Consider the following 72,089-nt stretch of genomic DNA (forward strand, 5'->3'; position numbering starts at 1 on the left):
GACCATCCGGGCTGTCCTGGGCTGGAGCCCTGCTTCCCTGTGCTGTTCTGTGGGTTCTGCCGTTCTAGAATTGGTTCAGAGCCATTTTTATAGGTTTTTGGAGGGACTTGGGTACGGAGCTCACTCTAGTCCGTGCTTACCAGCCGCCATCTTGGCTCCGCCCCCGGAGCCATATTCCTGAACCAGCTGGATGTGTTGTTTATGCTGGTGACAATCAAGATCTGACTATGCAGGGAAACCAAAGCATTGAAAAGCTATGTGTCCTATTATTCCAGGGAATATAGAGAAATGACATGGTTTAGTGAATATAGGCCTGGCCTCAGAATCCTAGAAGACTTGGGTTCAAGTGCTGTCTCTAATAATACTAGCTAGCCATGTTACCACAAATAACTTAGTTAATATTTTGGTTATATACTCTCCAGGTAATCCTGAGGATTCATATGATTTATTTATATAACTATTCACATAGACAGTTATATAACTATATATAATTTATTTATATAACTATATGTGGTTATACAACTCTATTTATATTATGTATTTATATAAACATTTATATTTGCATAAGTGTATATGTATATATTAATATTAACACAAATATATTTATAGAAATGTTGAATTTAAACAAACATATCACATAAATATTTATATTATACATGTATATTTATATAAATATTCATATTCAAACATATTTATACAAATGTCCATATTTATATAAATATTCATATTTGTATAAACAGATGTTTATATAAGCATTCATATTTGTATAAATGTATATATAAATATTTTTATTTATTTAATTTACTTATACTATATATTTACAAATATATTAATGTGTTTAAATATGTTTATATTAAATATTTATATTATATAAGCAATATTTGGAGTCTGAATTATACTTATATGCCACTACCAACCTACTCTGATACTTCAAGATGACTCTGGGTTCTCAGGGGCTAATCCAACTGAGTGTAAGCTTGGTCCTGGAAAGACTCGGAGTATAGGTTGGCAGAGAATTCTATGTCTTTTTTTTTTCTAAGTAAACATCTAGCTAAGTTTGAAAAGATTCAATACCAGGTTGCCTGAAGTAGGGTTGTCTTTTTCAATCACAGAAACTCTTAAAGAATGGTCCCAAACTCCAATGGAAATGGGGCCACTGAACTGTCCACGAAACCCTTGATTGATTGGCCTTGATCTTAGGTTAATCATGACAAAGAAACCTCTTTGATTATTTCAATTAATGGAAGTGTCTCTGGAGTTCACCTTTGACCAGCTAAAAAGAATTCTTAAATATATCTATGGATATATTGATATAGATATAGCTACATCTATACATACATACATATACACACATGCATAGATAACACATAGACAGATGAGATATAGGTACCAGTATTCATACAGGTTCATGTTCTCATTTGGGTGTTTATATTCAAGGTAGGACTAGAAAACCTTTGACAACCTTTGACATTTGAGATTCTGACATTTACAGCCCTCCATAGTCTGGCTCTTTCCTCCTTTACTAGTCTTATTTCTTATCACTTCCCTTCTCGTTCTTTTTTTATTATCTAAACTGACCTCTTAACTATTCCCTGAAGTGATATTTCATCCCCCACCTTTGTGCATCAGTGATGGCTCAGGCCATGTGGGCAAAGACTCTTCCTCCTTACCTCTGCCTCGTTGAATTCTTCCTTTAAAGCACAGTTTAGTTACTCCCTTCTACATGAGGCCTCTCCTGATACCCCTAATTATTAATGCTCTCTCTTGAAATGATTTTGAATTTACTTTTTTTCTGTGCCTCCCTCCTGCCCCAGGCGAATGTAAAATCCTTCTTGGTAAAAACAATTTTGTTTTTCTCTTTGAATCTTTAGAACTTAGCACAGTGCCTTGCCCATAGTAGGAACTTTAGGCAGTTAGGTGGTGCATTGGATAGAGCAGGGCCTGGATTCCAGATCTGAGTTCAAATCTGGCCTCAGATATTCCTTAGGTGTGTGACTGTGGGCAAGTCACTTAACCTCCACCTGTGTCAGTTTCCTCGACTGTTAAATGGGGATCACCTCCCCTCCCAGAGTTGTTGTGAGGTTCAGATGAGGGCTTGTAAAGCACTTAGCATGGTGCCTGGCACGTCATAGCACTTTATAAATGTTGTTGTTATTATTATCAATGAATATTTCAACTCAGGAATACCTAGATTCAAGTGCTGCCTTTGACACATACCAGGTTTGTGACCCTTGACGAGTATTTTAACCTGTGAGAGCTCCATAGTAACTATAGTTAGCGTTTATAAAGTGTTTTAAGGTTTGCAAAGCACTTCACAAACATTATTTCAGTTTTATCTTCACAATAACCCTGGGGGGTAGGTACTGCTATTATGACCTCCATTTTATAGATGAGAAAATTGAGGCAGATAGGGGTCATGTGGCTTGTCCAGGGTTACACCACTAGTAAATATCTGAGGCTGAATTTGAACTCAGTTCTTCCTGATTCCAGATCCTGCTTTCTATCCATTGTGCCCTGAATACTCCACCCACGTGCCTCTCTAAGACTGAGATGCAGAGAAGGTACCAAGCTTTATTGCTGTAAAGGGAGTTTCCTTACTTGGGAGTTCCATGTACCATTGAAAACACAGGTCTGACACCTCTCCCTATCCACATCTGTAACAAGAAGTCCTCCTTTACTGAATTATCTCATTTCTAACATGAAAAGTTACTAGTTACTACGTGTGATTTTAGGCATGAGCAACCTTACTGTATATATGTCAGATGTAATAATACCAAAGGCTTATTTCAAGTTTCTTTATTCTGTTTAAGGTGACATACACTAACCTATAGGTTGGTGAGTTGTCTCTATAGGTTATGAGACATTTTTGAAATGCCACTGCTATAACCCCAGCTGAAAGCATCTTAAGTAATAGCCAATACCTCTCTTTTGAGCTTTAAAACACAACCTACCCACATAACCAATAGCTCTCCCTAAAAATCCAATGCTGTAGAAATGTAAATGTACTGACCTTTCTTGTCTATTGTTGAAACGCATGAGGTTAGCCTGCATCTGCTTCCCATTAGACCAAAGTCAATGGCCTCCATCTGATATCCATTAAGTATAAATCCATTAGTCATTCTACTGCAAAATCAAAAGAGGGTAGTGGTCAGGGGACCTGAGCAGAAAATGTCCATACTAAAGAAAAATAAGCTGGAGATTGCTTTGGTGTGTCATGCTCATCTAACTCAATTTAATTCGAGCAACATTTAGTCCCTTTGTTAACATTTGAAAGAACTTTCTGAGTCCCTCTGTTGTCTTCTGAAACTTTAACGCCTTCTAAAGAAATAAGTAAAGAGTATCAGTTCAGGAATCAGGAGACTTAGCCTTAGCCTGACCACTAACTAACTGAGCTTGGGCCTCAGTTTCACTATTTGTAAAATGAAGATGCTTAACTGTAGATGATCCCCCAGTCTCCTTCCAGTTGTTTTTTTTTCCCTTCAATCTAGGTTTTTATGAATTGGATTTTTGATCCAATGACATTAGATGTTGGATTTTATAATTAGAACATAAAATTCTTGGGGATAGAAAACATGTCTTGGGCAATTATGAATCTTTCATGGTACCCAGCACAATACTTTGCACATAAAATCTTGTTGATGGATTGTCTAAAAATTTAACAGTGATCTGTTTTATAGCTCATTGGTACATGGTAACTGACCGTACTTAAGGTTGGATATCTCAAAAAATGGGCCCTAGGTAAGCATTGCCTAGGATTATGAATTTAAATGTGCCCACTAGTCTAAATGTCCTTGAAGAAAATCTTTACATCTACTTGCTTTTAATTTGTATCATTTATATAGTACTTTGCATTCTTATGTAAAAGTTTTTATGTTTTATTTTTTCAAATTACATGTATAAACAATTTTAGCTTTATTTTTAAATTTTGAGTTCCAAATTCTTCCCCTCCTTCCTTCCCCTCAACCTTCCTGAGACAGCAAGCAATTATGTATAGATTACACATGTGCAGTCATACAAAGCATGTTTCCATATTAGCCATGTTGCAAAGAAAAACACAGACCAAAAAAAAAACAAAAAAAGAAAGTAAAAAAAGCCTATGCTTTCATCTGCATTCAGACACCATTAGTTCTTTCTCCGGAGGTGGATAGCATTTTTCATCATAAGTCCTTTGGAACTGGTTTGGATTATTGTATTGCTGAGAGTAGCTAAGTCATTCGTAGCTGATCATTGTATAAAGTTGCTATTACTATGTACAATGTTCTCCTTCTGCTCACTGCACTTTGCCTCAATTCATGTAAGTCTTTTCAGGTTTTTCTGAAAGCATCCTGCTCATCATTTCTTATAATACAATAGTATTCCTCACAATCACGTACACAACTTGTTCAGCCATTCGCCAACTGATGGGTATCCCCTCAATTTCCAGTTCTTTGCTACCATAAAAAAAGCTGCTATAAATATTTTTGTACATATTGGTTTTTTTCCCCTTTCTTTGATCTCCTTGACATGCAGACCTAGTAGTGGTATTGCTAGGTCAAAAGGCATGCACAGTTTTGTAGCCCTTTGGGCACAGTTCCAAATTGCTCTCCAGAATGATTGGATCAGTTCACAACTCCACCAACAGTACATTAGTGTCAGGTTCTTTTTTTATTGTTTGCTGTTTTTCCAGCCCATTTTTTTGACTTCAAGCTTTATGTTAAAGTTGGACTCTGCTCTGGGGGTGAAGAGAATATTGTCCCAAGCTTCAGGTTTTCCTGCTGCTGTTTTCAAAGCTAGTTCTGGGAGTCTATAAGTTTTCAGTTCTTCCACAGTGGTATGATCTAAGAGAGGTGTGGCCACTGCCCTCCTGCCCTGTGCTATGGTCTATGAGCAACTACAAGCACTGTTTTCTGTCCTAGACCTATGACCAGAGACCCTGGCTTTTGCTAATGCTCTTCCTTGCCCTGGGACTTCAACCTTGAACCTGTATGGTCAGTGCAACAGAGTCCTGCACCCAAAGCCAGCAAAGGGTCCCTTGTAATCTCCTTCTGACTGGTTGTCCAACCCCCTGTCTGTGGACTGAGAGCTCTGGAAGATGCCCCTCTCCCTATGCAGAGGCCCTCAAGGCCTGCTACTGGTACATATTCTGAACGATTCTGTTCTCTTCTGAGTCACCCCAGCGATTCAGACCTTTCTTGCTGACCCTCTAAATTGTTTTGATCTGGAAAATTGTTTTACCGTGACCTTTTTGATGGTTCTACCACTCTAGAACTCATTTTGAGGCAATATTTTATAGTTGTTTAGAGGGGAATTTGGGAGAGCTCAGGTGAATCCCTGACTTTATGCTGCATATTGGCTTTGGCTCCCTTTTGTGTGAGTACTTTTTATTTTTTTTTTGGAGGGGAGAAGGCAGGGCAATTGGGGTTAAGTGACTTGTCCAAGGTCACACAGCTAGTGTGTCAAGTGTCTGATGCTGGATTTGAACTCAGGTCCTCCTGACTCAAGGACTGGTGCCCTACTCACTGTGCCACCTAGCTGCCCCAATACTTTTTATTTTTAAGAGGCTTCTGCAGTCTTTACTCCATCTAGGCAGCATGAAATGTAAGATTAAGTCCTATCAGCCAAAGGCTGAAACAGAATCCTGGGAAAGGTCTGAGACTTGTCAATGGTAGCCATTAAACTAGAGTTAGAGCTACAATGAAGGGTTTGGACAAGATCCACATCTGTTTAGTTGAAGCAATTAGCTTGGAAGTTGGTTGCCCTCTGTTCTAATCCTGGCTCTGCTCCTTTGCTTTTTGATGCTGAATGAGCCTTATTACTTCTCAGAATTTCAGATTTTTCATCTCTAAAATATAAGGGAGGTTGGGCCACGTTGTCTTTAAGGTCCTTCCAGGTCTGCCTCTAGGATCCTAGAAATAACTAATATAGTTATTTTGATTATCTCTTTAATGGTCATCTGGATGGTAGTAATTGGCAATCCATCCCAAAGATAGCCCAAAGGAACAGAATTAGCAGTACCACCACTGATCCCCTTTCCTACTCAGATCATGCTGTCTAGAACTTTTACTGTACAGGGCAAATGGGACATTTTTCCAGGGTTCTGACATAATGGAGTATATGTGTGTATATGTGTCTGAGGGTACCTTCCCAGGAAAACACTTCCACCTACTTCAGCTGGTAGCTACCAGTATGCCTGCACCTAAGGGGCTTCTCTTCATCTCTGTTGGCTTCATCTATTTTTGCTCTAGGTAAACATATTCCCAGTTACAGCTCTGATGCCATCCAATGATTAAGTCAGGAAAAGTATTCCTTTTTTAATCACATTCTTCATACATCCTGACTTACCTGGAGCAGTATTTTAAGTAGCTCTTTCTTTACTGCCAGTTACTCATTGTGTTATGGTTGGTCCCAACATGACCCTTGGTGTTTATGATTTAATATATTTATAGCAAATCTACCAATGGGAAATTAAAGCACATCTCACTTTAATCAGGGCTATCAATTTATACCGCAGAGGATAAATTAGGTAGATGATTCAATACCATGAAATGACTTGCTGAACTTGGTCACAATGAACAATAAATGAAACTATGATGAAGAATGCTACCCATCTCCTTACAGAGAGGTAATGGATACCAGAATCAGAACGAAACATACATTTTAGGATATGCCCAATGTGGGAATTTGTTTTACTTGACTTTGCATATTTATCACAAAGGTTGTTTTTTCCCCAATTGGGAAATGGAGAGAAAATAAATGAATGTTAATTGAAAAGTAAATAAATGGAGAGATGTTTATAAAAAGAAACAAAAAAAATCCACAATAAAGCAAGCTTATGTTGTTTCACAATTATTTGCAGTTAAACTCAAGCTTGGGCTGTTGATTTATGGTTTATTCAGAATGACATTAATGATAAACTAAGGTGTAGTCTTTATTTGCTAGCCCACTATTGAGTGGAGAGATATTTTGAGTGCCTAGTAAGGTAATGCTTGAAACTTTCCTCTTTCCTCATGGAGGATATTAGCTATTTCTACTTGTGCAAATCATTACTGAAAGCAAGATCCAAGCCTGACACTAAGACTGATTATTTTGACAAACTGTTTTCCAAGGGAATTGGACACAGAGTCCTTCCCAGACAAATTTAAAATGGGTCTAAATGAATGCCATTCCAAACAATGAAACCATTCAGCAGATCTATACAATAGGATAACCCATATTAAGAAACCCGAGGAATGAAGTCCCCTTTATGATCAGAGTTTTAAAAGAAAAGACATTTACTCATTCAGAATGTGGCTGGTTTGGATATGAGACAGAACCAAAAGCAAGTGAACAAAGTGGGAGACACTTGGGACGGTCCAATTTCTGCAAAAATAGAAGCAAAATAGAAGATGCCCTTGAGGGAAAAAATCATCCCTGGCGATGATCTTTCTTTAGTATACTATGGTCCAGCTTCCTTAAATTTGTGGCAGAGACCACAATCAACCAGGTATTGGGAAATGGAGAGAGAAATATATACACATACATATACACATATATACGTGTGTGTGTGTATATGTGTGTGTGTATATATATATATATACACATGTGAAAAGGGTGCCTCAGCAACCTATTATGAAAAAAGACCAATTGCTCACAATTTGGGGTACTTCCCAGCAAAAAGCTTTGCTTTATAGATGCAAATGTAATGGGGACAATTGGGAATTCCCACCCAATTTTGTAGGGGCTATGCCCATGGAGTACTTCTAATCACACGTATCCTGGACTCTTACAGAAGGATATCCATGACAAGAGAGAGGCTCCTGATTGGTCTCTTGAGAAAAACCGGGGGGGGTGGGGGTAGGCTCAAGAGAGGACTGTGCCAAAAGGACTGGTCACTGATCAGGAAGAGCTGCCCACTTAGTAGACTTTAAAAGGAAAGACAACTTCCACCATGACTCTCTCTTCCTCTGGAGTGTTTCCCTCATGTCCCCATACAGACATTCCATTTCCTCTTTGCTTTTGAATATGCTGTGCCTTGTCCCATGCCTGGAAAGTTCTTTTTCCTCACCTCTGCTTCCCAGAATCTCTAGTTGTCTTCAAGGCTCAGCTCAAGTGATACTTCCTATTGGACAGCTTTCCTTATTCCTTCAGTTATCAATGCTCCCCAGTAAAATTTCTTGGTATGGGACTCTATCCTTATTAGTGGAGATGAAGGCTTCACCAAATGTGAGGGACTGGGTGGAGTTAGTAAGAGATAAGAAAGCCCCAGACTTCACTAATTCCTTTTTGGGACTCTCCAAGTGAGAATTCCCTTTGAGTCCCCCTTGGGACTTTTCAGGGCCAGTTCCTTTGGGACTGGTAAAGTTCCAAGTTTTCTTTGAGCATCAATTTGGCTTTCAGCTTTGAAAGAGAAGATGGAAGAAGCCAACCCCACTTCAGGTTGCTGAAGGAAAAGACTTTGGGAAGATATGAGAGGAGGAGGCAGTCTCCACCATGTCCCTGTTCCCAGCTTGCTACACTAAGAGACATTGGGCAGTTCCTTCTTGGGTGAGACCTAAGACCCTCTCTCTTGGTTGAATTGAATCACCTTGCTCCTGATGGGAAAAATCCTTCACTCTGTATGGCCTAATATATTCCCCTATGTATATCTTCTCTGGTTTCTGTTTTGCTATGACTTGGATAAATGGATTTCTTTGCCATTTGCCATGTACATTCATTGTAGAACTGGCATTAGGTGGGAAAGCCTTTGATATTTGAGCTTGGGGTCTCCCTTCTCCACAGAAAAGACAAAGTGATCAGAAGTTAGATGGAATTCAGTCATATCCCCTAGATGAACAATATTTAAGGGAGCAGATAGGTATACTTCTAGTCTGGTAGCCACTCTCTCTGAGGAGGGCAGAAATGATGGCCTCAGGCCCTAACCTCCTGCTTTCTCTCCTGACAGATAGGAAAGTCTCTCTTGGGGAGGGGAGAGGAGGAAAGGGGGAGGAGAAGAAGCTAGAGATGTCTATTATGCCTCCTTTCAAGCCATACAGTGATAAATTCCTTGATACCTGTTGGTCTTCCTACACATGTAGGACACCCTCTATCACTACATATGCGCATGGATCCTTCCAGTAGAATATACTAATCTTTGAAGCCAGATACTGTTTAATTTTTGTCTTTATATGTCTAGCACTTACCTGGAGGACTAAATAAATGCTAGCTGAATTGAACTGAATTGTGTGACCATGATCAGGTCATTTAAACTTGCTTGGGGCCTCAGTTTCTTTATCCAAAAAAAAAAAAATAAAGTCTTGGACTAGATAACAGCTGGTCAGATCCCTCCCCTTCCCCCTCCTCCTTTCTCTTCTCCTCCCCCTCCCCCTTCCTCTTTCCCCCATTCCCTTCCCTCTTCCTTCCCTTCCTTTCCCTTGTATTTTGTATTGTCCTTCTTCTATTTTGCCATCTGTATCTGTATCTTTATTGTTTTGGTTGTTCATTGACTCCTATTTATTAACACATATCCAGAATCCAAGTAAATCAGGTTAACGTAGTAGTGTCAACCTCACTGTTTGGTCATATGTTTTGTGATCCAAATGGATATTGGCCATTATTCATTCCAGATTATACATTCCTTTTACTTGATATTTATCAAATGTGTCATAGTAAGAACAAAAGGTCCTAGGTCCTCCAGCTACTTCACAAATGTTTATTTCCCAATTTTTTCCTTCTAAACACATGAAAATGATTCCATTTCATATTCCATGAAGTGATTTCCAAGACAAAAATACCTGATGCTCTTAACAACTCTTCCAAACTCTTGGTATAATCATGCAAAACACATTCTACATTTGTCACTGATTATTCTTGTAAAATATTTTCACAGTCAGTGCGATTATTACCAGGATGTCATTCACTCAATTGATAAGTACTTATTAAGCATTTACTAAGCATCAGGTATGGTGCTAAGTACTGAGGATACAAAGAAAGGCAAAAACATGGTCCCTGCTCTCAAGAAGCTTATATTCTAATGGGGGAGACAATATATGAATAACTATGTACATATTTTATAGGTAGATAGATAAATAGTAGATGGGTGATAGATGTAGAAAAACAGACAAGCAGTAGGACAGATAGATAGACAGACATATACATATACACATATATGTGTGTGTATATATATATATATATATATATATATATATATATACAGAGAGAGAGAGAGAGAGGTAGTAGATAATAGATAACAGATAGACAGATAGATTCATAGATAAACTAAAGAGCAATCTTACATGGAAAGCACTAATAGTGCAAGGATGTGGAGGGACAGGGAAATGTGTCATTACATTCAAATCCCATCATTCTAGGAACTTACAATCTAAATCACAGAATCTCAAAGCTGAAAGGACCCTGGAGGCCATCTAGTCTAGCCTGTACCTAAAGCTTAACCCTTTCTGTGATATCACTGACAAACATTTGTCTGCTTGAAGACTTCCAATGGGAATGAACCCTTATATGTGGAGGCAGACCATTACACTTTGGGGTTAGCTCTAATTGTTCAGAACCTTTCCCTTACATTTCACTTTTGGATAACTTTAATGATTAGGAAGTTATTCATTCTATAAAGCCTAAACTGCCTCACTGCAGTTTCCATCCACTTCTAGTCCTGCCCTCTAAGCCACAAAGAATAAGTCTAAGTCCTTTCTCACAGTGTAGCCCTTCAAATACTTAATAACTCCTTCGATATCCCCTCTGAGTCTTGAGTTCTCCTACAAAAACATTCCCTTAAATCAATTCTTATCTAGTCCTTTTACTTTCTTGCTCTCCTTCTGGGTATGCTATCGGTTATTCATATTTTGCTGAAATGGGAAATATAGAATTGAAGATTCTATATTGAAGTTTTTTTTCACTTGGTTCCCTTGGTCACTCGGTTCTCTATAGCAGTAGGGTATAGCCATAGAAGCATCATGGAGGCATTAAAGGTGCAAGTCTGAACAAGTACATGAATGTAAAAAGTACATGAAGGGCCTCTTGATCAATGCTTGGTCTTCTCCTCTGCTGAGGTTCTTACAACTATTCATTTTCAGAATCCCAGGGCAATCACCCTCTTAAAACAATTGTTTGCAGTTGATTTTTTGAACCCCTATGCAGAACTTAACATTTATCCCACTTAAATGAAATTTTATTTGATTTGCTTCATTGTCTAAACTGGAGAATTCTTTCTGGATTCTGACCTTGTCATCTGATATTATCCATACAGTGTAAAATCTGCAGATTTGATAAGCATGACATCTATGCCTTCATAAAAGTGAAGGATGGAAATCTTGAATATCTCAGGGGGACAAATTCCTGAGGCACTCCACTAGAAACATCTCTACAAGTTGACATTATTAATCTATTAATGTCTATCTGGGTCTGATCATTCATACTGGTCCATAGTCACTTAGTATCACTTAACCTATATCTCTTCATCATAACTATAAGCCTTGAGTGAGAGACTATGGCAAATGCTTTGTTGAAATGTAAATATATTGTACCTACAGCATTCCTCAGATCCACCAGTCTAGTTACTTTATCAGAAAAGGAAATGAGTTACGAATTTAGCATATCTGGACCTAAAGACCTAAAATTTACTCAAGGCAGATAAATTCAGTTTGATCAACTTCACTTTTGTCTTGGATTTCCATTCCCTGTTAATCATTTGCATTCTATCCTTTCTGCTAAAAAAAAATCCTCTTGTGGAAGAAAAAACAGAAACAAAATAAAAGTTGAGTAGTTTGGCTCTCTAACAATCATTTATTATCTCTATCACATCTACCCTGAGCGGTGGTCCTATTCTTTTTTTTTAATTTGTCCCATTAATTATACTAACTTACTGCAGTTCTTCAGAATCTTTCCTCCATCTCCCTGGATGCTAGGTTTTCTGGTGGTCTTTGGAGGGTCAGGCTTAATTTGTTAACAGAAAAAAGGCAAGACACAAGCACAGAAGACAAAAGAACATACAAGTACACAGGATGAAATCCAATTGTTTAATGAGATCTATACACCTTATAAGTTTCACCTAGCCAGTAGTGTCCAGAACCCAGGTTTAGAGCTAGACCTTAGAAGCTATCTAATCTAACCCTCTTGTTTGGCAGGTGAAAAAAAAATGAGGCACAGAAATAAATCTTTTTAAAGGTCACATAAGTAGTAAGTATCTAAGGTAGGATTTGAACCTGGGTTTTCCTTGCTCCAAATGTATAGCCTTATTCACTATGTTATGTTGCCTCTCACATGACATGATCAACAATAGTAAATAAATGTACAGCAAACAAATGTACAGGAGTATTATATATCAGGGAGCAGAGAAGTATCACAGAAAGAGTGTTGGACTTGGTTCAAGCAATTCGGGCGATGTCTTGCCTCCCGTACTGAATAGATGTGTGATCACTTACCTCTCTGAACACATTCATTTATAAATGGACAATGATATTTACATTACTTGCTTCATAAGATTCTTGTGAGTCAAGTGCTTTGTGAATATTAAAGTGCTGTATAAAGGTGAATTAGTATAAATATTCTGGAGTCTTGGCAACTACCTAAAGTGTGAAAGTTAGTTATTTGAAACATACAGCAATCTATAACCCATGAAGTACAAAGGGAAAAGTTTAAGTGCATGGGATGGATGTTCACAATCCCTGCCTCCATTTCCCCCTCATGGCTTTGCCCCTTTCCAGTTGGAATCTGCAGAAAAGATGGATTTTTAAGCATCTTCCCTTCTCTGACCCCCAACACCTAGCTTAGATAGCACAGGATGTGTGGAAGAAGCTGGCTCAGAAAACAAGGGAGAGGTAGGGAAAAGTAAAATGAGCACCCATCATTCTTTTTCTTTTGTTGTTGCACAACCCATCTGTAGACTTTCCATGGGGTCCTGGATCCTGCCTAACTTGCTGGAAGACATATGATGAAGGAAAAAACCTAAGTTCAAATTTTAGCTCTGCTTCTTCCTATCTGAAGATGGTCAAAGGATTTGAAAAAGGAACCTCTCAGAAGAAGAAATACAATCAACAATCGTATAAAAATACTCCAAATCACCAATAATAAGAGAAATACAAATTAAAACATTTGTCAAGTTCTATTTTATACCTGTAAGATGAGTAAAGGTGACAAAAAAGGAAAATTGCAATTTTTGAAGGTACCATTGGAAGACTAATGTGATGATTCACTCTTGGTAGAGCTGTGAAGTGGCTAACCATTTTGGAAGCCAATTTGAAGTATACCTATAAAGTCACTAAATTGTGCATACTCTTTGACCCAGTCTATACCCCAAACGATCTAATAAAGAGGAAAAGGACCTTTATGCACAAAGATATTTATAGAAGCCCTTCTGGATATAGCAAAGAAATCCACCAACAAACATTTATTAACCCCTCAAAGACAAGCTCTGTGTAGGGGGATAGGGATACAAAGACAATGGAACATGCTAGACATACTTTTAAATTTAATCTGCATTGTTAAAATTTTCTCTATCACTCTCTTAAGTCTAGATAATCAACAAAACAATAAATTTTTAGAGTTTGCTGATTTCTAAGGTTTAAATGCTCACACCTGGAATTTAATAATTGGTTCTTGAAAGCTGGTATGAGCTGGTTCCAGCAGACCCCCATGTGTGACCCTCATTTTCGTTCCTGAACGTCCTGTGTAAAATTAAGGTGTTGGGTTAAATGATTGCTAAGCTCTATTCTACTTCTGAAGCCTATTTCTATGGGCAGCAATTACAGAATTATATTTGCTCTTGAAGAAGGTTCCCAAGAAAGAAAAACAAGTAATTTCTCTAAAAGAAGTTTTTTCAGTATTAAAAAGACTTTGCTGTTCTACTGCATATCCTGAATTTATAGACTAGCAAATTTTAAATTTATAGTCTAGCCACCAGGAAAAATTTGTAAGCAAGGCCAAGGGCCCTTTATCCCTGAGAGCTTGACAGTTTAGATAAAAGCTGGCATCTGTACAATCCAAACCCTCTGACTCATTACAGTACATGCACAGTGCTCTCCTTTCCATTTTGGCTTGGACTTTACAGTGGGCCCAGGAACTAGCTGGTCAAAGTCTCCCAGGGTTAAAGGAGCTGATTTTTCCCTTCTGTCACAGCATGTCCATAGACTGGGTTTGCAGCTTGGGGATGTCACTACTGGTCTTGGGTACTTCTGGATTCAAGCTGCTTTTCCAAGTAGCAGATAGCAATGAAGGCTCTGAGGCCTTGCTGAGGTTCAGTCCTAAGGTTGCTTCTTAGTCTCAGTTCTAAGGACTATTCTCAAATCCACTTGGAGGTCTGGTCTTGACCAACCTTACTGCTCTAAAGCAGAGTCTTATTTATGAAACAACTCATTTCTATCTTATGGTAAGAAACAAAAAGCAACATTACTATCAGTCAAACCACAACTAGGGAATTTAAAGTTGTCTGATAATCCTAAAACAGTTCTGTTTCCAAGTTATAAACCTCAAAGTATTCTTATCAATAGTAGGCAAAGTACGAAAATGGTTGAATGAACAACATGCAAATCAGTTGCTGGGAAACTGGTTATTTTGGTCACCTATCCTCTGAAGGGCTTTACTGTCTCACAGCTATCCTTGATTTTGCCCCTTTCCATTAATCATATTGTCCAAATTTTGGGGGGAAAAGTCACCACTATACAGCTATATTATTTGCTTCCTGACTATATTCCCTCTTCATTTTAATGTATTTCTATATGTTTAATGCAAGATCTGGCAGCCACTTTTATTTTAGTTTGTATAATTAACATTGGCTCAGACAGAGATTTGGGAAGAGGTTTTAGAATTTTTAAAGAGATGGGATACATTATCCACTTTCAGTATGAGTTGGGAATTGGGGAAGAATGGACATGGATCTTATTTGGATTTACAGTAAATGAGAGATGAAATGTAATCATATTCCTTTGACCAATGTATACTGTCCCATAGAAAAGAAAGCACAAATAAACAAACCATATTTTATAATCCTGAGACCTAATCTACATAACCTTTTGAGGCAACCCAGAGCCTAGATAGGATAAATTTCACATGTGGTGATTTGGGGATTCTTGGGAATACCTGCTTATTTGGGGAGTTCAGGATAATCTCAGGGGCCTCAAAATGGAAATCTGTCTGTTTGCACCTTCTACTCATTGTTTCTACTTTTATCCACTTTGATGCAAACAGAGCAAGTCTATTTCTTGTCTACATGGCAGACCATAAAATTACTAAAAACTGATATCACTTTATTATCTATAATTCACTGTAAATCCATATATTCTGTATGATAACCAGACTAGATTATGAGCTATTCCCCAGTCTCACCTTGTCGTCTGAGTAGGTTTACACAGACTGTCCCCATAGCTGGAAGACATTCCCAAAAAGTCTGTCTTGCTCTCCCCAGCTGAATGTGATCTGGTCTCACTATCTTCAAATTTCTTGTAGCATTCAGATGTCTTTTTTGCCTGTTACATTATATAACTTTTACTTATTTGTATATTGTCCTATGTTCCCTATTAGACTGTAGGCTCCTTGAAATCAAGGACTTTAGTTTGTTGCTAGAAGGAAGAAAAGAAACAAGCATTTATTAAGTGCCTACTATATGCCAGGCATTGTGCTAAACACTTAGGAAATATCATCTCATTTGATTATCATAAAAACCCTATGAGGTAGGCATCAGAGGTTAAGTGACTTACCCAGGGTCACTCAGCTGGATTTGAACTCAGATCTTTCTGACTCCAAGCCCAGCCCTCTACTGTACCACCTAGCTGGCTCCATAGTAGAACATGATATATATGAGGATGACCACTGAACTCTGTGCTTCCATTAATGCGACCTAATAAAGATAGCAGCTCCCTAACATGACATCATTAGCAGTCTAGTCCAAAAAAGTCTAACAAATCCCCAAGTGAACCAGATAAAGTTAACATTTTTGACTACTATTTTTAACCAATATTATCTGATAGCCCACTAAAAATACCCTATCTTATTCCATGGACTACTGCTTAGCCATACCTCCCCTTTCCCATCCATGTGCAGCCGATGTCATGTTATGTTGACTGGTGCTGGCATTTTGTAGAGCAATATGGCAGTATGCAATAAAAGTCACAAAATGGGCCAGACCTTTTGACCCAATGTTCAAACTATTCATTGCTAGAACTTTATTCTAAAAATAACACATCAAGTCTAAAAAGATCCGAACTAAAAATATCCATCCCTGCTCTATTTGTAATAGGCAAAAAAAACCCAAAAAACAAAAAAAAAATGGAGCAATTTACATATATAACAGAGAATGCCTGGATAAATTATTCTATATTACTACAATAGAATATTATGGCACTATAAAAAGAAAGAAATTTGGAGAAACCTACATGAATTGTCTCAAAGTAAGGCCAACAGAATCAGAATTGTACCCACATTGGCTACGATTCTGTTTGTGTATTAAAAAAAGAAAATAAATTCAGACCTGTGATTTCATCTCTGGGAAACTTCCAGGTGCAGAAACTCCAAATTCCTTCCACAGACACAGTTCAGCAACTTGTGTAACTGTCCATTTTGTAAATTTGCCTAGAGGGTTAAGTGACTTTCCCAAGGTCACACAACTAGATATGTCAAAAATAGAACTTGAACCCAGGTTTTCAAAACTCCACAGTCTATTTTCTATTATGCCATGATGCCTCTGTCTGTCTCTCTCCTCTCAGTTTCTCTGTCTCCTTTTCTTTCTCCTCCTCCCTCTCTCCCTCTCTTCCTTTCCCTAAGCTTTCCAATGCCTCTGTAGTCACAAGGCTTCCCTGTCCACTCAGGGGCAGAGCAGAGACATTGGATCCTCTCCTTGGTGGGGCTGATGTGTTTATGTCTGTGATAAAGAATGCTACTTCCTACCTTGCTCTTTTTAGAACTGATACTCCCCCTCTTCCCCCTCCTCCTCATGAGTCTTGTCCTTCCACAATAAAGCTTTTGCCTGAGGGAAAAAGCAAGCAAATAAAAATGATTGTTATATTATTTCCTTGTTCCCTCTCTCTTTCTCTAGATTTGGACAGGAGGGAGAGGGGGAGGGAGAGGCAGAGGCAGAGAGTGGGGAGGAGACAGAGAGACACAGAGAGACAGAGAGGAGAAAGAGAAAAGGAGGAGAAGCAGAAGGAGAAGGAGGGGGAGGAGGAGGAAGAGGAGGAGGAAGGGAAAGCAGAAAGGCAGCAAAATCAAAGGTAATTAAGTTTCAGATAGACCTAAGAGGAGAAAGAATGAAAATAAGTCTTTCTTATTTGTTGTTTTATGGTGACCATGATTTTGCTTCTGGTGGCATGACCATAAGAACCTGAGATATCAGGAGGTGACTCCTGGTAACTGAACAGACATGTGTTACCCAGAGCTCCCTAGTATCCGTGATATTTAAGCAGATTTCCACAAAAGAGAATCTACAAGAGTTGGTGAGACAAGGGGGAGATGCGACACCATGCCAAGCTCATATAATGGTAGGGGCTGTAATATGTTAGGCTCCTGGTCTGATAGGCAGGTTGAAAGGGTCCAAGTTTTTAGTCATTCTGCACTTGGAAGTGTAGTTATGAAACAGGAATAGATCATGGTTATGCTCCCTGTTATTGGGTGATTTCTCTCTTTTCTGTGTGGCTCCCAGTGCTGTCTCAGACCCTCATGCTTCAAACACAAGGAAATGCACAGGACAGGGTCAAACACCGATGTTTACAAGAAACAAGATGGTATCAGTCCAATGCTGTTTGTAACAGAGTAAAAGAGCATGGCTAGATGTGGATACCAGTCACATCCAGCTGAAGTAAAGCAGAGGACAGGGGTGAGGACCGCCATCTCCTTCGCATTCCAACCACGTGATTAAGCACCTGTGATAAAATAAGTCATATACCTTGCTGCTTTTCCCCTTCCCCTTTACCACTCTACTCTCCTGAGAGGGGCTCAAAGAAGGAGAGCTGCCAATGTCTCCTCTTCATGTTTTCCTTCTCCTTTTATTCCTGCTCTAGGCCCAAAATATATGCTATTTCCTTGCCTCAAGAGATGAGCAAAACCTTCTAAGTTCCAGTAAGCTATGCAGGTCTAGGCCATTATCTTCTCTCTAGAGGAGGCATTGCATTAGACAAGTGTCCAAGTAGGGCATTAAGTACGTGGCTGTGTGTCATGTTCATCACCCTTGCTGATGAGAGGGAAGCCATGATCTTCATCGACCAGATGAAACCAGGTATGACAGAAACAGCAGATTGGGGAGTGGGCTAATGAGCTAGCCATACTGGGTGTCTAAAAACTTTCCTTTCCCCTCCTTCATCTCAGGTAGGCAAGTAACCCTCTTTTCATTATTGGTCAGTTGTTTTTCAGTCATGTCCAACTCTTGGTGACCCTATCTGGGGTTTTGTTGGCAAAGATACTGGAGCGGTTTGCCATTTTCTTCTCCAGCTCATTTTACAGATGAGGAAACTGAGGCAAACAGGGCGAAGTGACTTGCCCGGGGTCACACCCCTGGTAAATGTCTGAAACTAGACTTGAATCTTCTTGACCCCAGGCCTGCCACTTGATCAACTGCACCACCTTGCTGCCCTTGATACTGCTGGGGCTGGCCAACGAGCCTTGATACTCTGGTTACTGAGAATGCCACAGCTGTCAGGGCAGATAAAGCCACCCAGACTTTCTTCCTCTTTAGTCTGAGACATGGGGCTATGACTGGCCTTGCAAGGTATTGGAGAGAATTCCCAGCACTGAATACAGACTCCACCCAATCCCACAAGTGAGGCTATTATATACTTGGATCCCATGTTACATATGGATTGTATTGTATGGGAGTCTTGTTATATGTGAGAACTCTATTATAAATGAATAACAGTTACCATAGGCCAAGTGCTTACCATGTGCCATGTACTTTGCTGAAGACTAGCAGACACAAATAAAAAAAGGTACTACAATTTCTGCCCTCTAGGGGCTTATATTCTAGTAAAAGGAGACAATATATATAAAATAACCGAGCTGTAGCCAGGGAAGGGTGTTTGGGCTTGAACTGGTGAGTGAAAACCAGTTGTTAATTTATTTGGTTCTACTTTGATAATTGCTAAGGGTTTTATGTCCAAGGGAGAGGAAAGAATGTGGTTTTCCCTTCCAAACACACACTTCATCTGATATAATCACAGAATGTGGTCACACATGATGAGGTTTTAATGTGTAAACAAGAAGTGTCTAGGCCCTGTGATCGCTTTATGAGGCAAGGACCTCAAAACAGAGAACAGCATGATTGGGTAAGCAAGCAAGCTAGCCTGCCTCTGGGGACTGTAAAATCAAAATGAGGAGGAGACTCCACCCCCACTCAGGGTTCTTCTCACCAAATAGTAGAGTAAAACGGCCTATGGTGTTCTTACACTTAGTCTGGAAGGGGCCAGGTTTTGAAGAGGTTTAAATTCCAAATAGAGGTAAGAGGAAGCCCCTGGAGCTGAGTTGGGTTGGTGACACAGCTGACGTGCACTTCGGGAAAATCACACTGGCTGTTGACCATGGCCACAATGCAACTCTTTAAGTAACAAAACATGAAAACAAAACAAAAGATGATAATTTATATGCATAAATTTTTAAAGTACTAAAATAAATCAGGCAGACTATTTTCTCTTACCATGTTTACCCATTTGACTCTGTTCCCATCTCTGTTGGAGGACATTTTAAAAGAGGTTATTTTGACTAGGATTTTCTTTAATAAATTTTCTGCTCCGAGTTATACTTGAGGGTAATTTTTCAACTATGAGAAAAATTAATAATTTAACTGTGTGGGACCCTTACTGATCACATATCTTTCTCAACCTTTTTTTTTAAATACAACTATAACCATGATGCCTATGGAACTTTCTGCTTGCTGTATAGACATCTACTAGTTATGTGACTCTGGGCAAGTCATTTAACCTCTGTCAATCTGTTTCCTCATCTCTAAAATGGGGATAATAATAGCACCCACCTCCTGGGGTTGTTGTGTGGGTCAAATGAAATAATATTTGTCAAGTGCTTTGCAAACCTCAATGTGCTATATAAATGCTAACTATTATTATTGCTGTAAATAAAATATTTTCCATATGTAAGGTTAGGATATGTATATATGTGAAGGTGTTTTAAGGAATCCAGGAGTGATACATTTATAAAGAGAAAGCTTACCTCTTTAGAGCAATAAGGGATTACAGAGATCATCTTGTTCAAACCCCTCAGTTCACACATGAGGAAACTGAGGAAGAGAAATAAATGACCTCTTCAAAGTTACACAGATAGTAAATGGCAGATCTGGGAATCAAGCCCAGGTCTTCCAATTTCAAATCCAGTTTTCTTTCCACTTCATCTGTGTTATAAGAGTTTCCTTGTGCTGATGCCAATGACGGCCAGTCCTCGATGCTTTTGCTTTTTTTCTTGAAACTAGGCAGAAAGGATGCTGAACCTATGGGAAGCACTTAATTTGTGGATGGTGACAAATGAGGGGTGGGCCAAATAGTTGCTAATTATTGAATTTTACTGTGCAATTGATTTTTAGGCCCCTGAACTGGAAATTAAACTCTAATCTTCAGTGGCTACCCTCACTTCATCTTCATTAATCGACTTCCTAGCTAGAGATTTGTCAAACAAACTGTAGTAGAGATGACGTGTTACCATTAAATAGTAACAGATTTATCTGATTTGATGTGTGAGCGTGTGTATGTGTGGAAAGCTTTGGATGACTTCAAGTTCATAGTTTGTGGGTAGTTACTTGGTTATTATCAAATTGGGGGGGGAGAAAAAAAGAAATTTACAAGATAACTTTATTATATACGAGTGGAATGAGTGAAGAGCTCTCATAAAAAGGACAAATTGAATAAATAGGAATAAGTAAGATAGTAAGGCCTCTCGTGAAATCTAAACTTCAGCTTTCTACTTAAGTTTTTCTGTAAGACAAGTTAGTGACCATGGGAAGGCAAGTTAGTAACCATAGAATCCCCCAGAATAAAAATAGGACACTGGATGCTCACATCCTGTGTATTTACCTAAGGGCAAGAGGCCCGAAAGAAAGAAGAGTAGAGGTGAATAAGTCAGCAACCATAAAATCCTCTGAGAATAAGGATAGGACACAGGATGCTCACCTCCTGTGTATTGACCCCAGGGTAAGGGACCCTCGGCTCAGAAGAAGAATGGATGAAAAGCCGGAAAGCCAGGTGCAATGTGGATGTGCAGGACCAGTTAGGTGTAAGAATGATAGGAGACAAAATGTAAGGGTGCTGGGGGATATCTGTTACAGATGTAAGGGTGATGGGAAGCATCCGTTGCAGAAGCAAGGGTGGTGGGAAAGACTAGTTTACCACAGATGTGAAGATGAGGTAACCAACAACTGGCTTCTGCTTGTCACAGATAACCAAACCATTTGTTCGTTATCATAGTCACTGAGGTAGATTTATCACTTAAAATGTAAGAATGGTGTGTCACCTCCTTGTCAAAAATAACCATACCATTTGTTCTTTGCCATTGTCACCGGTGTCCAGATTGTACCCTCGAGGCTTGCATCTTCAAGCTGAGAGGAAGGAGGTTTGGAGGGGGAATTGCGGTTAGGGATCTATATAAATACCCAAATTTTCTGTGTCCAGTGCGCTCTGACACTGAGAGGACCCTTGGGGTACTTTTGATGCCTGAGTTGCCCTTTCCTGTGGGATCGTAATAAAATTTCCTTTCTACTTTCACCTTGAGATGCCTCTGCTTTAATTCTTTAATTTGTAAATTTGTGCCACACATATATTTAAAAGGAATAGCAAGTTGTACATAATAGATTTGCAGTTTCATGTGTAATCATCTTTTTATTATACTCTGTTACGGAAATCCTTGTTTTATTCCATAAATTAAAAATAAAATAGAATTTTAAATGAGATAACATTTGTAAAGCACTTAACACAGTGCCTGGCACATAGTAGATGCTTAACAAATACTTGTTCCAGGGAGATGATTCTGGGAAGATGGTAAAGTAGGTCAGAAAACTTTCAGCTCTCCAAATTTCCTCTACAAAAAGAGACAGAACATCACCTCTGAGCAACAGAAATAAACACAGTGTAAAGCAGTTGTCCTCTTAAGACAATCTGAGAAGACCCCGGGAAAGACCTGACCTCCAAGGGTGGAGGTTTGGCCTGAGTGAAGTGCAAACACCTCCAGGCCAGCTCAGCAGAATCAACAAACAAGTCCTGGGAGCAGCTGGGTTGAGCAGCAGCCTCAGCCTTAGAAAGTTTCATCTCCCAGACAGTGAGGGGGTCTGGCAGCTTGGTTGGTTGCCTTCGTTCTTGAAGAGGACCAAACTGACATTGCTGTGCTACAGTCAAGTTACAGTGTGTCTGACTGTGACTGAACAGACCAATATGAGCTCGGAATGTTCTACCACGGGTTGGGCACAAATAGTCCATGTGAACGTTTGGGGTAGATTTTCTAAATCTGCACATCTCACATTTCTTTTGAACTACTTCAACTCTGCTTTGCTCATAGGGCAGAGCACCTTCTATGATGTGGGCATGTCATGTTGAGTGGTCCTGTGCCAGTGTCTCCCATGTCACACAATCAATTCCAAAGTTCTTAAGAGAGACCTTGAGTAGGAGAAGACTGAAGGACCTTCCACTGTCTAGGGATGCCAAGCACAGCTGTGCTGACCAGACAAGTCCCAGACTGTGGCTATGAGGAGAAGGAGCTAGCACATACTTGGTGAGTGCAGTAGCAAGGGGCAGGGAACTTGTTGGCTGTGGGCACTTGCAGGAGAGCAGAGTCCCTGGTTTCAGTTCCAGGGCAGAGAGGACAGTTGTAATTTGCAGCCACCTGAGGGACTACGGGGAGCAAGATCATTTGTGGAACAGTGTGGCTGGGGGCCCTAGCTGTGGCTTAGGAGTAGAGAGGAGAGCCCAAGATTGGGCCCTGAGGCAGATCTCAGAAAATAACAGTAAGAAGAACCTGAGGCTTGGGGCATCATTCCTCATACCTCAGACTACAACTTGATTACACTAATAGCTGCTAAAAACAAAACAGAAAGTAAATACATAAAAATGAGTAAGCAAAGGATAAAGAACCCAACTGTAGATAGTTACTATGGGGATAGAGAGGAGCTGGATTCATATTCAGAGGAAGATAATAGAGCTAAAAAACCCACTCCTTTTTCAATGAGAAATATCAAATCATCCCAAGCACAAAAGGAGTTTTTAGAAGAAATAAAAAAGGGATTTAAAAATCAAATAATAGAGATAGAGAAAAAATTAGAAAAAAAAGAAAATTATGAGAAGTCAACCAACTGGAAAAAGAGAATCAAAACATTAAGGAAGAAAATAATTCCTCAAAAACTATAATTGGGCAAAGGAAAGCTAATGATGTTCTAAGACACCAAGAAATCATAAAGCAAAATCAAAAGAATGAAAAAAATAGAAAAGAAAGTAAAATATTTCATCAGAAAAGCAACTGATCTGGAGAACAGATCAAGGAGAAATAATATAAGAATAGTTGAACTACCTGAAAATTATGATTAAAAAAAGAATCTTGATACAATATTGCAAAATATTATCAAAGAAAATTGCCCGGAAGTTCTAGAAAAAGAAGCCAAAGTAGAAATAGAAAAAAATCCACTGATCACCACCTAAAAGAGATCCCAGGTGGAAAACTTACAGGAATATCAGCAAGTTTTAAAGCTCCCAGGTTAAGGAGAAAATACTAGAAGCAACATGAAAAAGAAGTGTAATATCACAGAGCTACGACAAGGATTCCACAAGACCCAGCAGCTACTATGTTGAAGGACCATAGGTCTTAGAACATTATATTTGGTAGAGCAAAAGAGTGGGGTTATCACCAAGGGTAACTTACCCAGTAAAGTTAAGTATAATCCTGAATGGAAAAAAAGGACATTTAATGAAATATAAGACTTTCCGGTTTTAATAACAAAAAGCCCAGAATTTAAGGGAAAATTTGACACATAACATCCAGGAGAAATGTAAGGTAAACATTAAAGACCAGTTATAAGGGACTTAATAAGGTCAAATTGTTTACTTCATACATATGAAAATATTAGCAGTACTCTTATAATTGTCATCATTATTTGGGTAGGTTGAAAAAGCATGGGCTCAGCTGAATATGATGGGATGATTTTTAAAAAACTGGGTAGGGAGAGATACAAATGAAGCATAAAAGGAAAAATTGATATAGAAGAAGTTAGTGGGGGGAGGGTCAGTAGTGCTGGAACTTTACTCTCATTGGGAATGGGTTAAAGAGGAAACAATATAATTATATGTGTGTGTATATATATATATATATATATATATATATATATTTAGAAGAATATAAAAGTCTCCCTAATTAAGAAAGAAATAAGAGGGCAAGGGAATAAGGAGAGAGGGACTTTGAGAGGGTTGGGTATGTTAAAGAATAGGAGGGCAAGATAGAAGGGAGAATTAAAGCAGAGGAATGAAGAGGGATAGGGTAAATAGGGTGAGAAGGATAGTGAGGAAAAATAGGAAGGAGGAAAAGACACAACAAGTAATTGTAGCTTAGAATTTGAATGGGATGAATTTACCCATAAAATGGAAACAGGTAGCAGATTAAAAATTTGAATTCAACAATGTGTTGCTTTCAAGAAACATAAAAATGAGAGAAAATACAAAGATAAAATAAAGGGCAACAGTAGAATTTAGTATATTTAAAAAGCACGGATAGTAATCATGATCTCAAAGTTAAAATAGATTAATCAAAAATGAAAAACAGAGAAACTATATTATGTTAGCAATATTATTTAAAATTATTTAGACCATTTAAAATACCTAGAGAGTATAAAATGCTTGAGTGTATACCTGCCAAAACACACACAGAAACTATATGAACATAAACATAAAAGACTTTTTATACAAATAAACTCAGATTTAAATAACTGAAGTAATATTTATTGCTCATGGGTAGGTAAAGGTAATATAATTTTTAAATGACAGTTATACTCAACTAATCCATTTATTCAATGTCATCCCAATTAAATTATTAAAAATTATTTTAATGAGTTAGAAAAAATAGTAACACAGGTCATTTGGAAGGACAAAGGGTCAGGAACTTCAAAGAAACCAGGGGGAAAAATATGTAAAGGAAGCAGATTCAGCAGTATCAGACCTTAAACTATATTATAAGATAATAGCATTATTGAAGTGTAGAAGTGATAATTCTGATTATTTTAAACTAAAATTTTCTTGTATAAATAAAACCTCTGTAGCCAAGAATAGAAGGAATGAGGAAAATTAGAGGAATAAACTTTCATAGACAATCTCTCAGATAGGATGTGATTGGGATGGAATATTGCTGTGGTGTAGGAAGTAATGAGCTGACTGATTTAGAAAAACATGCAAAGACTTGAACATATGAAGGAAGATGCTATCCACCTTCAGAGATGACAGGGGGAAATAAACATTGTATGGCCATAAATATGTGTATGAGTGTATATGTGTGGATATGTGTATGTTTGTAGATATCTATGTGTGTGTGTATATATATATATATATATATATATATATATATATATGTGCGTGTGTGTATATGTGTGTGTACAGATAGATAGGTAGATAGATAGATAGATAGCCACACTCAATTGTAGCCTTCTTTAAGGTGGTGGGGAGAGGGAGGGGAAAAATAAAGTAAAATTGCACAGTAGAGAACAAAGGAAAACCAACAAAGAAGCAAAGAAAAGCTGGGCAGCTTTGAAAACAATGCACAGTATTTATTATATAAGTTTTCTTGAAATGGAAATTTATTGTTTTGTATTGAATCCTCTCTTTTGATCTGCTGGGTACATGACAATTTTTTTTCTCATTTTTTAATTTAAGTTTAAAATTTTAAAAATTTACCAAAAAAATTAAAAAATAAAATTAAGTGCTTGTTCCTTTCTCCTTCCCTTCTATATCAGTTACATGCTAAAATAGTTATCAAATTTCCAGGATGTTCACTATCTACCGGTTCCCCATAATCTATACATAGTCCAGAAAGTTGTTGAGGGAGTAGAGTTGAGTGACTGGGCAACTGCTGGGCTTGGGGGGGGGAGTTTCCTGCAGCCCCTTCCTTATTTATCCCACCCCTGAAGAGATTCTGCAGATTTGAAAGGATGGAAGAAAGGGGGGGGAAAGCATTTATTAAATATGTATCGTGTGCCAGGCACTGTCCTAAGCACTTTATAAATGTTATCTCATTTGATCCTCATAACAACCCTTTAAGGTAGGTGGTATTATGATTCCCATTTAACTGTTGAGGAAACAGGTTAAGTCAGGGATTGGGAGCCCATGGCCTCGAGGCCACATGTGGCCTTCTAGGTCCTCAAGTGCAGCTCTTTAACTGAATCCAAATTTCACAGAATGATTAAAGTTTGGATTCAGTCAAAGGGGAGCACTTGAGGACCTAGAGGGCTACATGTGGCCTCGAGGCCACCAGTTCTCCCAAAGTCACACAGCTAATAAGGGTCTGAGGTCAGATATAAATTCAGGTCTTCCTGACTCCAGGACCAGCCAGATCTTTTGTGCCACCTGGCTCCCTCTAGGTGACAGGGAAGATGCCGTAGAACTAAGAGAAATAAGACCTAGATTGAAATCCTGGCTCTTAGGCTTAATATCTATGTGACTCTGACCAAGCAATTTTTAATATCCTAGGGCTCGGTTTCCATGTCTTTTTTTCTCTAAATTGGTTCACCTCCCTAGGACATAGTGGAGATGTGCTTCACTTGATAAAGTAGCTATATAGAGAAAAGTTCTGTGTAAAATTAATTTTTGCAGATTCAAGCACAGCACCTACCACACAGTAACTACTTAATAAGCGCTTGCTGAATTGGACTGCCAAATATGTGGTAGATTAAAAAGAGTACTAGCTCTGGAGTGAAGCTACCTCTAATGCTTACTACCTGCATTACCTTGGACAAGTCACTTCACCTTCCTGGGTCTCAGTTTCCTCATCTGTAAAATGAGCAGGTTGAACTCAGTGGCTTCTGAGATCCCTTCCTGCTCTAGCTCTATGACCCTATGACCTCTCATTTTATTTACTCATTTAACAAATTCTCATAAAGTCCCTACTATGTACAGGGCACTGTGCATTGAATACTCCATCCAGTCAGGAAGCCTTCAAGTAGGGACCTGGTTGTCTCTCTATGATATGAAGACCAACCTAGCTCAGCTCAGGCTTTACTTTATACATAAGGCCTTTTCTGATCCCCTTTCTTCACTCCAGTTGTTGATACCATCTCTCTTTTTAAATTAATTTCCCATATACTTCATATTCATTAACTTGTATAACAATCACCCACCCCATTGGATTATAAACTCCTTTAAGGCAAGAGCAACAGTTCTGGCTCCTCAGTGCCTAGCATCTGCTTTAACCATCTTAGGAGGTTAATAAATATTTGAATGAATGAATGAAGATTGGAGATGTTCATCACCACATGACTGACTACAACTTGATTTTTTTTGTGTCTAAATAATGAATTAAACCATCTATCTACTCAAGCAGGGTTGGAAGGCCTACGTGCATTCATGGAATCACAAATCCTTCCATCCTCTTATGTGATAATTTCAGAAATATTTCACCTTCAAATCTAATAATCATGAACCCCATAAAACACCTATTAAATGACTTCTAAACTAGGAGCTCTGTTCTAGGTACTAATTTTACAAAGGTTAAAATAATAATGGAATCAAAATTTGGCATTTGTTTTTGATACCTTTAGTTTCTCAGCTATGCTCCTTTCTGCCACCGTAAGTTAATGATCTATAAGCAATGTTTATGTGCACTCAGGGAACTCCTTTGTAAATATGAGATTCTGTGGTGAGCCCTTAAGCTGAAGAATTCTCTTGGGAAGTAAACAGATCTTAATTAAATGTTCATATTTCAGATTCTTTTATAAATCAAAGCATACCTTTGTCTGCTTTTTAAGAGAAATAAATTTTGGTTCTCAATAGAGGAAATATCATAGATTTTGATCTTTTTAGGTCTTTTAGCCCATGGAAAAAGTCAGGGCAGATAGCTAGTCCTTTGTCCAGAAGGGTATCGAGTACATTCCCCTGACTCTAGACACAACTATACCAACATCATCCCAATTTAAAACATTTAATAAATATTTACTGAGCAATTTCCAAGCATAGAGCTAGGCCCTGGGGAATACGAGGAAGTAAGGTCCTGCTTTTAAGGATTGTGCCATCTCATTGGAGAGAAATGATAAATTCCTGAGAAGTTAAATAAGAATGAATTAAATAGTAATCTGAGGAAATATTTCACAGGTGAGAAGTACTTTTATGGCTCCAGAGTCATGATTATGTAGGATTGGTGATTTAGAGGCAGAATGGAACTCAGAGGTCATTTAATCCAAACTTCTTATTTTACAGATGAGGAAATGAAGGTCCAGTGAGCCAAAATGATTTGCCCAGGGTTACACAAGTCTGAAACTGACTCAAACCAGCTGGTTCTTAGGGATTCCATAGGCCTTAGATGGGCCTAAAAGAACCTAGGAGGGCATTCTAGGTGGGTGGAATCCTGTGGATGAGAGTGTGGTGGGAGGGAGGCTGATCTGTGCTTATTCCTTGGGCAGCTGGTCAACTTCATAGAAGAAAATGAAGATTTTAAAAATTTTTAAGAGTTTTTTAAAATAAAAATATCACGTGACAGGTACATATACAGTACAACAACAATAATTAAACGCTTATTTTGCAGAGCACCTTGTTAGGTTCTGGAGAAGGTAGAAAGTTTGGATGAGACACAATATCTGTACTCAAGTCCAGTAAATCAACAGACAGGCATTTATTATTAATCACATACTATGTGCCAGGCAGTTTGCAAGTAAGGGGATAAGACACAATACAAACAACTATAACTGTAAGGAATAATACTACAAGTTGGGTGCGTTAGAATGTGACAACACAAAGCAATATGTGAGGTCTGAGAAAACTGAATTTGGGTCACCAAGGAACAAACGGATGGTAATTTGGCAAGTGAAGAAGGAGAGGAGAAGGCGGCATTCCAGGTGTAGGAAGCTGCCTGAGCAAAGGTAGAGTTGGAAAAGTAGGATAGGGTCAGGTTGAGGAAGTCCTTCAATGCCAGGCAGAAAATATTTGAACTTGATAGGAAAGAGGTGAGGCCCTGGTGATGTTTGAGCAGAATAGTGGCATGTTCAGATCTATGCATCGGAAAGATTGTATTTGGTAATGGTATGGAGCAGAAGTGGGGAACCTATGACCTCGAGGCCACATGCGGCCCTCTAGGTCCTCAAATGTGGCCCTTTGAATCCAAGCTTCACAGAAAAAAATCCCCCTAATAAAAGGATATATACTGTGGAGGATGGGGTCAATAAAAAGAGGGTAGAGTGGAATTGGAAGACACTGAAAGACAAAGCTATTTTAATAGTCCTAACAGGTGGCAACACATACCCGTAATAGGGCAGGAAGAGTGGGAATAGGGAGGAAGGAAAAGATCTTTGAGATTTTAAGGAATTGGAATTGATAGGACCTAGTGACTGATTAGATGGAAGAGATCTGGGAGGGAGAAGAGTCATATATAACCCAATGCTTATGAACATGGCAAATCAGATGAATAGTGATGTGACGGTAGAAATAGTGAAGCCTGGAGGAGGAGGAAGAGGAAGTTTAAGGGGAAAGATAATAAACTCAGATTTTAGGTATGTTGATCTTGAGGTGCCAGTGAATGATACTGGCAATTGTCATACATGAAGGTAGTTAGAGATGTAGGTGTGGGGCTTAAAAAGAGAGGTCAGGAATGTAGACAGACTTGGATAGAGGCAGTAGCTAAAACCATAAGAATTAGATTGTAAAGGGAAAGAGCACAGGAGGAAAAGAGAAGAGAGAGGAGGGGAGAGGAACGGAGGGAAGGAGCAGAAAAAGGAGGGGAGGGGAGGGGAGGGGAGGGGAAGGGAGAGGGCTAAGGACAGGCCTGCACCTTAAGCAATGGGAAAATAATGAGAAGCAAGGGAAGGACCCAGAGAATGATTATCTCAAAAGGTAAGAGGCCTAGAAGAGGAGAACTATCCAGTAGGTGAGATGATAACCAGAGCTGAAAGATGTTAAGATGTCACTGAATGAAAAATAAACAACCCATTCAGTTTAGTGATTATGAAATCATGGCCTTGAAGAACCCAATGTCAGTAGTATGGTTGGGCTGGGAATCTGATTACAAAAGGTAGGTAGTGGAGGTACTGTTTTAAAAAATTTAGTAGTGAAGAGGAGATGGGATAATATCTAGACAGGAAGAAAGGTCAAGAGGAGAATTTTACTTTTTTCAGGATTTGGAAGACCTGAACTTGGTTTTAGGCAAGCTAAACGAGAGTCAGGAAAACTTGGCTTTAAATTCTGCCTCTGACACTATTTGTGTGCCCATAGGCAAATCAATTCACCCTTCTTAGCCTCATTTGCCTCATTGTTAAAATGGATATAATAATACCTACAGAATCTGCCTCACAGGTGCAGATGAAAACACATACACACACACACACACACACACACACATACAGAACTTTGCAAGTTTAAAGTGCTATATAAATGTCGGTTGAAAAATTGGCTCTGATAATCCTAATTTCTTAGAGAAATTTAACCAATTGAAAAGCAATCAGTACGATGTGTCAGGCAAAAGCCCAGAAACTGCGTCAGCTGGCAAACAGCTGATCTCCTTGGCAAACACAAAGCAACTAAAGGTGATACAAATTTAAGGTACGAGTTCATTTGCAAACTATTACAAGGGAGGATGATAGAAGGTAACAAATCTTACAGCACAGTGAAAAACAGTAGAGGGAAAACAAATCTTAAAAGCTTGGCATGAAATTAAAAATGCTAGATCATGCTGATAACTCATCGAAGAAACTAGAAGGCTAACAAATAGACATGAAGTTGTACAGAACTACTGGCATTTCTGTGGTGCTCTGTTTTCATCAGTGACAATAGTGCATCCACAATATTTGGACTTTACTATTCAACAAGAAGCATTTATTAAGTGCCTACTATGTGCTAGACACTGTGCTGAACTCTGGTTACTACCTCAGTATCCAGTTCACTATGTGAACAAATTGCAATAGCAGTCCAGAAAATAAAGTTGAGAAGACTGGCTGGACCTGATTAAATATTTTCATAGGAAGGTTATGCTAGAGGCAACATTATTTTAAGGATATTCATCAATCAAAGATATTTCAAAGAGGGAAAGCTTAAAAAGGAATGGAAAAGGTCAGGCAGAGCACTATTACATGCAAAAAAAAAAAGCAGTTAGGAAGATATTGGTACCTAATTATCTGTCAGCTTTCTCATCTGTATAAAATCTTTATGAGAATTATCTATGCATGCAAGTGAATCTTTGATGAAAAGATAAGAAGAAAAGACAATCAGCAGGCTTTTATAAATGGTTTCTGGCCTCAGACCACATTTTCATGGTCATGCTATTGACTGAGAAATGTAGAGAAGGTAAGATCCCAATGTTTCTATTGTTTATTATTAAAAACAAAAAAAATTGACTTTGCACAGAAAAATACAACTTTGAAGAGTCTTCCTCAAGTAAAATATTTCCCATACATATTAGGATGTTACAGGAGTCCGTGAGAGAGACAACTGAAGTAACAACTTGATTCAGCAATTCATTGAGATTCATTCTCAAAGCAATTCATTCAAATGAGACACTGAGTAAGAACACATATGCTTGCCAAAGGTTTTCAGCAGGATCATCAAGGGTGTACTGTGAAGAACTGCTATGGAAGAGGAATCAATCCCCTGATAAATGGATGTTCTGAATGAGTATGGCATGAAACGAATTGTATCAAGCTCTGAAACACTACAGGGCTTCTTCAGTGAAATCCATGGCCACACAAAGGAGATTGGTCTTACCATCCACAGTGGGGGAAAATGAACAAAGAGCATATATTGCTCATGTTATATCATACAGATAAATGGAAAGCCCCTTGAGTTAGTTGATCAGTCCACATATCTTGGACAAGCCATGCATGCAAGTATATATCAAGCTGGGACTAGCTGTTTCCTATTTAGGTAATTGTGCAGTGCTGTCAATGCAAAAAACATTCTGGTACCTAGTGTGGTATCTTGCAAATAGTAGGTGCTTGAATGCTCATTGAATTGAGTGATTTTATGGTGTCGACTGTCCCCAAAAACCATCTTTTAAGTATTCTCCTGGTGATACAATGTAGCTACAAATCATAGGATAATATAATCTCAGAAAAATCAAAATCACAGATAACCCAAAGGGAATGGAACAAATGACTGATGGGCTATATTAGATAACCAATGATGACAAGTCAGGTCAGCAAGCATTTATTTAGCACCTAGTATATGCCAGGTACTATCTTAAGCACTAAGGGCTCCAAAAAAAAAGTCCCCAACCTCAAAGGGTTAACAATGTAATTAGGGAGATAACATACCAACAGCTATATCTAAACAAGATATAATACAAACATGTATATATACATATATTTGCATATATAATATATATCTAGATATGTATCTAAGTATATTACATATGTGCATGTATGTCTATATGTGTATATTATATATACAGAGAGAAAGAGGGGAAGGGATGGAGATGGAGAGAGTAAAGACAGAAAGAGAGGAGATGGAAAGAAAGGAGAGAGAGACAGAGTGACAGAGAGACAGACAGATAGCGAGACAGAGAGAAAGAGAGCTACCTAAAGGAAGGTATTCATTAAGGTGGACCAGGAAAGGCTTCTGGTAGATATGACTTTACCTGAGACCTGAAGGAAGCCAGACAGGAAGAGGAGATGAGGAGGAAGGAGAACATTCTAGGCATGGGAGACACCCAATGAAAATGCATACAGTCTGGAGATGGTATGTCTTATGTTAGGAACAGCAAGGAGACCACTGGATCCTAGAGTATGTGGAAGGAGTAAGGTATAAGATTTGAAATGTTGTAAGGAACTAGGTTATGAAGGGTTATGACATTTAAAAGTCAAACAGAGGATTTTACATTTTATCCTGAAGGTAATAGGGAGCTACTGAAGTTTATTGAGTTGACATAGTACTAAACTAGTACTTTAGGAAAATCACTTTGACAGCTGAGTGAAGGATGGATTGGAGTGCAGGAGACTTGTGGTAGAGAGACCAGTTAGGAGACTATTACAATGGTCCCAATGTGAGGTGATGAGAACCTGAATAACATATATCATCAGGGTCCAGTAACACCAGGAAAAGAGTGGGGCTTAGTAAAGTATCAAGAATTAGGGACAACCCATAGACACATTAAGTGCTATATTTATGAAATATTAAAAGAATAAAAGGGGAGCATTTAGCAAGTTAGGGAGATCTCCAAGTTAGAAGCAACTGTGTGGTACACTTGATGGAGCCCTGGCACTGAAGTCATGAAGGTCTGGATTCAGATCCAGACTCAGACACTTACCAGCTGTACTATGGACAGGTCACTTAACCTTTGTCTGCCTTGGTTTCTTCACCTGTAAAATATAGTTCCCACTATTGTTGTGTGGATCAAATAGGACAAAATTTGTAAATACTTTGCAAACATTAAAGTTGGGGTAGCTAGGTGGTACGGTGGATAGAGCACCAGGCCTGGAGTCAGAAGACCTGAGTTCAAATGTGACCTCAGACACTTACTAGATGTGTCACCCTTGGTAAGTCACTTAACCCTGTTTGCCTCAGTTTCTCATCTGTAAAATGAGAAGGAAATGGCAAACCGCTCCAATATCTCTGCTAATAAAACCCCAAATAAGGCCATAGGCAGTTGGACATGACACAACAAGAAAACATTAAAGTACTGTGTAAATGCTAGTGTGGAGGGAAAGCAAACTATATACAGGTGTGGAGGAAATTCTGATTTGTATATTAATCAATAAATGTGTAATGAATATACTAATAGATTCAATTTTGCAGAATTGCCTTTTCCAGCTTGTGAGTCACACTGTGGCCCTGGAAGTGATTGTTTGTAATCCACCTTCCCCCCTCTCTTCCCACTTGTGATTTATGTACATAATCTCTGTCTTCACTTCAGCAAGGTGGAATTCTGATCAGCAGAATCCCCGATTTGCAAATCTGTTCCTCAAAATGAAACTACTTAAATAAACAGCTACCTGTTACTGGCACTTTGTCTCTGGCCTGCTTTCATCATTCTCAGGTTAAAGACTGGCTCAGTAAAATCCTGTTAACATTATCATTATTTTTATCCCCTAGAGAAATATCAATGAGAAGGCATAATTGGGTTGTGAATTTGAATAGAGAAAATATCTATATGTTCAGACCATAGGCTCAAAGTACTGAAGAATATTATTGAATATTCTTATTGATTTCGTGGTCTAAGACACTACTAAAATAATGTTTTATGCTACATGCAAATATATCGATACATTCATTACAAGGGATAATGATGATTATGATGATAATGATAATAATTAGCATTTGCATAGCACTTTAAGGTTTGCAAATCACTTTATATAGGTTAAATCATTTGGTATTTACAAGGGTGCTGGGAAAAGGATTCAGAGCTCATGTAGATTTCCTTCCCAGAAGCCCCCTATGATCCTAAGTTATTTGCAAGCTTGTTAGGATCATAGATTAAGAACTGGAAGGGTCTTTGAAAGCCAATTAGTCCAATCATCTTGTTTTACCACTGGGGACAATGAGATTCAGAGAAGTTAAGCCCATGGTCACACAAATAGTGTCAGAAGCTGGATTTGAACTTAAGCCTTTGTGACTCCAGTCCAGTATGGCCTTCACTATACTATGATACCTCTCAGTCTTTTGCACCTAGCAATAGAGTTTTATTGTTGGACTAAGTCTTAACAAAATACACAGATTTTTGTAGGTCAGAGTATTTAATGAGTTATGGGACTTTCAAACACCTGAACTGCCAGGGAAATTTCTGGCTCAATATGAATATGTAAACATTTTGAAAATAGTGTCGATAAATTGATAATATAATTAATCCTAAAGATACAAACACATTCACATGCTGAAAAACAACTCCAAATTCTAATGTCATATGCTGAATCTTGAAATTCTGAGTCATTTGGGTGGCAAAGAGCATAGACACACACACACACACACACACACACACACACACACACACAACTAGAGGCAGACAGACAAACAAAGGAAAATAGAAGAATGTGTCATTGGAGCGACTGCCCAGGATGGGAAGAGTCTACAGCAAGTCATTCCCCAATAACTGCCTGCCTTTCACTTCCCTCCACCCTTGTACCTGAGGAAAGAAAAGAAGAGATGGACCTTTTCCCAGTAGACTATAAGCTCATAGAAGGCAGAGATGGTTTTTTGTTTTGTCATTGTTTCACCATTTGTTGGACTGGATTGATATCTCTTAGCAGACCCTTTCTCATTTATTCATTAGAGCAGCAATGTGAGATAAATAATACAGGCATTATATCCTATTAATATAACCTTCATTTTACTTATTTCAATGAACAAGCATTAATTTTCTCTTTTCATCCCACTGAAAATACTACTATTAACAAAACCCTTGTAACAAATCTGTGTAGTCAAGAAAAAAATGTTGACATTGACTGCATTCACAAGACATAGGTCTGATTCTGCATGGTGAATCTATTGTCTCTCTGTCCAGAAGTGGGTGGCATCCTTCAGCATGGATCCTCTGGAATTATGGTTGGTCATTTCACTGATTAGAGTTTATTATCTTCATTTTTTCAGAGGAGGAAATTAAGTCTCAGGAAAGTTAAATGACTTGCCTAAGGCCGCACAGCTAATAAGTGTCTGATATGTGATTCAAGCCCTGATCTCTTTTTTTTACTTCTACTCTATTACTCTTTCCATGGTACATACTGCCTCAGATCCCTGGGAGAAAACAGAAGGCAACTCCAGCTGTTTTTCTCTGTGTTCTTTCCTCTACTTCTAATGGGTAACCAAACCACATGTACTAGTCCCCCAAAATGAAAATTACCTTCTCTCTTGCTTTCATCCTTATATCTTGCTCCACCTTTCCATCTAGGCAGGGTTGGAAGCAAAATCATACCTTTTACATTCGCAACTAAACTGTACCTGGTGGTCACTAGTTTGGTTGTGGGGTGTTTTTTTTTTTGGTGGGGAGAGTTAATCTTCCTTTTCCTTTTTTAATTTTTAACTTAATTTTAAAATTTTTTTAAATTTACGGAATAAATTAAAATTTATGGAATAAAACAAAAAAAAGAAAATTTATGGAATAAAATTAAAAATAAATAAAAATTAAATAAGCCTTTCCGTGACATAGTACAATAAAAAAGATGTTTGTACATGATTTAGAAAGGTCGTCTCTAGAGAGCAACAAAAATGGTATTCCTCATTCCTGTCACATGGCCCTTTGCCGTCCCCTTCTCTGAGACCTACTGTTCTGTCAGGAGTTGACATTTACAGGGACCTTAATGATGAACAAACATATAGAGCAGGAATTAACCTTTTTTGTATCCTAGACCCCTTTAGTAGTCTACTGAAGAAGTCTCCAAGCCCCTGCTCAGAACAGAGTTTTTAAGTGTATAGAATTATGAAGGATATCAATTATATTGAAATATAGTCATCACTTTTTTTAAAGCAAGTTCGTGGATCCCAGATTGAGAATTCCTTCTATGGAGGATCACAGGGCTAAAGCTGAAGGGACTCCAGGGAGTCACCTTGTCCAAGTCATTCATTTTTCAGGTGAGGAAAATGAGGTCGATGCAGGTTAAGTGACTTACCTAAAGAGAGACTGGCAGAGAAGGGATTTGAAGTGGGGTGCTCTGACTCCTTTAAAGAAGGTGTAGCTCACCACTACAGTCAGTATACAATGTCATGGAGAGCCAACATTCTACCTTACAAAATGACGTTAAAAATTATTTTTTTAAAGAGGCAATCAGGTTAAGTGACTTGCCCAGGGTCACACAGCTACCAAGTATCTGAAGCTGGATTTGAACTCAGGTCTTCCTCACTCCAGAGCTGATATTCTATCCACTCTTCTATCCACCTAGTTACCCCAAGATGAGGAAATTTTGACAGCTACAACAACTGTCTGAAAATAACAACAACAGAGAGCCCACATCCTTTGAGCAATATTTCCTGTTTCATTTGCCAGATTCCTCTGGTCTAAGAAAGAAGTCTTGGTCTGAACTATATAGTGAGCCTTTCGTATTTGTTTTAGGCTTAGTGATTTAAAAAGGACTTCAGAGGTTTTGAATTGAAAATTACAAAATTCACAGACCTTGGCCCTCTCCAAGGCAGGCTGTCTGCTCCACATCCTGGGGAGTTGCTTGCTTACTGTGGCTATTCACCCACAGCTCAGGGCTATCATACCTGCTAAACAGGTTTCCTCCCTTTCCTGACCTTTACCACCCTGTACAGTGGGATAGTGGTTTCTCAGATGTTGTTTGTTATTACAGAAACCAAGGAGGACAATGGCATCAGGAGTTCACCTCTTATTGTTGCTGTTTACTCATTTCAGTCATGTCTGACTCTTTGTGACCCCATTTGGGGGTTTCTTGGCAGAGATACTAAAGTGATTTGCCATTTCCTTCTCCAGCTTATTTTACACATGAAGAAACTGAGGCAAACAATAAGTGACTTGCTCAGGGACATACAGCTAGTAAGTGTCTGAGGCCCGATTTGAACTCAGGTCTTTCTGACTCCAGGCCCAGCGCTCTATTCACTGTGCCACCTAGCTTCCCTGTTCATCTCCAGGGACTTCACTATGGAGGCTATGAATTTCTCTCCTCCACTTTCTATCACCAAGGATGATTTCCTTTGTAGGTATCATGAAATATTTTGGCATCTGGAGTGCTTTCAGTGGGTGTCTATAAGTCTGATACTATAACGAAATAGCTCAGTAACTTGGGAGGGAGGGATCTATACTTGGGTTACCATCTCAGGCTGGTGAAATCCAGGACACTCAATGCCAAGAAGCATTGCTTTACAAGCTGTAATTGATACCTATCATGAATTGCCATGATGGTCTCTCAAATCGTCTGTTAAACAAAGGCTTTCATCTAATGGTCGCCAGCTGGAGGATCCTTGAGGATCCAGAAACCATAGCAAAGGCCCATAAGTAAGGAAACCTTATGTAGAAAAGATAATTACACACACCCCCTTTATTTATTTGTCCTGACTTGTGATTTCAGTGGCATAGGAAATGCACTCTTGAAAATTATTGGCCTTAGATACAAGAGTTCTGGCCACTAACTTCTCTAAGTTTCAAGCCACAAAAATTCAGCCACTCTTGAAATTTAGTCTTAGAGTGGGACTTCTTAACCTGGGGTCTCAATTCCTACAATCTATGCTGCATAGATAGGCCTTTTAACATTCTTAGACCAAAAAGCCACCAGGAAACTGTGTCAAGGAAAGTGCCAGTTGAGCCTTTTTGTCTGAACAAATCCAAGGGGACAACTTCATCGGCTTTCAAGGAAAGGAATAGCCTAAAATTTATGGAAGTAGGGGAGGGGACCATGTTAAATAGTGATCCTATCAGCCACCATAATTGCACAGTGTTCAGGGTTTTTTTTTTTGTTCTCTCCATTTACATGGTTATAGGAATTTTGTATAGTGTTTTGCTAGTTCTGCTTACTGCACTGAATCAGTTCATACAAATCTTCTCATTCTTCTCTGAGTTAATATTAATCATCAAGTCCAGTGATAATCTATGAACTTAATGTGCCCCAATTTGCCCATTCACAATTGATGGGCATCTACTAATAAAGACCAGCATTTGAACAAAACCAACCCATAGTGACTGGGTTTAATATAATTTTGGCTAAACCTTCCTAAAACAGCTTAGCTGTGATTTCATTGGGGTAAATACTCCATCCCCTCTACCCCTTCTCCTCCTGTGTGACTCTAATCCATATTTTTCTTTTCTCCATAAATCTTCCATAGATGATTTACTCAATAGGTTGGAGATGTTCATCAGGACATCACTTTGTGAAGGGTTAAAGAAAAACATTTATGATGAAGTTTTCCTTCCCTGATTCCCCCATGCCTGTTTTCCAGCATGGCCTCACTAACTTAGCCTTACTTTAGTCTGTGTTGATGTAACTCCATGCTGGATCTTGTTACAAGCAGCTCAACACATAAAAATAAGCCAGAATTCTTGTATCTAAGGCCAAGCTATTTATGGAGTCCTAATGGAGACTCCCCCAGTCATTGTCTCATTATTTACACAGGCCCTATGTCTCTAAGAAATTTGGAGAGACAAAATCTCCCTTGTTGCTATAGATAAATTCTTTCTTTTCTGGTATTCTCAACAAAGCATTACTAGTTAAAGGCAGGATAATTATATTTATCTTACTGGGTAGTTTTATTTAGAAATAATTATTGACCAAAAGAGAGAATGGCTTAATAATTTGAAGATCGATTTTATACTTTTGTTTATTCTGATTAACATACAAAGTAACTTATGGTGCATATCCTGAACGATGCAGAAACTCAAGAAGAAAGAAGCAAAATAGTAGCAGACTCATAAATTTTCTCTCACCAGATAGCTTTCCCAGAGTTAAAGAGGAAAAAGAATCTGGAGGTTCGCCTCGAGAATATCTGAGCTTGCATGAATGCCACTGGTTCCCACTTTCAACTGTTTTCCCCCCACTGGGCAATGGAAAAAGGTGCTTGTCATTTTCTCCACAGATGGCTTTGCCATTAAATCATGCATTTATGCCTTTAGCCAGAATATCTGGATACTTGCATTGAGAGGAGAGTTTGGGGGTGGGATGGGGAGTTTATTATTGTTTACCTTGAATTCTCTGGATACTTTTCCAACTTTCCCATTGCCCAGGTATCATATAGATATGGTTTTATTTAACAAGGAGAAAATCCACCTTGAATGTTCAAGGATTTTATTGATATTAAGTGGCTATATTTAATACTGAGGATGTATGTTTTAGTTCCTCAAAACTTTAATGGGGAAAAGGGCAAAGGGAGAGTGAAGCTAACCTTAGAATGATCATCACCAGACAGTTGGTCACCAAGCTCTCTCCCGGGACCCCTTCTCATTTCTCTCTCTCTTCACTCATTCACATCAGCTCCCATGGGCTTAATTATCATCTCCCAGATCTATATGTTGTTCAATTGTTTCAGTTGTGTCCAACTATTTGTGACCCCATTTGGGGTTTTCTTGTCAAAGATACTGAAGTAGTTTGCCATTTCCTTCTCCAGCTCACTTTACAGATGAGGAAACTGAGACAACTGGAGTTAAGTGACTTTCCCAGGGTCACACAGCTACTACGTGTCTGAAGCCAGATTTGAACTTAGGTCTTCTCGACTCCAAGCCTGGTTCTCTATCCACTGCACCAATTAGCTACCCCAGATCTATATATTCACCCCTAACATCTGTCCTAAGCTTTAGTTGCACATTTCCACTTGCCTGTTGGATACTTCAAAATAGATATCCTGGCTGGGCCCTACTGAATTGTCCAGAGAGCTGACAGTTCTCTGTCTCAAGGCAACCATTTATCACTACAATAACAACTATTTTCTCAGCACCCTGTTAAGGGTGGTTGTGAGTTAAAAGAACTTGTCCCTGATTTATCAGCTCGAAAACAAAAAGGAGCAGATTTGCCCAGTAGGAGATCGATGGGGACCAGGAGACAACTTTGCACAGAAGCAACTTTGTGTGGTGCAAATTATTTCTGAGGAAACTAACGACAACAAGGTCTGCAGTCCAGAGTTGTTAGTTGACCCAAGCACATGGGTTTCCCTGCCTATGTTTCTCCTTTCTAAGTTTCTGTAAACATATGGCCACTCTCCTCTATGGACAATGTGTGCGTTGGTGGGAGAGTGTAACCCAGGTTTATGAGAGAACTGTGATGTTTGATGATTTCATTTACCTTGTGTTGAATATCTTTGACGTTATGATTATCTGTGCTTTTGCCTTGTTAATGAACTAGTGATGTCTTGTGCTATAAGAAATGACAAATAGGATGATTTCAGAAAAACCTGGACTTACATGAACTAAAGCAAAGTGAAGTGAGCAGAACCAGGAGAACATTGTACGTAGTAATAGCAATAGTGTTCGATGGTGAACTACAGATGACTTAGCTATTCTCAGCAATACAATCAACAAGCCAAAACCAAAGGAGTAATGATGAAGCACGCTATCCACTTCCTGAGAAGGAACTGCTATTGTTTGAATACAGACTGAAGCATGCCATTTTTCACTTTCTTTTATTCTTTTTCTTTTATTCGAGTCTCCTTGTACAAAATGACTAATGTGAAAGTGTTTTACATGATTGCATATGTATAACCTATATCTAATTGCTTACCATCTCAGGGAGGGGGGAAGGGAGTGAGGGAGGAAGGGATAGAATTTGAAACACAAAACTTTTAAAAAAAGTTAAAATTATTTTCATATGTAATCAGGGAAAAATAAAACATTCTGCATTTTAAAAAAAGAATTAATGATGTCTAATTCACTGTCGATGGAGTTGTGAACTAACCATTCTAGAGCTATAAAACTGTGCATCCCTTTGACCCAGCAATGCCATTACTAGGTCTGTATTCCAAAAAGATAAAAAAAGGAAAAGGACCTGTATGTACAAAAACATTTGTAGCAGCTGTTTTTGTGGTGGCAAAGAAATGGAACAGAAGATTTCCATCAATTGGGGAATAGTGGAACAAGTTGTGGTATATGACTGTAATGGAATACTATTGAACTATAAGAAATGAAAAACAGAATGGTTTCAGAAAAACCTGAAAAGATTCATATGAATTGATGCTGAATGAAACGATCAGAACCAGGAGACCATTGTATACAGTAACAGCAGTATTGTAATGATGATCACTTGTGAAAGACTTAGTTTCTCTGATCAATAAAATGATCTGAAACAATACCCAAAACACCCATGATAAGAAATGCTATCCACCTACAGAGAATTGATGAATTCTGAATGCAAATTGAAATATATTTTTTCACTTTATTTTTCTTGTTTTAATTTTTGTAACACAGCTCATATGGAAATGTGTTTTGCATGATTTCACATGTATACCATATTGCTTGACTTCTCAATGGGTGAGGGAGGGGCTGGAGGGACAGAGAGAATTTGAAGCTCAAAATTTTTAAAGATAAATGTTAAAAATAAATTAATTTTTTAAAAAAAGAATGGTGTTTATGGGGACTGATTTTGTACAAATAGAAAACACATTGGTTGGGGTTCAGGAGCTACAGTGACTACTAGTAGGAGTATATTACCCCCTGTGTCTCTCCCTTCCCCACACCATGGTTACCCTTATAATCGTGAGAGAGTTTGAGTTTTAAATACAGAGTGATAGTCTCTCTCTGGAAACTCTAGACCTTTTAGAATGAGGTCAAATAAAGATGAACAAGCTAGCTCAGAGAGCAAGAGTGGGGTCCATGCCACTTTCTAGGGCTTTACTTTTTGTGAACACATTGTTTCTCCAAGATTATGTAAACTCCTTAAGGGCAGGGGTCATTTCATTTTTGCCTTTGTAGCCCTATTACCTAGCATAGTGCCTGGCACATAGTAGGTATTTAATGAATGCTTGCTGATTGATGGGTGGTTAATCTTTTGGACACTGCAATTCAGGAAGGTGAACTGCTAAGGTATGATGGAGAGAGTCCCTATACCAGTATAGATCCTTGAGGCATCAGAATTTAGTTTTTATATGATTACAAAGATATATGTTGCCATCAAAGTATTTTTAATAAAGAAGAATAAGCACTGTGTGCTCATTCAACAGAGAATATCAAAGTCTTGGAGAATGAAAATGAGAACGAAGAATGGGTTGGAAAAACATTTTCTGAGATTCTGCATCAGAGAAGGCGAGATTATGCATTTTGTAGGTGAACACTGCAATTTTTCATGTTAACTTAGTGCTCATGTTATAGCTCTGGAATATTAAGACCTGACCCTCATTAATGGTACAAATTACATAATAAAAAATCACCAAGATTTAGTAACCCATAAATCACTCCTGACTTCTTGCTGCAGTAAAAATATATACCCAGAGACCTGGGAGGCTGATCTATTCCCTTATGAATATTACAGGCACCAAATTCTTTGGCAGACAGACACAGAAGAAAATTAAATACAGAGGAAATCTCTTTATCAGCAAGTAAAGGCCAAAAACAACACAATTTAAACTCTGAGATCGAAGGGTGGCAAGCGAAAGATTTGCTATTGTCATAGTTCACCTACCTGTCAAAACTTGAAATTGATGGCCTTGGTCTCAGATGAAAGAAATGGGAAATTCCTTAGCCTTGCCATCCTCTTGAGACAGAAATATAGGATAAAAAAAAGTAAGCCAATTGAAAGACCGCTGCTGTGTTTTTCTCAGATTCATCTTCATCCAAGTTTTTGTCCTTTCTTCTCAAAATGCTTTTTGATCCTGTGGTCAGGAAACGACAATTTCACAATGAGGGGCAGCTCAATCTCTAAAGCAATTTTCTTTTTTTCCTTAACTTTAGAATAACAATAGGCTTTAGAAGGCTATACCATGGCATGTATACAATCCCACATAGAGATTTCTAGCCTTTCAAATATTTCCAAATGAACTCTCTTTCTTTCCTTTGTCTCTCCTCCTTATTCATGGATCATACTATAAATAAGATGACTGTAAATGAAAAACCACAGGGAATTTGGGAGTGAGAGATAGAGTCCAGTTTCTGACATATGGCTCAGATTTGTACTTTTTTAAATTTTCTTTTGTTTTACATATTTAGATAGGATGCTAAAGTATTGGATAGAGTTCCAGGCCTGGAGTCAGGAAGACCTAAGTTCAAATCCGGCCTCAGACACGTACTAGCTGTGTGACCCTAGGCAAGTCACTTTGCCCTGTTTGCCTCAGTTTCCTTATCTGTAAAATGAGCTGGAAAAGGAAATGGCAAACCACTCCAGTATCCAAGAAAACCCCAAATGGAGTCACAAAGAGTCAGACATGACTGAAACAATCCAAAATAGAAACTGATAGCTCCCTAGTTCAAAATATTTTGGGGGGACTGAGAGGAAAATATCCATTTCATCATGATTATGAGTGGGTAGACTGTGTATGCAGAACAGATAAAATAATAGTAACTAATGCTTATACAGGACTTTGGCATACAAAAATAGTCTCATTTAACCCTCACAACAATCCAGTGAAGTAGGTAATCTAGGTAGTAGTTTCCCCATCCCACAGATGAGGAAACAGAGTTCAAAAGAGGTTAAATTACTTTTTACTAAATTTGCTAAATTAAATTATTAAAAGAGGCCCATGGTCACACAGCTAGAAAGAGTCAGAAGCAGGATTTCATAGGCTAGACCTGGAAGAACTCTTGGAGTCTGTGGAACCCAACTCCTTTATTGCCTAAGTGTATTATAGTGGAAAGAACTTAAATCCCAACTCAAATATCCACCATTGATGTATCCCTGGACAAGTCCCTTAACCGTTTAAGGCCTCAGTTTCCTTATCTGTAAAAGGAGGTGGCCTTTTCTCATTCCAGAAATTCTCTTAATAGAATCCCCAAATCCAGCTTCTGTCTGAATCCCTGGCCTGTATCTCAGTATGAGAGGCCTGCCTCAAGAAATGACCTAAGGTGGTTTTCCTTATAGAATCATAGACACAGAACTGGGTCATTCTGTTCACCTTCTGGCCAATCAGGAAGCCTGTCTATAATGTCCCTTACAAGCGGTCATCCACCCTCTGTTTGAAGACCTCTAGCGAGAGAGAACCCCACCTCTAAAGCATTCTATTTCACTCTAATTATCAAGTTTTTCTTGCCCAAATTTGTCATCTTGTCATTTTTACCCTCAGGCCCTAGCTTTGTCTTCTGAGGCCAAGGAGAACAAGTCTAAATGCTCTTGCATGTGACAAACCTTTCCAAGACTCAAAGACAGCAATTAGGTCTCTCCCCAGCTGCCTTCCCCCACCCCAAGCAGGGTCGTACAACTACCAACTCCTCCAGTTGTTAGATTTTCAGTGTGAGCATTTACACCTTGGAAATCAGTAAACTCTGCAAATCAGGGCTTAATTTATTGCTTTGTTGATTGTCTAGATTTGAGAAAGTGATGGGAAAAATGTTAATAATACATATTAAACTTAAAACCAGCTAGGTGGCATAGTAGATAGAGTGCCAGGTCTGGAGTCAGGAAGACGTGAGTTCAAATCTGCCCTCAGACACTTACTAGCTACGTGACCCTGAGCAAGTCACTTAGCCTGGGTTGTCTAAAAGCAACAAAAAACAAAACTGTGTCATGCATACATTTTTTTTTTTTACCCCAGAGAGTTAATTGTTAATTACCAGCACTCTCCTGCCCTTAAGTCTCATCTTCTCCAGCCTAAACATCTCCAGTTTTTTTTTCAACATATCCTGTTATTTTCATGCCCTCTTAGCATATGGAGGAAAGGAGCTCCAGACTTAGAATGAGAGGATCTCACTTTAACTCCTGGCTTCGCTGATTACTACCTATGTGACTTGACCTACCTGGACCTAATTTTATTCATCAGTAAAATTTGAGACTTGGACTTGTTGACCTATGAGGTACCTTCCAATTCTCAATCTTTGACCCTAGAAGAAAACCAAGAAAAAAACCATGATCTGGTTTTATCAGGAGGGATGCAGAAGAATAAAGCTGTCATGGCAGATGTCAAGGAAAAGGTATTGTTCCGGTTTTAAAGAAACAAAAAAAATCGAAAGATGAAAGCAGGAATGTGTGAAATGTAAACCGATTATGAAATGATAAATTGCCTCACTGTACACATTATTCTTTCCTCAGTTATAGATCATTTGATGAAAAGTAGTTGTTTATACCAAGTTTGCCAGGCTGGCGTTGTTGTTTTTGTATTTTTTAATGCCAGTTCAAAGAACGTGCGCCAACTTCATTGTCATTGTCTTTGATCCTGAAAACTATGTAAATGAGGAAGTTTAGACATGCTTAAAAAGGCTTACTGTTGGGTATTGCAGAGGAGAGATCACTGGGCCTGGAGTCAGTAGGACCTGAGCTGAAATGTGGCCTCATACGCTTCCTACCTGAGTGACCTTCAGCCAGTCACTTAACCTCTATTTTCCTCAATTTCCTCACCTGCAAAATGGGGATAATAACAAGTAGCTACCTCCCAGGGTTGCTGTAAGGATCAAATGAGATAATTTGCATTTTTGTAATATTTATAAAAGCACTAAATACGGTGGCTGGCATATAGCATAAATGTTATTGCTGTTTTTATTATTATTGTATTATGATGTTTAGACATTTTTTCAGTCGTGTCCAACTGTTTGTGACCCCATTTGGGGTGTTCTTGGCAAAGATACTGGAGTGGTTTACTGTGTCCTTCTGCAGCTCATTTTACAGATAAGGAAACTGAGGTAAACTGAGTTAAAACTGAGTTAAGCGACTTGTCCAAGGTCCCACAGCTAGTAAGTGTCTGAGGCCAGATTTGAACTCAGGAAGATAAGTCATCCTGACTCCAGGCCTGGTGCTCTATGCACTATGGTGCCACCTAGCTGCCCAATTGTATTCTATTCCATTATTGTTATTAGGAGTAATGATATTATATTATTGTATTTTATATCTTATATATTTAATTTATATTTATTTAAATTATTTAATACTAAATATTAATATATTTAATTTATCTCTTACAGATTTCATTTAATTAATATATTAATATATTTAATTTATTAATTCATCAATCGATAACATTAATTATTTAAATAATAACTGTAATTTTAATTATTATATACTTACATATTGTATTGTTATCATATATTTTATTATAATCAATAAAATATTAATTATTTAAATGACTAATTTTTAATTATTATATACTTACATATTATATTATTATAGTATATTTCATTATAATCAATAAAATATCAATTATTTAGATAACTGTAATTTTAATTATTATATGCTTATATATTATATTATTACAGTATATTTTATTATACAATAATATTGTATTATTATGGAAGAAAGGAATATAAAGGAGTAAAGCCTCAAGCCACAGGTTGCCCACTGTATTTTAGGACAATTGTGGAGGTTGTGTTTACTCTTCATTTTCGAAGTGGACCATGACATCAGGGAAATGATGACTTGACTTGCAGTTGACTTGGATTTGAGTGAGGGAGGGCTGTGCAAGGTCACCAGCCTCACTTTCTCCTCCAGAGCCATCTGGGTCCAGTGGCCTGACATTCATCAGGATGGCTGGAGATGACCCAGGATGCAATGAGAGACCCTGGCCCTTTTAGGCTAAGGCCTTTTCATGCACTTACTCAGAGTGAGGTAAGGCCTATTCAATGAATAGGCCTCTTTAGGAAGTAAGTGGAGGGCCAGCCCCTTTAATTAGAAAAAAGAAAAAAAAATCAAACTGGGAAGGGAAGACCCTCAGGTAGAGCTGTTTTAGCCCCAGATGGCAAAGTAGTTGGGAATGATATGTTGCCTTTCAATGACCGTTTTTCAGTCAATTCTAGGTTCCAGGTACTCTGCTAGGTGCTGGGATTACAAAGGTTAAAAATATAACTATTGCTGTCTTCAACGGAAAGATCACTGAATTTGGAGTAGTCAGGCCCAAGTCTCTATGCTGGTTCCCTAGGCTACTAACTACCTGTGTGACCTTGAACAAACTACCTTATCTCTACGAACCTGGGTTTCCTCATCATCGGTAAAATGAGGAGGTTGAATTACATGAGCCAAAAGGTACTTTCTAGCATAGACAATTCTGTAATTCTCATGTCACCTTGTGCCGCTGGATTGTTATTTCAGTGGGGTAGGTGGACAAGGTAAAGAGGACCTGGAACCTGTCTACTAAACTTCCAATGCTTCCAAAGGAGGAGGACTTCCCCTTAACCCCTGCCAGAGAAGACCTCCAAAGGGAGCCAGCGCAGTGACCTGCTTGAGTTTTCAGGTTTTGCTCTATGCAGCTGAGACCACTCAAGGCAGGCGAGGAGGGGAAGGGAAAGGAATAAACACCTCACATAGTGCCTACCATGTGCCAAGCCCTTTGGATCCCACTGGATCCTCACAACAACCCTGAGTGGGATGTGCTTTTAGTATCTTCATTTTACAGTTGAGGAAACTGAGGCAAATGGATTAAACGACTTGCACAGGGTCACACAGCTACCACTCACCCAAGGCTGGATTTGAATTTAGGTCTTACCAACTGTAGGCCCAGCTCTCTAACCACTTTGCCACCAGCTGCCACTCAGCCCTTGTGCATAGTCTTGCCCAGGGGTAGGGAACCTGCGACCTCCAGGCCACATGTGGCCCTCTAGGTCCTCAAGTGGTTTGGATTCAGTCAAAGGGACTTGAGGACCTAGAAGGCCAAATGTGGCCTCGAGGCTGCAGCTTCCCCACCCTTGGGACTTGCCCCATATTCCTGGGCCAACTACTACAATGTAGGTTTCATAAAGGAAGATAAACACACAGCATCCATAACATGAACAGGTCCTATCCTGTTCAACTTTCCAACTCACAGTGAGAACAAACCAGAACTGGGATTTCCCAGAGTGGGAGATATATATATATACATATATATATATATATATATATATATTTAAACTTATACCATCATGCTTCCCTGAACTTACGACTTCATTTGCATCTCTTAGTTGCTTCTAAGTAGTTGTTGCTCCTAATTTCCCATATTCTAGGGGTTCTTACCCTGAGATTTGTGAACTTGATTTTTAAAACTTGTTATGATATCTGCATTTCAATATAATTGGTTTCCTGTGTAATCCTATGCATTTCATTTGATGCATTTAAAAATATTTTTCTAAGAAGGGATCCAGAAGCTTCACCCGACTGCCAGGGGGTCCATAATGCAAAAGAGTTAAAAATAGTGATAATAACTAGCTAGCTCTAAGGTTCCCAAAGTGCTTCACATGTACTATTTATCTGGATCCTCACAACTCCAAAGTTAAGTGCTATCGGAACTCCTATTTTAGTAAGTGGTATTATTACCCTCCCTCTTTTACAGATGATAAAACAGAAGCTAGGAGAGATTTAAGTGACTCACCCAGGATCATACAGCTAGTATCTGAGCTAGGATTTGAAATCTGGTCCTCCTGATTCTAGGTACAACACCCTATCCACTGTACCACCTTTCAGCCTCTTGCCCTTTTCCCAGAAGGGATACTCCCTTTTGTCCTTAATACACACCCACCCTTTTTTGCCCTTGGCAGTTAGGTAGAAAAATCTATTTTCAGATTAGCTCTTTTCCAAAGGAAAGGATCGGTAAACATGGGACTCCCCAGCGTGGTTAGCAAACACTTCTAATTTGTGGTTGGGTGTGTTGGGTTTTCTTGGAACATGAAGCTGGGGAGGAGGAGGGGCCCGGCTTAGGTGATCTATGCTCCCTGCACCTGAGACTGCCCATGAACCTACTCAAGCTGAAAAGGTCTTGGCAGCCAGGGGATTTGCCAGCCTCCCACCTGTCTTTGTCTACGTCGCTTCTGATGCTATCTTTCTGCACAAAGGACACTGATCTGATCGAACTTCACAGCGGTTCTCTGGTGACAGAGGCTTCATTTCATGGCCAGAGGCAGCTCCTTCCATATACTCAGGGATCCAAGAAACTCATGAGTTCATATTAGTAAGGATGCGAGCTAGGATGGCAATGAAAGTCACCCCGTTTTCCCCACTCCCCCCTGTCTTTATGACCTCATTGTAAAAGTGGCATTTACTCAAGACCATGCACATGCTGTAAAAAAGACAGCTTCCCAAGCTTGAGGCAATCATGTGGCAAAAATCACAAGGCATTGTGGATGTAAAAAAAGCCAATTTGGGATCCCAGGCTCCACATGTGGCAGTCAGGGGAGGCTGGCTATTTCTAAAGTTGCTAAAACTGCAGTGAGGTTGAAATTCCCAAGCTCTGACTGAAGATCCTGCAAGAGAGAATGGGTCTCCTTCTGTTTACATAAATATTTTATATTTGCATGGCATATTTATAATTATATAAATACAGTTACATAACCTAGCCCTGATTCACTTTATGCATGACTTTGCTCTCCCAAACTCCTCTCCTCCTCCTCTTTCTCCTTCTCTGCCTTCTCCTATCACTCCTTCTCCTCCTCTCCCCCTCCCTCCTCATTTCCTCTCTCCTCTCCCTCTCCGCTTAACCTGTTCCCTTTTTGCCCTCTCCCTCTCCCTCTCCCCCTCTTCCCTCCTCCCTCCCCACCCCTCTCTGTCTCTCCCTCCCTTCCTTCTTCCTCCTCTGCCCTCCTTTACCCTCCCCCTTTTTCTCCCCCCTCCCCATCTCTGTCTCTCCCTTCCCTTCATCTTCTCCCTTTCTTTTTCTCTCTCTCCCTCTCCTCCACCTGTTCCCCTCCTCCCTCCTCTCCCTAGCCCTCCCCATCCTTCCCTCCTCTCTATCTCTCTCCTCTCCCTCTTTCTTCCTCCTCTTTTCCCTTCCTCCTCTCCCTCTCCTTCCCCCTTTCCTCCCCTCCTTTCCTCCTCTCTCTTCCTTCCCCTCCTCTCCTCCATCTCCCTCTCCTTTTCTCTTTTTCTGCCTCTTCCTTCCCCCACCTCTCTCAATCCCCTTCCTCCCACCTTCTCCCTCTCCTCCTCTCTCTCCTCCAATTTTCCAAGCATTTTTACACTATTTCTGGAAGTCATCTAGAGTCACCCAGAGGCAAGTGTTTTTGGCTGTGAATTAGAAGATCTCATTTCTAGTTACAGTTCTGCCACTTACTAGCTCTGTGACACTAGGCAAATCACTCAGCCTCTCTAGCCTTCAGCTTCTAAATCTCTAACATGAGGGGATTGGACCAGAGGCATTTAAGGTACCTTTCAACTGTAAAAGAGCTCACGTTGACATGGTATGTAAAGTTCAAAGAGCATTTTCCTTCCAATAACCTTGTGGTTATCATGTTCATTTTACAGATGATGAAACAGAGGCTTAGAGAGTTAGGTGACTTGCCTGGGATCACACGACTAGTAACTATCTGAAGCAGGACTCAAACTCAGGTCTTTCTGAGTCCGTTTGTCACTTTATCCATAACTTATGCTGCCTTTATGGTAATCTCACTTGAGCCCTACAATATTCCTGTAAGATGACAGGCAGGTTTTTATAATAACTGGCATTTACATGATGTTTTAAACCATGTAAAACACTTTACAAACATTATTTTATTGGACTCTCACAATGACCCTGTGAGGTAGGTACTACAGATGTGAATATCCTAAATGAGAGATTGGAGGTGTTTCTCTCTTTCTGTATATACATATGTATATGTGTTTATATATATACACACATACACATATACAAATACATATATACACACAAATACATATTTTATATATACACATATATACATATACACACATATAATATATTCTATGTTCTATACTATATATATACTGTGTCACCTAGCTGTCCATATATGTGTACATATGTATGTATGTGTATCTGTATATATATAAACATACATATACACTGTATGTGTGTGTATATGTATGTATGTATGTATGTGTGTATGTATGTTGACACAGTGGATAAAACACTGCACCTGGAGTCAGGAAGACAGGTTGAAATCTTATCTCTGATGTGTCCTCACTGGGTATTCCTGGGCAAGCTACATAACCTCTGTCTGCCTCAGTTTCTGAAACTGTAATATGGAGATAATAAAAGCATTTACCTCCTAGGGCTGTTGTGAGGATCAAGTGAGATAATAATTGTAAAGCACTTTGCAAACTTGAAAAACGCTATTTAAATGTTACGATTTAACCATTATTATTTATAGTTTTATTATTTATAAGCAGTATTCTAATTATTTATTAAAAACCAGGATTAGGATTATGACCAAATCAGATATCTAAATATTTTACAAACCTTAAAGCACCATATAAACATTAGCCATTAACATCATCCTGATTTTACAGATAAAGAAACTGAGACTTCAAGAGTGTGGCTGATTGGCCGCAGGCTCACCCAATGAGGAAGCATGAGAGGTAGAATTAAACCTGGCTTCCCAACTCCAGGTCCCATGCACTCTTTGTAGAAGCATAACCAGAGGTGGAAGAGAACTCAGGCATCATGTAGTTGAGGAAGCCTCTGAGGCCCAGAGAGGGAATGTTTTGCCCAAAGTCACCCAGAGAGTAAATGACAGGGTTGGTTTGTGTCTGCCCTTAATTCTCTCTTTGACTCTTAAAATCAATGGAATTTTGGAATTTGCCTGTTCAGATTTAAGTCCTTGATCATCGTTTATCTTCCAATTGTTCAAACAGAATAATTTTCTTAGATTCCGCTGGTCTTCTGGGTTTGCATTTTGAAGATTCTACCCATCTCTGAGATTAGTCTCTCCCTTCAGCCCCTCCCCCCTTCATCTCTTCCATCCACAAACTTGGAGTCATTAGAGTCGATGATGCCTTTGTTTTTCCCTAAGATTCTACTTAGGATTATTACAGAGTTATTTTCTTCCTCAGGAAATTTATCTTGGGATTCTTTTAATTCATAATCAATGTAGTATGAATTTTCTCCCATTTGTTCTTCATTTCTGTAATTAGGACTTTGTGCCAGCATGTTAGATACAGTTACTGGGCCCCTAGGTACAGGGAGAAGTCACTGCGTATGCTGAAGGCTGAAGGCTACTGCCCTGTAATCCCTGGGTAGGAGGCTGCCAGGGTCCAGAACCCTGACTTGGGATAGTAGTCCTAGTCTGGGACTGGGAGCTAGAGACAATGCTGGCAATCAAGGGAAGGGGAACATTGGGCCTCGAGGGTACAGGGGCCCAATTGCCTTAATAAAAGGATTTGTTCTGTGAAATTTGGATTCAGTCAAAGGGCTGCACTTGAGGACCTAGAGGGCCACACGTGGCCTGGAAGCCACAGGTTCCCCACCCCTGCCATAAGACAATTGCCCTTTGCTGCTATCTGTAGCTTCCCTCATCTTCTGGGGTTTCCCCTGACTCTGGTTGTACTGGCCTCAGATGTTTTCTTACATAATGATCTAATAAGAAGGTTCCCAGCTTCATTTCTCAGCTACTAGGGAAGCCTCATGGGAAATGTCCTAGGCTTTAGGCCTGTCTCCCAGGCACCTGCCCGTGCTGGCCTTAACCTATTTCCTTCAGATGCCTTCTCCTTATACTGTCCCTTATAGAATGGATGGCCTCGGCGGTTCTTTGGTTCTGTAGTTTCCTTTGGCCCCCTTCTTTATTTTTAATTTGTATTCCTCAAGGGAGGCGGGTTTGACTGGAGTTTTTCATTTTTCATGCCTGAAGTCCACGACCAAGATTTTCTGGGACAGTCCTCATTTCCAAAAGACAAAGTGTTCTTTCAATGAGACTTTGCAGAAGGGAGAACTTTTGTCAGACCATGTGTCTTGATTTCTGTTCTGATGATCTGGACGCTGCCCTATTAAACCATGACAAGCTAAAAACTGCATGACAAGACGTGACAGCTAGATCTCTCAGCTGAAGGAATGAGGAACTGCTCATCTCCCGATTTCATTTCAACAAGCCCTCAGGCAACCACCGTGCCAGGAGAGGACAGAGCTGTGGCTAAAGCTGCTGCAGAGGCGACTGAAAGATTCTGCAGCCTCTCCCTCTCTCCCTCTGATCTGTTCTAATCAAAGAAGAGTCAGAGCTGGGACTGGAACTCAGATCCTCAGAAATTAAATCCAGTGCACTTTCCACGGCCCTGTGATAACTGGCTTACGGAAGCCCAGAGGCAAAAGTTCCAGAATAATAGATCTAGACATGGAAAGGACCTCAGAGGCTATGGTAGGACCAGGGTTCATCTGTGTTCCAGGAATAGGCATTAGTTTTCCTAAAAAGCAACAAAGCTCGGACACGATTGGCTCCTGTCTCCTCCAGCCTCCTGGACACCCAAGGGCATAAAATCTCACCCAAGTAGAGCGAGGGTTCCAGTTACTTGGTGGATTTCTTAAGATCATCAAAGTCACCACACTCCACCCTCCCCTGCTGACCCGGCAGGATTCCATGTGGAGATGAAGGTAAGTGCTACAGTATACATGCATATCTTTGCTACAACTGGGCAAAGTAAATCTCTTTTAATTGATGTTCTATGACTTCCGAATGCTTCATTTTGTTTCAATGTCAAACCTGAACTAAGAGAGTATTGATGATAACTAGGCCCGTTCTTAACAGAAGGCTGCTATCAACAGCACTGGGAGGTAAGTGCTATGATTATCCCCCTTTTACAGTTAAAGAAACTGAGGCAAACCGAGGTTAAATGAATGGTTCCCTCCTTTTAGAAATAAGGAAACTGAGGCACAGAGAGTCAAGTGAATCGCCCAAGGTCACACAGGTACCATTGGAGGTGGGATCCCAGAGCTCTGATGCCAGATTCAGTGCCTTCTCTACTATACCAGCTGCGTGGCAGAATTAAGAATAGAATCCAGGTCTTTTGACTGCTGGCCCAGTGCCCCCCATACACCACACTGACTACGACTATGGGAATCCTGGTTGAATAACAGCAAGGCCATAAACTAATATCTAGATTTCTATCTTCAATTCTATTTGATAAACGTTTGTTAAACTCCTACTACGTGCTGCTAGGCACTGTGCTAAGCACTGAAGGTGTAAAAAGAGGCAAAAGATAGTCCTTGCCCTCAAAAAGCTTACAATCTAATGGGGGAAATAACACGCACTATGCAAAGCAAGCTGTATTCGGAATAAATAGGAAATAATCAAGAGTGGGAAAGCAAAGGAATTAAGAGCTATTAGAGAAGGCTTCCTATAGAAGGGGGGAGTTTAGCTGGAGCAGATAGGCAGCTCAGTGGATAGAGCATGGGGCCTAGAGTCAGGAAGACCTGAGTTCAAATCCAGCCTCAAACATTTACTAGTTGTATGACCCTGGGCAAGTCACTTAACCCTGTTTGCCTCAGCTCCTCATCTGTAAAATGAACTAGAACTCCAGTATCTCTGCCAAAAAAACCCCAAATGGGGATGCAGATAGTTGGACATGACTGAAGCAACTCAACAACAACAAAGGGGAAGTCTTCCTATAGAAAGTAGGATTTTAGCTGGGACTTAAAAGAAGCCAGAGAGGTTAGTAGTTGGAGGGCAGGATAAAGAACATTCCAGGCTTGGGAACAGCCAGGAAAAATGCCAAGAGCCTGGAGATGGAGTGTCTTGTTCACGGAGCAGCCAGGAGGCCAGTGTCACTGGACTGAATACTTGTCAGGCAGTGTGGTGGAAGAAGATTAAAATATCTTTTGAAGTATTTGCTCAGAAAGATCCCAATGCACTGTTATCTTTAAGAGAAGGATATAAATCTATCCAAAATTTTTCTTGCCATTCTTATAAACTCCACTATTGCTTTTTTCCTTTCCCAGGGGGAAGAATGACCAATTTGGAACTTATAAAAACATTGGCTCGTTAGCTAGCATCTCTCTCTTTTTAAGTTACTAGTACACAAATTTTCCATCAGCGTCCTCCTCTGACCTTCTGATGGCGAACCTGGGCTCAGGTAGCTCTTAGCAAGTTGAAAAGATTTCCAATGCGGGATGGGATGTATGTGGAGCTGAAACTAGGACTTGTGGTACACAGAAGAAATTCAGATGGGATTGAGGACTGAGGAGAGGTGGAGGAGTGGGAAGAGGGCCCTGGGAAAAGGGCATCATAGTAATGGACCTTCAAGGAACAATGACCTGGGCTGGGGACTAGGTGTTGGAACAGACGAGCAAGAGTTTAGCAAGACTAGCAGAGTATGAGTCAAGGGATGACAGGTCAAAACATCCACTTCAGAGAGAAGTATATCTCCCAGACATCAACTAGTCTGGTCATACTGCCCAAGCTTCATCTCCAGATACATGCCAATCCTTCAATTATTCAATCAACAAGCATTGATTAAATTCCTTTTGTGTCTCAGGTGCTAAGCCTAAGAATGCATAGACAAAAGTGGAACAGTTTCGTGGCCTCGAGGAGCTTATATTCTAATTCTAATATTCTATTTAAGGCAGTTGGGTGGTATAACTGATAGAGTCCTGGGCCTCGAGTCTGAAAGTCCTGAGTTCAAATCCAGACTCAGACACTTATTAGCTGTGTGACCCTGGGTAAGTCACTTAACCCATGTTTGCCTCAGTTTGCTCATCTGTAAAATGGGGGTGATAAAAGTACCTACTTCCCAGGATTGGGAGAATCAAATAAAAGAATAATTATAAAGTGCTTAGTATAGTGCCTGGCACAATAAGCACTATGTAAATGTTTTGTGCTTGTTCAGTTGTTTCAGTAGTGTCCAACTCTTCATGACCCCACCTGGGGTTTTCTTGGCAAAGATACGGGAGTGGTTTGCCATTTCCTTCTCTAGCTCATTTTACAGAGCTGGTAATTATCTGAGGCCAGATTTGAACTAAGGTCTTCCTGACCCCAGACCAGGTGCTTGATCCACTTCACCACCTAGCTGTCCAATATAAATGTTAGCTATTATTATTATTATTATTAGCTAATGGGGTGAAAATATGTATAATACAAGACTATACAGAGTATGTACAAATTAAATACCAGGCAGGTTTGGGAGCAGATGTGTTGGCAGTTGGGAGGGATCAGAGTTTCCAGGGCTATGGAGCTGTTCCATAATTCATCCAAGTAAGGGACAAGAAGAGGTCACAATATTCAATGGAAAACTAATGATAAAATAGAGAACTCCGACAGACTGAATCTCCTTCCCACTAACTCACCAAAAAGAGTCAGTTGGTCAACTAGCATTCATTAAGTGTCTATTATAGACTGGGCTCTGGGCTAAGAGCTAGACATACAAAGAAAAGGAAGAAATAGTTCCCTTGTTCTCCATGGAGTGCATAGTCTAATGGGGGAGACCACATGCAAATATATATACAAATATATATACATATATATTTGTACATATGTGTATGAATATGCACATGTGTATGTGTGTACATATATGTGTGTGTGTGTGTGTATATACATACACACAAACAAGACATATAAAAGAAAATTGGGAGTAGTGTCAGAGGGAAGATTTTAAGATTAAGGCTTCTTGTTGGGGGGCAGGAAGGGTGACTTTAGCTGAGATGTGTAGGAAGCCAGGGAAGCAACAAGGCAGAGACGAGGAGGGAAAGCATTCCAGGCATGAGAAACAGCCAGTGAAAATGCGTGGAGTCTGGACATGGAGTGTAGTGTTTGAGAAGGGTCAGGGAGGTCAGTATCACTGAATCATTGTGTGCATGGAGGAGGGAAAGGTGTAAGATACTGGAAAGTTTGAGGATGAGGGGAGGGAGGTTATGAAGGGCTTCAATGCCAAACAGAAGAATTTGTATTTGATCCCATAGGTGACAGAAAGTCACTGGAAATGTTTGAATAGGGGAGGAGGGGGTATTTGACATGGTCAGATCTGGGCTTTAGGAAGGCTAATTTGATAGCCCAGTAGAAGACGGAATGGAGTGAGGAGAGGCTGAAGGCAGGGACACCAACCAACAGGCCACAGCAAAAATATACAGTAATGCAATAATGCAGTATAGCAGATAGAGAGCTGACCTCAGAGGCAGGAAAGCCTGGGTTCAAATTCTGTTCCTGCCACTTACTGGCTGTGTGACCTCAGGCAAGTCTCTTAACCTCTTGGTGGTATAGGTTACCCTGTAAGACAACACATTGAAAAGAAAGTACAGTTTCCTCCTCTGGGACTTTCCTTTATCAATGCCATGTCCAGTTTCCATCCTTGGTTAACCCAAAGGTCTCAATGGCCATAGAGACAACCATGCCACGGGTGTCAAACTCGAGTAGAAAGAGGGGTCACTGAACCATACCTAAGGGTCCCTGTTGGCTGTATATTAACTTAGTTTTAAAACATAATACTCCCTGTGTTTTATTGTATTTTTATTTACTCTGTTAACTATTTCCCTATTACATTTTAATCTGGTTTGGGCTGCACTTGGGAGTGTTGTGGGTCACATGAGGCTCTAGGCTGCCGTGTTTGACCCAACTGGGCTACACTATTGAGTATTACTTAGGTAACCACTTGTGGGGGATGTTTAATTGGGGAGCCATGCTTTAAAAAGGGCTTGTGGATAGACTAGATGAGGTAACTAGGTAGTAGACAGGAAAGAGAGCTAGACTTGAGGTCAGAAGACCTGAGATCAAACTCTGTGCCTCTGACACTTACTGGCTATGAGAGCCTGGGCAGAATTTAAACTCTTCCCGCCTCGGTTTTCTCATCTATAAAATGGGAATAATAGAAACGCCTTCTTTATTGGGCTGTTAGATGACATATGTAACCTTCTTTGTAAACCTTAGATTGTGTTAGTTATTATACATGTTAATTATAAATGTATATAGATCATATATCAATATATTAATATGTCATAATATATTAATTATAAATATATGGTAGATGAATATAAAATAGAATTATAAATAATTATAATATATTACATATTATACAAATACTATATATTATATGTAAATAGTATATAATTAAATATATAACATATAAATTATTGTAAATATTCGTTATAAATATGATGTATCAGGGTTGTCCAAAATATGGCCCATGGGCTGCATGCAGCCCACAGTGCGATTTTATGCGGCCTACCTGTGGGTTTTAATTTTCATGGGCGAAAAAATAAAATAATTTGCATGGAATGCGTATTAGATTTTTTAATTCCATCACTAATAAATAATCTCATTGATGTTAATTTTCTTTGATGTTTTTAAGCAGTGTTACAGATGGAACATATCGCACAGAATTTTCAATTGATCTGTGAGATGTGTTCCATCTGTACGATGCGGACTAGTCAGTATGCACCTACCTTTATACCATTGTGTTGTCACTGTTGTTTTGTGTTTGCTTTTGTGCTTCGTGCCTTTGCCTGTTGTATTGATGACAGGCATTCCCCTACTTTCTATTAGTGTACTGTATTTTTTATTCTGGGTGTGGCCCTCAAATAATTATTTTATTTTAATGTAGCCCTAAGATAACCTAAGGTTGGACAGCCCTGTAATATATAATTAAATTATGTTATTAATATAATGTATGGGTATAGATAAATATAAGGACAAGTATAAATAGTATAAATAAATTATTATAAATGTTGATTACAATTATTAACATGACTACTAAGGCCCCCTTTGTCTTAAGGATTCTGTGAGTGTTAAGATTCTATGATTTCTCCAAACTCAAACTGTCTTCTTGAGGAAGTTGCATGGATGTCATGGCTTGTTTGGGTACTTTGGAAATGTTTACCAGCACTACATTCCCTAGGCTTTTCCACTCAGGACCACCCACTCAAGGTATATCACGAAGGTAGCTTTCATTGCTCAGACCAAAACAACAGAGCGCTTCATTGTGATACATTGGAAATTGACTTTAAAGAGAGAGATGTGCATATGTTTGTATCTGACTCTCTCTCTCTATATATATATATGTGTGTGTATATATGTATGTATATGTATACATATGTATGTATATAGATATAGATATAGATATGTTTAACAGATGATGTTCCAATTAGTAGGTCCAGCTGTTAATCTGTCTTAGCACTTGTAGATAAGCTTTATTCATCTGAACGAGGCAATAGGGGCTAATAGGAAGTAGCCTAATAGGCCTCAATTTCCCTGAGGGGATTAGATCAAATCATCTCTAAGTTTCCTTGCAGGTATAAAGATTTACAGTCCCTCCCACTGAATTCACTTCTCAGCAAAGAGAGATCAAAGACAGAAAGATCCTACAAATGTCAAAATATCCGTAGCAGCACCACTTTGTGGTAGCAGAAAAATGGAAATCATGTTGGTGCCCATCAAGGGGGAGTGGCTGGACACACAGTAGGATATGAATCTTATGGAATATTATTGGGCCCTAAGAAATGACAAAAATGGAGAATTTAGAGAAATCTAAGATGATTTATATTCACAGATTCAGAGTGAAACAAGAGGAACCACAAAAATAATCTGCATAGTTACTATAACAATGTATAAAGAAAGAACACTAAAATGAAGTTGAACACCATGTAATTATAATGACCAATCTCAGTCCTGAAGAAGAGATGAAGGAATTTTATCTTTTTTTTTTCCCTTGGAGGGTCAAGGGTTGTGGAATGTTTCATGCCCTGTGAGACACAGTTGCTGTGTAGACTGGTTTTGTTTCACTCTTTTTATCTGTTATATGGGAAATCTCAATTCACATGGGGGTAGGGTGGAGAGGAGGATGTATATCGGAAATTACTACGGCATAAAACCAAAAAAAGTATCAATAAGACTTTTAAGAAGAAGAACCATGATTCTCTGTCATTCTACTTTCCCTTCTCAGAGAGCCCTCCTCTCATTGTTTTCATTGGTTTAAGTCATATTTATCTTTAAAGACTCAACTTAGGGCCCATCTCCTACATGGAGCTTTCTCTGACCACTTTGGCCTGGAGTGAATACTTCTGAACATCTCTTACACTAATTTGTTAGTGTTCCTCATTGCACACTTAGTGTAAGCAATCTTGCATTGATATTTATATTTTGGTGTATGTTTCCTGTCTTTTCAGTTACATCATAAGCTTCCTCAAAGTGGTAAAGCTTTCTTTTGCCTCTTTGCAGTCCCAGAGCTGAGGACAACCTTACACAAAATAATTGCCCAATGAATGTTTGTTGTCACCATGACAATGATCCAACCAACCAAATAATTGAAAGATAGATGGAGGAAAGACTTCCTATTCATAACTCTATTTCTTTCTTAACTCTTAAACTCTTTTCAGTCCTAAGAGTGAAAAATCTTAACAACCTTATTGGATTTATGAGACTAGAACTTTCCTTTTGTAGACTGGTTGATCCCAGGGGTGGGGAACCTGTGGCTTCAAAGCCACATGTAGCCCTCTAGGTCCTCAAATGCAGCCCTTTGACTGAATCCAAACTTCACAGAAGAAATCCTCTTAATTAAAGGATTTGTTCTGTAAAACTTGGACTCAGTCAAAAGGACACACCCAAGGACCTAGAAAGCCACATGTGGCCTCGAGGCTGCAGGTTCCCCACCCCTGATTCTAGTCCGCTCAATTACACAAACTATTCTTTTCCCCCTGGTGTTAATAGCCAGCACTTATATAGAGCTTTAAGGATTGTGAAGTTCTTTATTAATATAAAGTCATTTTATCATTGTCATTTCATTGCCCCTAATTTCTAATATCTTTTAGTGTTGTTTTCCTTTACATTGTTGTAGTCATTAGGTATAAATTTCTCCTGGTTCTGCTTTCTTCTCTCCGTAACCCTTTATACACATCTTCCCAAATGTCTCTGAATTTCTCATCTTCATCATTTCTTAGGGCACGGTATTATTTCATTACATTCATAGGCCATGGTTTGTTCAACCCTTCTCCATGTGTTGGAAAGTTGCTTATTTCCAGCTTTTCCACAGTGATTTTCCTGATTAATTCTGTGGAGAGCCAACTTAATGAAGATACTCATTTCCATGTGCCCCAGTGACAGTATATTTTTAAAAATAATAACAACTGTAACTCAGCAGTTATTTTGTGCCACCAACTTAATTATATAGTCCAAGGGTGTGGAGGGAATGATTCCTGAACTTTCTAAATTTTAGGATTATTCAAGGATTTATGGCCGTTATTGACTTTGTGACTTGGCATTTACACAGACAAGCTCTGTTTTTAGAAAAATACCAGCAACAACAAAAAGGGCAGGTAGATTGGCACAAATCTATTCTCCCCCTTGATCACAGAGCACAAAGGCACAGCTAGTGGGTTTTTTCCCCATAGTATCTTTTTCTTTTGTAGCTGTGATCACTTTATTTGGTTTTTAAAAATGTTTTAAAATTTTATTTATTTTATTTTTTATTTATGGAATAAAACAAACATTTCCATAATATAGTATAATAAAAAGATGATTGCACATGAAACTGCAAATCTATTATGTACAAATTGCTATTTCTTTTGAATATATAATGGTTATCATGTAAATTTTTTTCCTTTTTTTCCTCTCTCCTTCTAGAGATGGCCACCATTAGACACAAATATGTGTGTGTATTTATGTATGTAAAATCATTCTATACATATTTCTATTTATCAGTTCTTTCTTTGGATGCAGATAACATCTTCCTCCCTATGTCCTTTGTAGTTAATTTGGGTATTTATGATAATCAAAATGACTATGTTTGCTCCAAGTCGTTCTTAAAACAATATTGCTGTTACTGTATACAACATTCTCTTGGTTCTGATATTTCGCTCTTCATTATTTCATGCAAGTCTAAGATCGAGCTCATCATGTCTTGTAGCATAGTAATATCTTGTAACAACCACGTCAATGCTCATGACAATTTTCCACTGAAATCCACCAAGTGACAGTTCTCTAAGACCCTCAGTTCTGGTGGAGTTTTTTATTTGCATTGATGGAGGAAATTTTTACAATGGGAGTTCCATACACAGATAAAATTAAGAGATTTACTCAATTTACTCAGATTTGCTCATCAGCACCCTGGGTTGTCAAAGACTATGCTACTGTAGTACAAACCTTGTTGAGTTCTAACAAGCTTGGAAAGGCTTCAGGAAGGGGCTTGGTAATAGACTGCATGTCTATCACTGAAGACCAGCCCTGCTAAGTTTAGAGAGACTTATCACTATATTGGCCACAGGGAGATTAATTTCTCTCTTGTGATAGTTCTCAAAGACATTTTCCTAATTCATAGAGAGGTTGACATCTGTGTCGGAGGGCATATTTACACTGATGAAATCACAAGAGGTTAAAGTGTTTAAGTATGATGATCATGATATTAGAAATAATTGTGATGTCTGTAGTACTTAAGGTCTACAAAGTGTTTTGCTCACAACAATTCTGTGAGATACTTAGTATTTGTAGCTATTTTCTAATCTGCAAAATGAGGGTATTGGTCTAGATGGACTCCGACATCTTGCTAAGCTTTTTAATTAGATGATTCTGTGTTTTGGAAGGATTTATACCTATATTTTATTTAGGCTTAGCAACTCCTCAGTTTCATAGCTACTGTTTTTCCTATGCCATGTTAGTCAATTATTTTGTTGTGCTTATTAACTGAATGTTAGTGTGAATCACAACAGTGATGGCCAAGAAGTTATATTGTGTTAGGAGTGAGAAACTGGGGTAGCAGCCACCACCTGAAGACCCAACATGAGAGTTCCAGTGCCAAGTTAAGGGAGTAACCTGTAGGAGGATCTACATATCAACTACTTAAACATATAATTGTCCACACTTAGAGGGACAAGTGATGTTCGCATCTTTCTGTAATAAATAGTGATGACCTGCTAAGTAAGGTGGGATGAGGCTTGTGCTTGAGAAGAAGTTAGTAATGTGCCTTATTAGAAATTCATTGCACCTTTGAAGCATTTAAAAAAATTTTTTTTGGAGGGGGGAAGGCAGGGCAATTGGGGTTAAATGACTTGCCCAAGGTCACACAGCTAGTTACGTGTGTCATTGTCTGAGGCCAGATTTGAATTCAGGTCCTCCTGACTCCAGGGCTGGTGCTCTACTCACTGTGCCACCTACCTGCCCCAATAATTGTGGGTCTTTTTTGACCTGGCTGTTCTCTGCTTTTGTGGGAAAACTAGAGTTTGTCACCTTCCTTGATTTAACTGCTCTTTTACACTTGTAACGTGTAAACTTTCTGTTTTTCATTTGCTCCAGCTTCTGTTTTCATGGTATTGGAGTTCTTTAGACTGTATGAATGACCTTTTTCAAGTTTCTTCTCACCTTTGATTTACCTTTTAAGTCTATATAGTAATGTTGTTGATTAATGACTTGATTGGTTGGTGAATTGTTCATTTTGTTCTCTGCATGATTTGACTGCTTGAATCACTGGAGCCTTTTGATTTTGCTCTTCAATTGTTTATTAAAGGAATCTCAAACTTCTGATTTGTTTCTGTTTTCCAGATTGTATTCCACATGTTTCTTTTTCGTTGCCTTAATTATACAATGTGGCATTCCAGCCTTCTTTTCCATATACCACCTAGATATTGATGTCATCTTCCAATATCTTTCTGTAAATTTGCAATAGTGCTCTCCACTGCTTCTGTCATGTCAGTGTTTGATGCCTGTTCTTAGGAGTGGACCTTGATAGCACCACCTTTCCTCCTACGGTTCTTGCCATGGCAATGACTGCCACATATTCTGCTGTAGGCAGGTCCTGAAATGTATTTTTATACCTTCTCTCAAATATTATGGGAGAATTCACTTGTTAATGATCATTCTGAAAGGTAATAGTTTTTTTTGAATTACTCTTTTTTCATAAAAATCAGTCTGCTAGTTGGATTTATTCTATTAAACTACAAAAGGACCTTTTTAGAATTCCAGTCTAAGCATGCCCATCTCCTTTTCAAAATAATTTGAGATCGTTGATGTTGTCTCTGTCATCCAATTTATTATTAGGCATAATTTCTAGAGTTTGCATAAAGTGAAGGGTTTTCAATAATTTCAAGGTCTACGTTTTTTTTTCCTCTCTAGATTTAAGTAGCTCCAATCAACAAGGATTTATTAAACAGCGACTATGTGCCAAGCAGCATGTTATGCACTGGAAACATACATACAAATGATGAAAAAAGTCCTTTCAGGCAAGAATCTTACGTACTATACTCTAATCTAGGCTTAAGGATAAAGTGATTTTTTTCACTCCAAATGATTGCCTGTCACCAACTGACAAACTGTTGTTGTGTGACGTGCAGCTGAGAGTACCATTAACGAAAAGTAGTAAGAAGCCTGAGTAGCTAGTCGGAGCAGTGTACAGAGCACTGAGCCCAGAACCAGGAAGACCTGAGTTCAAATCTACCCTCAGATATTTGCTAGCTTTGTGACCCTGAGCAAGTCACTTAACCCTGCTTGCCTCAGTTTGCTCATCTATAAAATGAGCTGGAGAAGGAAATGACAAACCAGTCTAGTATCTTTGCTAAGAAAACCCTAAATGGGGTCATGAGGAGTCTGAAATGATTGAATAACAACAAAACATGGTATATAATAAAATCATTCATGTCTTCTGCCTATTTCATGTATACTTATGGTTTGCCTGTTTAGAGGTCCTCACCATTTCTATTAAAACATTTCCATTAAAACACTATCCACATCCAGAGAAAGAACTATGGAATCTGAACACAGATTGAGACATACTATTTTCACTTTTTGTGGTTTTTTCCCTTTTGTTCTGTTCTGTTCTTTCACAATATGACTAATGTGGAAATATACTTAACGTAATTGTACATGTATAACCTATATCAGATTGCTTGCCATCTTGGGGAGGAGGGATAGAAGGGAGGGAGGGAAAAAATTGGGAACTCAAAATCTTATTAAAAATAAATGTTGAAAACTATCTTTATATGAAATTGGAAAAAAAATATCAAATACTATTTAGAGTGTAAAAAAAACCATTCCCATCAGGTGCAGTATGGGTATTTCCGATTTGTTCTGACTTATTGTGTCTTCCTGTGGTTCTAGAGCATGAAGGAATACTACATCCCTTACAATTTTATCTACCAAATAATAATCGCAATAGTTTTGAGTAGGGCTAAGCTACAACTATAAACCGCCCCATGTATTTCTTAGATTTGTAGAAGCTTCATCACACTGGTCAGAATTCTAACTCAATCAGTGATATTGCCGGAGCATAATTGATTAGCATTTTAACATTCCCACCAGACTGTCCATTTCAGGCTACATAGAGTCCTCCTTGTCACCTTGACCAGCATTTCTTTACTTTGCAATCCCTATCCCCACTCCTATCCCTTAACCCATGATATAGATTGTGGATTGAGATTTGAGGGAATTATTATTATTGTTATTAGATACCACAGTTGGTTCAGCAATTCCCCAATGATGGAGGCCCATTTTGTTTCCATTTTTTGATACCAGGAAAACTGCTCAGTTTTAGTATCACCTTCTGTGTGTTTTCGAAAGTTGCTTTCAATGTACCTTAAAGAAACAGAAAATGCAAAAGCTCACAAGAGTCTTCTATACTACTTTCAGATAGGATCTAATGTAGCAATGAAACAGTATAAACATTAGCTCATTAAAGTTGATAGCACCTGTGATCAGAGCACCATTGACCAGGGTCATTAGTTTTTCCTAAAAGGAAGGGAAGCTGTCCCTGAGACTTGTTTTGTCCAGTGTACTAGGGGTTTCGCCATTGATAGAGCTTCCTGGTCATGCAAAGGGCCAGCCCTTATGGACTCAGTGAGCTTCAAATTTCATGGATTTTCCACTGCCCTGTTAAGTCAGCACACTGTCTGACCCAGACTTTTGTCCATATGGACACAAAGCGAGTTGCATCTACCTGAATCAATGCTGTATCCTTGCTAGATAGCCTTTCCATGCTATTGTTAAGTATATTCCTTTTTGGTTAAATGTTGGATGGTCTAGGAGTGTCTTATTCCATTCCAGTCATGAGTCTGAACCACTAGACTGGCCCAGAACAGTACCTCAGAATAATTCAATAGGCCTAATTAACTGTCACATTTGAAGGAGCTCATCTTCCAGAAATCCCTTTATTTTATTTTATTTTTTAAGAGGGTGGAGAAAATATTGAACATGAATAACGAGATGATAAAATAACATCTCAGTAGCCCAATGAATCATCCATGGAAATTTGCATTTAATTAATTCAAGGCTGTTCCTGTCATTTTAATTAATATTTTGTCAGTAAGTTTTAGTGCTGGTGAAATGTGCTGAATTGAAATGAAATTCTGCTATCCCCTGAAATGCTGATAAGGATACAACAGTAGAGCTGTCTGCCTTACCCTGCATCCCCAAGACTGACTGCTTGAGATAAGAATGGGGTCTGTTTGAACTCTCTGGCTTTTCTGGTGGAATCAGAAGTCAAATCATTTCAAGTCAGCAAGCACCTACTATGTGCCAGGCACTGTGCTAAGCTCTAGGGTAAAAGAAAGGTAAAAGACAATCCCTTCTCTCAAGGAACTCACAGTCTAATGGGGGAGATAACAAGAAATCAACTATGTACAAACAAACTATATAGAAGATAAACCACAGATAATCTGAGAAGGAAGACACCAGAAGACAGGAGGTTAATTAGGATGGTGGTTTTCATATTGCAGAAACCAGACTACTGTGAACCCAATTGTAGGATGCTCTAATACCAGCATTGAAGAGTTTGTTTTTCCTGACTTGTGAGAATTCCAGAGCAGTGACTTTAGGGCCTTCCATTTGTGTTCATCATGACTCTACCCTAACATCATTTTGTCCACAAGAAAGTTTTGTTTATTGTGAAACACTGTCCAATGTTCTATATAATCCAAACATGGCAAATATCAGTATACCCTTTCCATGTAGGCCTGGGATATATCATACATCGTGCTTATTCTTCAAGTTGGGAACACTTTGGAAGACAATGTGGAAAGATGGGGAGTGGAAAGGGGGGAAGTGGAACAGGATCTGCCATGACAAGCCGAGGGAGGAAGGCCTAGACAAGATAAACAGGCAGACAGACAGAATTGGGAAGCCAGAAATGGACCAGCTGTTTTCCGAGGGTGCCAGACCCTGTGTGGGCTTATAGAGGTACAGGTTGATACATGTCGATCTGACAGACTCAAAGTTTATAGATGACAGGGACTGACCTCAGTTTTGTCTTTGAATCCTCGGCATATAGCACATGCTTGGTACCTAAAAGTGCTTAATAAATAAATGCTTAGTAATTGACCGATGGATGGACCTGGAAAAAGCAACGGAGCGCATGGTGGAGCTTCGGATGGCCTTGGCAGACAACAAAAAGGCCATTCCTGCAAATTTCTGTAATGATTTCAAAGATGTTTTTGATAATGAAGATATCTGGAAGAATGTTTTCCAGCTATGCACGCTCAAGATATGGTCTTTGTTCTATAACACAGATTCTCTTTTATTTGAACTAAATAGGGTCTATTCTAGGGGTGGGGAACCTGTAACCTCAAAGCCCCATGTGATCTTCTAGATCTTTGTGTGCGGACTTTTGACTGAGTACAAGTTTTACAGAAAAAAATCCTTTTATTAAGGGGATTTGTTCTGTGAAGTTTGGATTCAATCAAAGGGCCACACTTGAGGACCTAGAGGGCTTCATGTGGCCTCGAGGCTGTAGGTTGCCCACCCCGGGTATTCTCTGAAGAGCTTCTAGAATGCACTTAAAAAGTTGGGACATGTTTAACCAAGATAGAAAATTAATTATGAAAGAAATAGTAAATCCAAGAATTTACTCATAAATCTCTCTTAAGATTATCAGTTGTCGTCTTTTGAATAACCATTTTAAAAAGTAATATCCATAAAAATGAAAAGAAATAAAGAGCATAGTCCAAAAGCTCAGAGGACCTGAATTCAAATCCCACTTCAGGTGCTTATCAACCACATCACCTTGGATGAGTCATTTAAACTCTTTGGGCTTTGGTTTCCTCAACTATAAAATGAAGAAAAAGACGAGATTACTTCTAAAGTCAGCTTCCTGCTTTCAATCTATGAATCCATGAAGTTTTTATTGTGAAATAAGATTAAAATGAACACGTAGGGCAGCCTTGAGAATTAACAGAACTGTATCCTGAAGGTAGGTGGATGAAAGAAGGCCATCCCTGCCTTGATGAGAAAGGCGACTTTGATGAGCTTATTATTTTATTAATTTGAATATGATTTTAATAATGATGGTAAAAATGATAATAGCTGATATTTATATAATTTTTTAATGTTTACAAAGCATTTTATGTACACTATCTCATTTGATATTCTCAGCAACTCTATGTGGAAGGTATTATGGCTGTTATTCCATTTTACGCCTGAAGAGGAAGCAGGCTAATCAAGGGGTTAAGTGACATACCCATCATCATACAACTAATAATTGCCATAAGTGGGATTTGAAGGAAGTCAACATGGCAGGGTACAACAAGTGCTGGATTTGTTTTTATTGTGTCTAGGTTCAAACCCTGACTCTGCTACTTACTAGTTAGAGTTATCCCTTCCACATTGCAGGGCTCAGAGGTTCAGCAGCCCCATGCCTGGAAAATCTACGTAAATTTTTTTGGCCCTCCCTTCCTCCTAGAGAAGAAGTCTGAGGTTTTCTTTTTCTTTTTCTTTTATTGGGTGCTTACAGTACCTTATTGTAAAATCTGGGTTAAGTATTTGGTCATAGCTCTCTGTTGTCTGCTGGCTTTCATGTGTCATCTGCAGCTTCTGCAAAACTCCCCAAAATTCCCATCTTATGCTGACCTGCGATGGAGGAAGTCACAATGTGTTACAGATGTGACAATGGGGAAGTCACATGCCTCCTCTGAGCCTGAGAACCTGGTCCTCGTGTGTAAAATAAGAGAGGTGGATTAAATGGCCTTAGAGGGCCGTTGGAAGGCCATTTAGAGAATAGCCAGGGGTGGGGAGCTAGAGACCTTGAGGCCACATGTGACGCTCCTAGGTACTCAAGTGCAGCCCTTTGACTTAATATAGGGATTTGTTCTGTAAAACTTGTACTCAGTCAAAAGGCCACACCCAAGGCCTCAGCTCTGGATCTATGATCCTATGAATCTGGAACCTCAAATAATGTTAATGCTCACATTCTTATGAATAGCACTTTGAGGTTTACAAAGCATCTTCCTCCCCAAACACCCTGGGAGGGAGATAGCACAAATATTATTATCCCTATTTTTTTTTCAGATGAGGAAATGATGTATTTAAATGATTTGTCCAAGGCCAGTCAGCTACTAAGTTTCAGAGCCAAGACTCAAACCCACTCCTCTTCTCACCCCACAGGCTGCCTCCATGAACCACTGGCCAGCTGTCAACACCTGGGGACAAAGGGGACCCCAAAGCACAATCCTTGAAGTGATTCCTTCATTACCTTCAATGACAATGTAATGTAATGTATATAAATGCAGCCAACATAGCAGTAAGAATGTTATAACTCTACTAAACGCTATTATCAAGGCATGAGACATTCGTATGGGAGATAGGTGGGGATTAATTGCTTGGAGAACCACATTCAACACAATACACCTCCAACACATTCTCTCCTTATATTTATAACCTTACAAGAAGGGAAAGCCAAATAGCTTAGTGATGAGTGGCAAAAAAAAAAAAAAAAAGACTGAGATCAGGAAGTGAAGATAAAGACCAAATCAGACCTGGTACATTTTTGGAGGAGGGTTTCTTCTTGTTGGGGTTGAGGATGGAATTTAGAATAACTGGTTGAAGAAGGAAGGAGGTAACTACCTCAAGAAGTAATGAGTTCCCATCAGCCATCTTTCATATTTGTATCTCCAATGGCTAGCATAACACCAATGCCTGGCACACAATAGCCAATATTACTAAATGTTGATTGATCAGTGGAGGCAAACAGAGGCTGTTTGATGACTGCTTGCTAAGCATAGGCCTTATGCTTGGTCTCAAATAATCCAATGGATTTGTGATCTCATCAATGTGGATGTTCCTTCCAACAATGCAGACTGTAATCCATGCATGCCCACTCATGCTGTGCTACTCTCTTCTGTCTCTTCTATAATTTCACCTCAAGGCGGCCATTCAATGTGATGAGAAGTCTTTCTTGTTTTCTTCTAACATCATGAGGACACCAGCGATGCATGCAGACTCTCTATCAATTATGTCCTCCTCACCATGTGACCAACCAGTTTTCTTTTTTCAATCATTTTTCTGATGACATCCATTACTCAATTTTCTTCTGTATCATTCTTTATTTGCCAAGTGTTGCCAGGAGTGAGCTGGAATCAGCCTGAACTGGCTTGTGAGAGTCATTTATTTAATTTTCAAGGTGAGCATTTATGCCTTGGAAATCAGCGAATGCTACAAATCAGGGCTTGATTTATTGTTTTGTTGATGGTTTAGATTTAAGATGGAGAGAATGATAATATTATAATACATTATTATTAATATATTATGTGATAGTATATTATAACAAATGATAATAATTCAGATTAAACTAACATTTTTTTCTGAGAGCTGACTGTTAAATATTTACCAGCACTTCCCTGGGTGTTATAGCCTTCTCACCTTTACCATATACCTTCCTATTATTCTATCAGTGATGCACATTTTTAATTCTTAGAAGACTAATGTTCTATGTCTCAAAACTATACAAAAATAGAATTATATCATTTTTGAGCTGGAAGGGACTTTAAAATCACCTTATTAAATCCTCTTTATTTTACAAAGGAAATTAATGTCTGCAAAATTGAAGTGGCTTTCCCATTGTTACAAAACTAGTAGGTAGAAGATGGGACTCAAATCCACATACCCTAACTCCAACATCAAAATTCTTTCCAATTCACCCATATTGGGTTTGAGGTCTTTCTCAACTGGGAGAGTTTGTGGCCTAGTGAGTGTTCTTTGGGGGAACGCATTAGACAAAAAGCTATTATCTTTCATTTTACCATGAAAGTTCTAGGAGAGCTTTAGAATGAGTGCTATTTAGGGGAAAATACAGATCCCTGAAGGGGAAGGGATCAAAGGAAACACTAGTGCCAGCCATGGAAACCAGATGGTAGGGCCGAGGTTGGAGCCATAGGTCAATAGGAACAGGAGGACAAGGAACAGGAGAAAATTTTCAGTCTCTCCAGCCCACCATTTACTTTTCTTTCTGTTATGGCTAGGGAATTGTTCTAATGAAAGTACCATTATGGATTTCATCAACAAATAGTCTAGGTAGCTATGCTTTGTTCCTTGGCCACAGATTTGGATCATAAGATTTTAGAATGAGAAGATACCTTAGAGAAGATCTAGACCAGTGATAACAAATTCAAATAGAAATGGAGGTCACTAAACTATACATAAAGATCTCTGTGGGCCAAATATTAACTTAGAAAACAATATATTAACATTATCTGTGTTCTATTGTACTTTTATTTTGTTAAATATTTCCCAATTATATTTTAATCCTATTTGTGGGAGCCTGCAATGCTGCAGATTGAGTATCTAAAACGTCTGATCTAGACCAGAGGTTCTTAACGTTTTGTGTGTTATAAACTCCTTCACCAGTCAGACAAAGTCTGTGGACCTCTTCTCAGAATCATGTTTTTAAATGTATAAAATAATATATGTAGGATTATGAAGGAAACCAATTATATGGAAATACAATTATCAAAATATTACAAAACCAAGTTTATGGACCCTTGATTAAGAATCTCAATCTAAGTCTACCCCTTATTCTTATAAATGAGGAAACTTAGTCTGAAAAATTATATATATATAATATATATATACATATGTATACATATGTATGTATATACACATATTTATACCCATACATATGTATATACATATACATACACATGCTGGAGCTGGGATTCAAATCCAGGTTTTCTTTTCTTTCTTTCTATTTAAACTTTATTACAAATTACAAATATCAATTTTTAAAA

The sequence above is a fragment of the Trichosurus vulpecula genome, chromosome 5 (genome assembly GCF_011100635.1).
Source record: "Trichosurus vulpecula isolate mTriVul1 chromosome 5, mTriVul1.pri, whole genome shotgun sequence".
Classification (NCBI taxonomy): Eukaryota; Metazoa; Chordata; class Mammalia; order Diprotodontia; family Phalangeridae; genus Trichosurus; species Trichosurus vulpecula.